Here is a 72,089-nt window from a genome sequence, read left to right as displayed (position 1 = left end):
ATATCTCCTCGTCGTAGCAAATGTCCTCTCTCCGTCGCCCATTCAAATATATCTCCTCTCTCCGTCGGCCAATAAATATCCCATCTCATCATCTTGACAGTGTATCACTATATATACTCCGTCCTTGGGCTCTCTCCGTCCTTGAAACAAACTCTCCGTCAGCCAAAATATATATGCTCTCTCTAATCATTGTCTATCTCCTCTAATCATTGAAACAAATATATGTCTGTCAGCCCATTGTCTCTCTCTCTCCGTCTATTATTCAAACTCTCTCTCTCTCTCTCCATCCTTCGCTCACTCTCTCTCTCATCCTTAACAAGCTCTCTATCTCTCTCCATCCTTCGGCTCCCTCTCTATCTCTCTCCATCCTTGGCTTGCTCCCTCTCTCCATCCTTCGCATAAGCTCTCTCTCTCTCTCTTCTCTCTCCATCCTTAAAACAAATCTCTCTCTCTCTCCGTCAATAACTCAAGCTCTCTCTCTCTCTCTCCATCCTTCACTCTCTCTCTCTCTCTCTCCATCCTTCGCTCGCTCTCTCTCTCTCTCCATCCTTCGCTCAAGCTCTCTCTCTCTCTGTCAACCGCTCGGTCTCTCTCTCTCTCTCTCCATCCTTAGCTTAAATATCTCTGTCCTCCATCCTTCGCTAAACCCTCTCTCTCTCTCAATCCTTCCCATTCGCTCTCTCTCTCTCTCTCTCCATCCTTCGCTCTCGCTCTCTCTCTCTCTCTCTCCATCCTTCCAAACTCAAACTCTCTCTCTCTCTCTCTCCATCCTTAAGCTCGCTCTCTGTCTCTCTCTCTCCGTCAGCCATTTTCGTCTCTCTCAATCCTTCTCTCTCTCTCATAATCATTGTCTCTCTCTCTCGTCCTTCCGCTCTCTCTCTCTCTCATCCTTCGTCGCTCTCTCTCTTAAATCTTAAACAATATATCTCTCCGTCATCCAAACAAACAAATCTCCGTCGCTTAAGCTGCATGTAAATATCGTCGGCAAACAAACAAACTCTCTCTCCGATATTACAACAAGCTCTCTCTCTCTCCGTCGGCCAGAAACAGGCTCTCTCTCTCCATGTGACAAACCTCTCTCTCTCTCCAAATCCTTCCCGGCTATAGGCTCTCTCTCTCCGTCATTGTTAAACTCTCTCTCCTCCGTCAGCCAACAAATATATATATATAATCCTTCCCATTTCCAAGCTCTCTCTTCTCTCTCTATAAATCATAACAAGCTCTCTCTCTATAATATTGATCTCTCTCTCTCTAATCATGCAGAAATGTCTCCTCTCTATCAACCCGCTCTCTCTCTGTCCTTAAACTCATATCTCTCTATCTTAGATGTCTCTCTCTCTCTATCCTTCTCTCTCTCTCCATCATCGCTTTCACTCTCTCTCTCTCTCTCCATCCTTAAAACAAACTCTCTCTCCATCCTTAAACAAACTCTCTCTCTCTCCAACCATCCCACAAACTCTCTCTCTCTCCGTCAGCCAACAAATCTCTCTCTCTCCGTCTTAACAAGCTCTCTCTCTCTCTCTCCGTCATGCAGCTGTCTCTCTCCACTTCAGCCAAACAATCTCTCCGTCATCCAAACGGCTCTCTCCGTCATTCCACGAATTGTCGGTCATAAACGAATATGTCGGTCATTAATATATGTCTGTCACAGATTGTGTGGTCATTGGGCAATATATGTGCGATCGTTGAGCAATTAATAAGGTCTGAACGGGCGTATGTCAGATCGTGGGACAGATAATAACCTTCGGGTCATTGAATAATAATAATAATATGTCTTGTTGGAAAGTATGTGTATGGTCATTGGGCAGATAATAATATGTCGAGTCATTTGAACAATATCGGTCGTCCGGGCGGATATGTGTGTCAAATTCGATAACAGATAATATCGTGTCATTAGGGCGAATAATAAGATCGGTTAACAATATAATATAAAGTGTGGATGAATAATAATATGTCGGGTCGTTAAAGCAGATATGTCGGGTCGTGAATAATATGTCGTCGTGGAATATGTCTTCTGATCGTGATAATAATATATAACAGTCGTGAATATGTAATAATAATATGTGTAATCGTGAATAATATATGTCAGATCATTGGGCAGATAATAATAATAAGATGGTAGACAATATGTCGGTCATTGAACGAATAATATAATATTAAGATCATTAGACAGATAATAATAATAATAAGTTAAGACAGATAATAATAATGTCACGGATGATAACAATACGTAATAATAAGATCGACGAACAGATAATAACCAATAAGGTCATTGAGCGAATATGTAATAATAATAATAAGTCGTGCGGCAAATATGTCCGGAGTCGTGCGGCAAAAAGATATGCTCTCAGGTCACGCGGCGAATAATATATTATCGGAGTGTTGAATATTATCTGGTCGTGAGCAGATAAAGATATAATAATAATAAGGTCGCAAAACAGACATATGTCATATGTCGAGTCGTTTACAATATAACATATATGTCGGGTCATTAAAGACAGATTAATGTCTCTCTAAGATCATTAGACGAGATAATAATAATAAGGTCATTAGACAGATAATAATAATAATAATAATATGTCGGTCGTTGAACCGACAACGATATGTCTCTGAGCAGATAATAATGGGTCATTAAACGGAATAATAATAATGCAAATGAGTAAGACAAGATAAATAATAATAGGGTCGTTAAGATAATATGTAGTCATTAAAGACAGATAATATGTGTGGTCGTTAGACGGAGCAGATAATAATGTCATTGGATAATATAATATCGTGCTGGTCATTAAGATAATATTATTCTGCAATCATTAGGGCAGATAATAATAGCGATCGTTGGAGCAGTAATATCTATGTCGCCGTCGATGAATAATAGCAGATATATGTGATGTAGATAATAGCGGATAATAATAATATGTTAATTGTGGCGAATAATAATAAGGTGGTAGACGAATAATAATATGCGTCGTGGAATATGTATATGCTCTTGACTCGTGGGCCTAATATATGGTCGTGAATATGTATATGTCTTCGTCATTTGGATTAATAATAATATCGGTCGATAACAATAATAATATGTCGGTCGTAGCAATATATATATCATCGTCGGCGACGAATATATATATATGGTCGGCCGGGCAAATGCTCTCTTCATCGTGAAACGAAATATGCTCTTGGTCGTGAGCAGATATCTCTATAAATAGCGAACAAATATATATGTGTGTGAATATATATATATGTCTCTCCCATCCTTGGCTCTCTCTCTATCCTTAAATCTCTCTCTCTCTCTCTCCTCAACCCAACTCTCTCTATCCATCGCTCACTCTCTCTCTGTCCTTAGGCTCTCTCCTCTCTCTCTCTCTCTCCTTCATTTCAACTCTCTCTCTCTCCATCTTTGTGGCCTCTCTCTCTCTCTCCATCCTTCCGTGGCTCTCTCTCTCCATCCTTCCATTTCAAACTCTCTCTCTCCATCCTTATTTCGCTCTCTCTCTCTCCTCTCCCCGTCCAACCAAACAAACTCTCTCTCTCTCCTCCGGTCGTAGACGAATATAATAAGGTCATTAGATGAATAATATGTCGGTCATTGGGCAGTTATGATGGTCGTGGAATAATAATAATACATGGTCTGCATTGGGCAATGTGCCATGTCTGGTCATTAGACGGAGAAATAATAATAATAAGATGGTAGACAATATGGCAGACCAATATAAGGTCATTGGAGCAGATAATAATATTAATAATAATAAGATCGGTAGACGAATAGCAGTAATATGTCTGGTCAGTAGATATGTAATAGTCATTGAGCAGATAATAATATGGTCATTGAACGAGCAGATAATATCTTGATCATTAGATAATAATAATATGTGATCATTACAGATATGTCGGGTCGTTGTAAGATAATAATATGTCTCGAATGTTTGGAGCAGATAATCTCTTGATCATTGACAGATAATAATAATAATATAACGTCATTGAATATGTGAATATGTCGCGATCGATGAATAGTGCCAGATAATAATAATAAGTGTGGCAATATATGTCAGTCATTGGTGATATATGTATGTAGTGTTGGGCGAATATATTCAAAGGTCATTGAGCAGATATGTCGGGTCATTGGGCGAATATGTCGGGTCATTGGGCTGAATATCATATATAATAAGATCAGTGAACCAGATATGTATGTGTCGGGTCGTTGAGCAGAATAATATAAGGTCATTGGAACGGGTTATGTCGGGTCATTGAACAGTAGTAAATAATATCTGGTCATTGGAGCAGATAATAAATAATATCGGTCATTAAGATGAACTCTCCCTCTCATCACTTGACAGCTCTCTCTCTCTCTCTCCATCCTTGGCTCTCTCTCTCTCTCATAATAACCGCTCAAACTCTCTCTCTCTCTCTCTCTCCGTCATGCATTTCTCTCTCTACTCTCTATCCTTGGCTCTCTCTCTATCAGCCACGTGCTCTCTATCTTACACTCAAACTCTCTCTCTAAATCTGTTGGCTCTCTCTCTCTCTCTCTCCATCCAGCCAGGCTCACTCTCTCTCTCTCTCCCGTCTTAAACAACTCTCTCTCTCTCCGTCACCCGCTCCTCTATCTCCTCTCCATCCTTCGCTTGCTCTCTTCTCTCCATCCTTCGCTCGCTCTCTCTCTCTCTCTCTCTCCCATCCTTGGCTCACTCTCTCTCTCCCTCTCCATCCCCTTCGCTGGCTCCCTCTCTCTCTCTCCATCACCCTTTCGCTCTCTCTCCATCCTTCGCTCTCTCTCTCTCTCTCCATCCTTCGCTCTCGGATCTCTCTCTCTCTCTCTCTCCATCCCAACCCAGCTCGCTCTCTCTCTCTCTCTCTCCATCCCAACCCGCTCGCTCTCTCTCTCTCTCGTCGTAGAACAAATATATACTCTCTCTATATAACCTTACCTCTCTCTCTCTCTCTCCGTCGTGGGCAAACCTATATATACTCCGTCGCCAACAATATATATATATATCAAAATAATAAATATATATATGTCTCCTCCGTCAATATATATATATATATGTCCTTTTAATGCATATATATTGTCTCCGTCGGCCAACAAATAATATATACTCTCTCTCCTCTCCGTCTAACAATATGTCGTATTCTTCTAATATTTCATTGAGCAGATAATAATTCTTTAAAACAGACTAATAATTCCTAAGATAAACCAGATAATAATAATAAGATCGTTAACATATATAACATCGTTAAAACGACCAATAATAATAATAATCATGATAGACGACCAATAATATGTCGGTCGTAGAGCAATAGTAGGGTCATTACGGGCAGATAATAATATGTCGGTCATTGGGCAGATAATAATAATATGTTAGTCGGACAAACTCTCTCTCTCCTCTGTCATGGCATCTCTCTCTCTGTCCTTAAAATATATCTCTCCGTCCTTATTGAGCTCTCTCTCTCTCCGTCACCAAACAAATACTCTCCGTCCTTAAACAAACCTCTCTCCGTCGTAAACAGAATATATATCTATATCTAAATGTACATTTCGGCTCACTCTCCGTATTAAATACTCTCTCTCCTCTCTCCTCTTAATCGTAAATATGTCTCCGTCGATAGATGAAGTAATATGTGCGATCGTGGAATATGTGTATATGGTCGTGAATAATAATACTGTGATGAATATGTGTATGTATCTTGTCGTGAATATGTGTATAATGAACATTGAGCAGATAATAAAATATGTCGGTCGTGAACGAATAATAATATGTCGGTCGTGGGCGAATAATAAGGTCGTTGAGCAAATATATCTTGGTCGTGGGCAGATATGTATGGGTCGGCGCGGCAGAATAATATATCCATCAACAACATTCAAATACTCTCCGTCGTGCAGCAAATCTCTCTCTCTCCGTCAGCACAACAAACTCTCTATACTCTCCGTCTGCATTGTCTCTCTCCGTCAGCCAAACAAGCTCTCTCTCTCTCCGTCGTAACAAATATCTCAGTCAACCGTAATATATCTCGTCATCCGCTGAATGTCCTCTCTCCGTCAATAAACAAACTCTCTCTCTCCGTCAGCGCAGCAAACTCTCTCTCTCCGTCTAGCCAAACATCTCACTCTAAGGTCATTAACGAATATATACCAAGTCGTTAGACGAATAATATATGTCGGAGTCACGGCGGATAATAATAATAATGTCGGTCGCGGCGAATATGTGGTATGTCAGATCGATGGGCAGATATGTCGGGTCGTGGGTGTTATTGGTGACAGATTGTGTGTAATAATATCTCTAAGATCATTTTTGTGAATAATGTAATAATATGTCTGGTCATTGGGCAGAATGTGTGTCAAAGTCATTTAACAGAATAATATGTCGGGTCGTGAACAATATGTCCGAGTCGTACGAGCAGAATATGTGTAATATGTCGGTCACCATATATGCATATGTCTCCGTCGGTGAGCAGATATGTATATGTCGCCGGTCATTTGTTAGTATATATATATCTGGTCGGCCAGTCTCTTTCGCCGTCGAAACGAATATATATATGTCTTTCACGGTCGGCCGGAGCAGACAAACATGTCGAGTCATTGGAACAAACAAACCGCCTGTCGGTCGTGAACAAATATATATCATGTGGTCGTGGTTGAATATCTCCGGTCAAACAATATGTCGGGTCATTACGATAATATGCTCTCATGTCGGGTCATTAACCCGATATGTATATGTCGGTCGTGGAGCAGATAATAATAATATGTCTCGGTCTGTAGACGAATATGTCGGGTCGTAGACAGATAATGTGAATAATAATAAGGTCTGATGATATTAATAATACGGTCATTGAGCAGGATAAAAGTAATAATGTCGGGTCATTGAACGAATAATAATAATGCTGATCATTGGAATATGTGTCGGTCATTGAATATGCAGTCGTGAATAATAATAATGCTACGTCATTGGGCAGATATGTGTCAATTGATGACGATTATTCAATATGTGGTGTTGGACGGATATGTATTATAATAGATGCTGATAGGGCAGATAATAATAATATGTCGGATCGATGGGCGAATATGTAATGGGTCGTGCGTTGAATGTCGTGTATTATTAATAGTTGTTAGATAAAAATAATATGTCGGAGTCGTGGGATGGATAATAATATGTCGGTCATTGGGCGATAAATATCTCTCTATCCTTCGCTCTCTCTCTCTCCCGTCAATGGCTCTCTGTCCTTGATATCTCTCCTCTCTCTCTGTCAGCCAAAACAAACTCTCTCTATCCTTAGGCTCTCTGGCTCTCTCTCTGTCAGCCGACAATCTCTGTCTCAATCTTGACAAAATATATATCATCATCCTTCAGGCAATATATATATCAATGTGACAAATATATATATATATATAAATCTTGATATATGTCTCCGTCCTAAGCAAACCATCTCCGTCAATACAAATCTCCTCTCCTCTCCGTCGCCAAACAAACTCTCCCTCTCGTCAGCCAAACAAACATATACTCTCAAGTAGCCAAACAGGCTCCGTCAGCCAAACAAAATATATAGTATATCTAAAATATTGATCTCATATTAATTATAAAACAAAACTCTCTCCTCCGTCTGACCAACAAACAACTCTATATCTCTGTCCTTGGGCTCTCTATATATCTATCTTAAATCATAACTCTCTATATATATCATAACAAATATATATATTAAATGCTTCCAAACAGGCTCTCCGTCGGTGAAACATCATGTGTCAGGTGTGACAAGTGTATCTCTCTCCATCAGCAAACAGCTCTCTATCTACCTCTCCGTCCTTGGGCAAACCTCTATCCATCAAATCGGCCACGACAAACCTCTCTCTCATCTCCGTCGTAACAAACAGGCTCTCTTAATCAGCCCGCTCTCTCTCTCCTCTCCGTCAGCAATCTCTATATCTCTCGTAAACCTACCTCTCTCTCTATATCTTGACAAATCACCATATATCAATAAACAATCTCATATCTCCATCATTGATATCAAATATCATATCATTGCTAACATCTCTCTATCTCCGTCATGCGACAAACTCTTCATATATACATTAAACAAGTATATATATCAAAATCTTGGTGAATATCTCTCTCTCTCCTAAAAATAAAACAATCTCTCTCTCTCCGTCCTTCCAAAACAAATACATCTCTCCGTCGTAAACAACTCTCTATCTCTCCGTCGTGGGCAAAATACTCACTCTTATCAAATAACCAACAAATATATATATATATACTCCGTCATCCAAATATATGCTCTCCGTCGTAAAGCAGATACTACTACCATATATATTATTAGAATATATATATGTCTGTTAAGCAAATATACTCTGTCGGCCAAACAACTCTCTCTCCGTCTTAAACAATCTCTCTCTCCATCCTTCGCTCATCTCTTATCCTTCCGCTCATACTCTCATCTCTCTACTCCATCCTTCAGCACTCTCTCTCCGTCAGCCATTTACATTCTATATACTCTCTCTCCGTCAGCCAAACAAGCTCTCTCTCTCTCTCCATCCTTCCAAACAAACTCTCTCTCTCTCTCCATCCTTCATTTCGCTCTCTCTCCATCCTTCGCTCTCTCTCTCTCTCCGTCAGCACAACGGGTCTCTCTCTATATATAAACTAGCGACAAATATATATATATATATCGTCGTAAGCAAATATATATATATATATAAAATCATTGACAAATATATATATATATATGTTAAACAAATATATATATATATATATATAAAATCTAACCAGTGAAATATATATATATATCAAAATGCATTAAATATATATAAATAATAAAATATATATATATAAATGTTAAAATATATATATAAGTAATAAATATATATATATATAGGTAATAAACCTATATATCTCGTCATTACAAAATATCATCGTAGACGAATAGCAGACCAATAATAATATGGTCATTGGTGAGTGTTATCAATAATAATAAGATCTTGGGCAGATAATAATAATAATAATGTGTTAAGGTCGTGAGCAGATAATAATAATAATGTCGTATAGTTATTGCAGACAAACTAATAATAATAAGATCTTGGATAATAATAATAATAAGGGTCGTAGATAATAATAATAATAATAATATGTCTGGTCATTGAATAATAATATGTCGGTCATTGAGCAGACCATTATGTCTCGGTCATTAGGCGAATATGTAATAATATGTCGGTCATTGACAAATATGTGAATATGTCGGGTCGTGACGGATTAATATATGTCGGTCGACCGGCAGACATAATATCTATGGTAGACGAATAATAACCATTCAGTGGATGATCTCTTCATGTCTCGGTCATTGCAATGAATAATATGTCGGGTCATTACGAGCAGACAACAATATGTCTCGTCATTGAGCAGATAATAATATGTCGGGTCACGGGCGAATATGTATGTCGGTCGTCGGGCAAAGGAATAACCATGTCGGGTCGTGATGAATATATATGTCAGGTCATTGAGCAGATAATAATATATGCGTCGTGAATAATAATAATAATATGTCGTCGTGCGTGTGTATGTATATATGTGGGTCGTGCGTTAACATCTTAATGGTTGGTTATGTCATGTCAATAAATCATAATAATCTAATATAATAATATGTCGGTCATTGGACAATATTACGTAATAATAAGTCATTGAGCAGATAATAATGTCTGGTCGTCCGGGCAGATAATAATATGTGTCTGGTCATTACGGACGAATAATATCCGGTCGTTTAAGCAGGTTACCATGCAATGTCGGGTGATAAGATATGTAATAATAGTAACGTCGGTGGGACATATAATAGTCGATGGAACAAAGTAATATGCGTCGTTGGATAACGTATAATAATATGTCGTGGATAATAATAATAATAAAGGTCATTAAGATATTATATGTCTGATCGTGGAATAATATATCTGATGTTGGAGCAGATATGTCGCGTCGTGAATAATAATAATAATATAATAGTCATTGAGCAGAATAATATAATATTCTCTCTAGTCGTGCCGGAACAATATAATAAGTCGGTGGTGAATATATAATGTGCAATGATGATAACACAATAATAAGATGTTAGACGAATAATAAAGGGTCATTGAACAGATAATAATAATAATATCAATTAATTGAACAGATAATAATAATGTCTGGTCATTGGAGCAGATATGTATAATGTCAGGTCGCGGCAGATAATATGTCTGGTCGTGCGACAAAGATATGTCGTCGTGCGGCGAATATGTCATATGTCGTCGGCACAACAAATATATCCGTCGGCACAGCAAATATATGCTCTCTCCGTCATACAAACAGAAAACCATATATCTGTCTCCGTCGTGCGACAGCTCTCTCTCCGTCGGCAAACATTCTCCTCCGTCGTGAGCAAATATATATGTCACATTCGTAAAACGAACATTATCATCGTGGGCAAATATATGTCTCTCTAAATCGTGCAACAGGCTCTCATATATCGTCGTTTTTAACAGGCTCTCTCTATATCCCGTCCCGGCCAAAACGAAATATATTGTCGGTCATTGGGCAGATAATAATATGTCGGGTCGTTAGATATGTGTAATAATGTCGGTCGTTAGGGCAGATAATAATAATAAGGTCTGTTTGAACAGATAATATGTCTGGTCGGTGGAACGAATAATAGCAGATAATAATAATAAGGTCGGTAGGGCAGATAATAATAATAAGGTCATTCCGAGCAGATAATATCATCGTGGAGCGAATATGTCTGGTCATTGGAATAATAATAAGGTCGTGAACGAATATCTTGAATATGTCAAGTTATTAGGCAGGTATATGTCGGTCATTAGGAGCGAATATGTCGGGTCATTGAGCAGATATGTAGATAATATGTCGGGTCATTGGAATATGTCAGGTCATTGGGCAGATATGTCTAAAGTCGGTAGGGCAACAGACAAATAATGTGTTAGTGGATAATAATAACCAATAATAATAAGATCGTGAGATAATATCTTCTCTTATAATAAATGATATATATCTTCTCTTGTCGGTGATAATATCTCCGTCAGCCATTCAAATATCTCTCTCTGTGTCATCCTTAAACAAATCTCTCCCGTCCTTGTTCGTCTCTCTCTCTCTCCATCCTTCCGCGCAAAACTCTATCTCTCTCTCCGTCCTTGGCTCATTCTCTCTCTCTCCATCCTTCATTCCTCTCTCTCTCCAAATCCTTCCATAAGCTCTCTCTCTCCATCCAGCCAAACTTTAAACTCGCTCTCTCTCTATCATCCGGCTCTCTCTCTCTCTCCGTCAGCCAAACTCTCTCTCTGTCTGACCATTAGATAATAATATCGTCGTGACATATAATATGCAGTCATTGAATAATAACGAATATGTCTTGTCATTGAGCAGATAATAATAATTGGGTCATTGGGCAGATAATAATAATAATAAGTCGTGGGCAGATAACAATAATAATAATAATAAGATGCGGGCGGATAATATAATAATAAGATCGATGAATAAATAATATGAAGTGTTGAGCAGATATATGTGTGGTCATTGAACAATATGTAATCTGAGTCATTGGTGGATAATATGTATACAGGTCATTGGAAGGATGTCTTACTGTGGTCATTGGTCTGTGTGGTCTTGGAAGCAGAATAATAAGGATATACTGTCGGTCGTGAATAATAAATTGTTGGAACGAATATGTGTGACGGGTGAAGTAAAGCGGGCAGATATGTCTTGATGAATATATATATGTCTGGTCGTGGAATAATAATATCGTCATTGAACGAATAATATGTCCCGGTCTGTGCGGGCGGATATGTGTATGGTCGATGGGCAGACTAATATTAAATTGTGGTGGATATGTAATAATATGTCGGGTCGTGGGCAATAATAATAATAATAATAAGATCATTAAAGACGAATAATAATAATAAGGTCGTCCACAGAACAGTTAATAATATTAATAAGATGGTAGACAGACGAATAATAGTGTTAAGATATTAATAATATGTCAGATCGTAGATATGCGTCGGTGATATATAATATGTCTTGATGTAAAACCGAATATGCGTCGTTGGGCGAATAATAGCGGCGGATATGTAGATAATATCGTCACACGAATATGTCGTGCGTGGTCATTGAGCAGATAATAATAATACTCGGTGTGGGCGGATGTGCATTATGTCGGTCGTGGAGCGAATAATATGTCGGTCGTGGGCAGATAATAATAATATGTCGGTCATTGGGCAGGCAAATATGTCGGAGTCACGATGAATATGCATGTCAGGTCATTGCGAGCAGATGTCATCTGTATCCGGTCATTAACAATAATATGTCATGTCGGTCATAGATATGTATGGTTATCTAAGTGTTGAACGGAATAATAATAATAATAATAAAGATCATTACAGATAATAATAATAATAATAATATGCGATGCAAGACAGATAATAATAACAGTGGTAAGACAGATAATAATAAGTTCATTAAGAACGAATAATAATAATAATGATAATAAGATCATTTAAGATAAATAATAATATGTGATAGTCGTGAATAAGCAAATAATGTGATGTAATAAGATGTGGGTAAATATGTATGTAGTCGTACAACTATTATAATAAGTCATTGAATATGTCTAGGTCTTGAGCAGAATATGTATAAGGTCATTGGCGGTGTATAATAAGATCTGTAGATATCGTGTAATATAGATCGTAGGGTTAATATGTGTATGTATGGGTCGTGAGCAGATATGTAATAAATGTTAGGCGAATATATAACGGTGATAACGAATATATATATATGTGGCCGAGCAAGAATATGTAATATGTCTGGTCATTGAACAATATTAATAATAATAAGGTCGTGAAGGTGCATCATCATATTGATCGACAAGATAATAATAATAATAATAATTCATTGAATATAATAATAATGGTCATAAGATATGTATATGGATCAGTAGATATATGTTAATGGGTGTTAAGACAGATAATAATAGGGTCGTGGGCAGATAACGGAATGTGATATAAGGTCATTAGAGCAGATAATAATAATATGTCGGGTCATTGCGACAGGATATATGTCTCTGCACTCCGTCGAGTCATTAACGAATAATATGTGCTCCGGGTCGGCCGGAACAATAATAATAATATGTCGGTCATTGAGCAGATAATGTGTGTCGGGTCGTGCGATAATAATAATATGTATATGTCCCGGTCGTGATATATAATATAATATGTCCGGTGTTTGAATAATGTCATGTCGCCAGGTCATTGGGCATATGTATATATGTCGTTGTTACAGAACAATAATATGTCTTCGAGTCATTACAATAATGCGAATAATATGCTCGGTCATTGGAGCAGATATGTATTAATTTGTTGAATGGATGTGTCCTTGTTGGTGAATAAGGTCGATGAATAAATATATATGTGGTCATTAACGAATAATATGTCGGTTGTGGAGCAACTATGTCTTGATCATTGAGCAATAATATATGTCTAAGGTCATTAGACAGATAATAATATTTTCATTGAGCAGATAATAATATGTCTGGGTCATTGTGAGCAGATGTCTCCTTGTGGTGACAGGTGTCTTGTCCTTAATATACTCTCTGTCATTTATGCTCTCTCTCTCTCGTCCTTGAAATATACTCTCTGTCATTTAGTTTCTCTTCGTCGGCCAAAACAAATATCTCTCATATCTCAAATAATGAACAAATATTATATATATCGTCATCACAATATATATATATCCGTCGGCCAAACAAATCTCTCTATGCTCAGAAATGTTAGAAACAAATATCTCTCTCTGTGCTATTATTAGTAAATATATATATATAAAGTGATACTCTCTCTCTCTATGTGAAATCTCTCTCTATCAGCCCAGCCATCTCTCTCTGTATCCTTCCAAATCTCTCTCTCTCCTTGGCTCTCTCTCTCTCTCTCCTCCATCCTTCCATGCTCTCTCTCTCTCTATCTCTCTCCTCTGTCCTTCCCAACCTCTCTCTCTCTATCCTTAACAAACTCTCATCTTGTCTCTCTCTCTCTCTCTCATCCTTCGCTTAAGCTCTCTCTCTCTCTCTCTCCATCAACCCCGCTTCGCTCTCTCTCTCTCTCCTTCATCAAACTCTCTATGTATGTCGTCGTTGAAGGCGGATATGTATGCAAGTAGGCCGGAACGGATAATATGTATGTGGTCATTGTTGAATATGTATGTCTACGGTCATTAACGAATAATATGTCGGGTCATTGAGCAACATAATTAATTCGGCGACGGAATAATAATAATATGTCGTCGTATGACGAATAATATGTCGGTCGCGCGGCGAATGTGTGTCCGTCGGCGACGAGTATGTCGGTCGCGGCAGATACTACTTTCTTGTGTCAGTTACCCGATGTTATATTATATAAAGATGTTGGAACGAATAATATGTCGGTCATTGGGTGAATAATGTCGGTCGGTAGACAATAATAATGTATCAAGGTCGTTGGTGAATATATATGTCGTCATGGGCAGATAATTATGTCACGGTCATTTTTTGTGACGAATAATAATGTCTAAGATCGGATAATCTTATTATAATTATAATAGTCATTAACATATTTAATAATATGGTCATTAATATATAATAATAATAATAATAGGGTCATTTGGAGCAACCAATTAATATCAGCATGTATGCGGTCATTGGTTCGAATAATATTATGTAATAAGATCGTGGGCAGATAATAATATGTAATGGTCATTAGACAGATATAATAATAATGTGGTGTTGGAGCAGATATTATCTTGATTATTGGGCAGATAATAATAAGATTCGTGAGCAGATAATAATAAATTGGTGACATATATAATAATGTGTGAATTTTAAGCCAGATAGATATGTATGTCTATAAGATCTGACAGGTATGTAGGATGTGTGTGATGAACAGATAATAACAGATAATAATAAATCATAACAATAATAATAATAATAATACGTTGTTAGACGAATATGTCGGGTCATTGAACGGAATAATATCTAGTCGTTAGATATGAATATCTGTGGTGGGCGATATATAATGGTCATTGAACAATATGTCACGGGTCATTAACAATATGTGAATATGGTCGATAGATAATAACTCGTGGTCGTGGGCGGATATAATATGTGGTCCGTGGGCAGCAGATATATGTCGTCATTGAATATCTGTGTCGTAGTCTGGTGGATATATAATGTGTCGTGAATAATATGTGCAATCGGTGGTGATAATATATGTGGTGAATATGTCTCTATCGTCGGTAACCAATTATGTCTTATTCGTTGAATATAATTGTCGGGTCATTGATTTTATGTCGTCACACGAATATATAATATCTGATCTAAGACAGAATTATAATGTCTGGTCATTGAGCAGATAATAATATAGGTCATGAGCAGATAATAATAATTATGTCTGGTCGTTGGAATGAATATGAATGTCTGGTCGATGGGCAATAACAATATATATAAGGTCATTGAAGGAATAATATATGTCAGGTCGATGAACGAATAATAATAAAGATCATTGGAGCGAATAATAATAATAATAATAATAGTCATTGAGCAGATAATAACGGATAATAATAATGGTCATTAAGACAGATAATAATAATAATATAGTGTGCAGACGAATAATAATAAGATTCATTGAGATAATAGATAATAAGGTCATTGAATAATAATCGGTCATTGGGCAGATAATAATAAGATCGTGAATAATAATAAGATGGCCGGGCAGATAATATGTCTGGTCATTGAACAGAATAATATATATAATGGTCGTGCACACAATTGTCTCGAGTCGGCCAGCAAAACCTGTTCTCATCGCGTCGTGAACAATATGCTCCGTCGTGAGCAAAATATCTTGGTCGTGCGGGCAGAATAACGAATATATATCTGGGTGTCCAGGCGGAATATGCATCTCCGTCGGCCAGCAGAATACCTGGTCGGCCCAACATATGAATATGTCGGGTCATGAATAATATGTCCGTCGCCAGCAGAATATGCTCGTCGTGAAACAGGCATATCTTAATCGACCGTCTCTCTCCGTGGCGGCTCTCTCTCTCTCTGTCATGGCTCTCTCTCCTCTCTGTCAGCCCGGCTCAAACTCTCTCTCTCTGTCTTGGCTCTCTCTCTCTCTATCCTTAAACAAGCTCTCTCTCATCCTTACGCTCTCTGGCTCTCCGTCATGCTCTCTCTCTCTCCGTCATTATTAAGCTCTCTCTCCAATCTATTACAACAGCTCTCTCTCAAATATGATAAACCTCCTCCGTCCTTGGCTGCTCTTCTCTCATATATCTTGTACAGATATATAAGATGTTAAGAACAATATGTCTGTCTCCCAGGTCATTGAACAAAATATCTAATATCAATTATTGAGCAGATAATAAATATGTCTAGTCTTGGGCAAGTAATATATGTCTAGTCGTGGAATATGTCGCGTCGTGAACAAACCTCTTATATATATATCTGAAATCTACTCTCATGCTCTCCTCTGTCGGCCAAGTATCTATGTCTCTGTAATGGGCTCTCTGTCCTTGAGCAGTATATATATATCAGTAAACAAATATATCCGTCCTTCAAACAAATATACTCTCTCCTCCGTCATGACAAACAACATATACTCTCTCTCCGTCGGCCGTGCAAATATACTCTGTCCATTATTCCAAACAACTCTCTTTCTCCTCCGTCGGCCAACAAATATATATGTCCTCCGTCGACCATTCAAACGATATGTCCGTCATGACAAATATAAGCTCTCCGTCCTTGGGCTCATCTATCTCCAGAAATCAAGCCACAAATATATGTCACTCCGTCGTGCTCGCTCTCTCTCTCTCCATCCTTCGCTCGGCTCTCTCTCTCTCTCTCCATCCTTCGCTCATCTCTCTCTCTCCATCCCAGCCCTAAACTCTCTCTCTCTCTCCATCATGTTTCACTCTCTCTCTCTCCATCCTTAACCCTCTCTCTCTCTCTCTCAATCCATCTCTCTCTCTCTCCATCCTTCGGCTCTGTCTCTCTCTCTCCTGTCTTCGCTCAGTCTCTCTCTCTCTCCATCCTTGCGGTCTCTCTCTCTCCATCCTTCGCTCGGATCTCTCTCTCATCCTTAAGCTGCTCTCTCTCTCTCTCTCCATCCTGGCTCGCTCTCTCTCTCTCTCTCATCCTTCACTCTCTCTCATCCTTCGCTCTCTCTCTCTCTCTCTCCATCCTTCATCTCTCCTCTCTCATCTTCTTTCACTCTCTCTCTCTCTCTCTCCATCGTTAAACTCGCTCTCTCTCTCTCTCTCCATCCTTCGCTCGCTCTCTCTCTCTCTCCATCCTTCCAAACAGCTCTCTCTCTCTCTCTCTCCATCCAGCCCAACAACTCTCTCTCTCTCTCTCCATCCTTCTTCAGCTCTCTCTCTCTCTCTCTCTCCATCCTTAAGCTTGCACTCTCTCTCTCTCTCTCTCTCTGTCTTCGCTCTCTCCTCTCTCCATCCTTCATTAAGCTCTCTCTCCATCCTTCATTTTAAGCTCTCTCTCAAATGTCGCTCGCTCTCTCCATCTGGGACCGCTCTACATCCTACTCGCTCTCTCTCTCCAATCCCTTACTCATCTCTCTCTCTCTCTCCTTCGCTTTCGCTCTCTCTCTCTCTCTTTTACAGTCATTAAGAAAATATTTGTCATTAGATAATAAGATCGTGAATATAGTTTCGTATTATATTAATAATACAATTTCGTCGTAGACATTTCTACATAATATTTGGTCTTAACAAACAATAATAATAATAAGTTGGCGTAACAGAATAATAATCATCATAGGTCAACATTATATTCGGTGTAATGAGCAAAAGACCATTACAATAATATAATCATAAAAACTAATATAATTGTCGTACCAATATAATTGTTATTTCCAATTCGTTTATAAAATAATATGTCTGGTCATTAAATAATAATATTTGGTCATGACAAATATTAAATATCTGTCATTTTCATATGCTTGTGTTAAATTGTCTTTACAAATCAAATAATATCTCTCTGTCATTACAAATAATGTCTCCTCGCCACAAAATTATATACATACCATTTAAAATGTCCATTTTTTCCGTCGCCCAACAACTCTCTCTTCTATCTTCTCATTTTCCCTCCTTCGGCCAAAACATTTTTTCCATTACCACCTCTCCTTCTCTCCATCCTCCCCTCGCTTCTCTTTCTCTCCATCCCTTTCTCTTATCTGCCGCTCTCTCTCTCTCCATCCTTTGCTCTCTCTCTCTCTCCATCCTTCGCTCGCTCTCTCTCTCTCTCCATCCTTTTCTCCTCTCCATTCTCTCTCTCTCTCTCCATCCTTCGCTCTCCTCTCTCTCTCTCCATCCTTCGGCTCTCTCTCTCTCTCTCCATCCTTCTCCTCTCTCTCTCTCCATCCTTCGCTCGTCTCTCTCTCTCCATCCTTCGTTCTCTCTCTCTCTCTCCATCCTTCTCGCTCTCTCTCTCTCTCTCATCCTTCTTCTCTCCTCTCCATCCTTCGCTTCTCTCTCTCTCTCTCTCTCCTCTGCTCTCTCTCTCTCTCCATCCTTCGCTCGCTCTCTCTCTCTCTCTCCATCCTTCCGCTCTGCTCTCTCTCTCTCTCCATCCTTCATTCGCTCTCTCTCTCTCTCCATCCTTCGCTGCTCTCTCTCTCTCTCTCCATCCTTCCTCTCTCTCTCTCTCTCCATCTCTTCGCTCTCTCTCTCTCTCTCTCCATCCTTTTCTTCTGGCTCTCTCTCTCTCCATCCTTCGCTCTCTCTCTCTCCATTTCCTCTCTCTCTCCATCCTTCGCTCTCTCTCTCTCCATCCTTCGCTCGCTCTCTCTCTCTCCATCCTTCGCTCTCTCTCTCTCCATCCTTCGCCATCGCTCTCTCTCTCTCATCCGCTCTCTCCTCTCTCTATCCTTCGCCGCTCTCTCTCTCTCCATCATTTGCTCTCTCTCTCTCCTTCCTTCGCTTCCTCTCTCTCTCCATCCTTCGCCTCGCTCTCTCTCTCTTCCATCCTTCTCGCTCTTTCTCTCTCTCCATCCTTCTCTCTCTCTCTCTCTCCTTCATCTCCTCTCTCTCTCTCTCCATCCTTCTCTCTCTCTCTCTCTCTCATCCTTCTCTCTCTCTCTCTCTCCCATCCTTCTCTCTCTCTCTCTCTCTCCATCCTTCTCTCTCTCTCTCTCTCTCCATCCTTCTCTCTCTCTCTCTCCATCCTTCTCTCTCTCTCTCTCTCCATCCTTCGCTCCCTCTCTCTCTCTATCTCCATCCTGCTCACTCTCTCTCTCTCATCCTTCGCTGCTCTCTCTCTCTCTCCATCCTTCGCTCTCTCTCTCTTCTCTCCATCGCTTCGCTCTCTCTCTCTCTCTCCATCCTTCGCTCGCTCTCTCTCTCTCTATCCTTTCGCTCTCTCTCTCTCTCCATCCTCTCTCTCTCTCTCTCTCTCTCCATCCTTCCTCGCTCTCTCTCTCTCTCTCTCTATCCTTCCCTCGCTCTCTCTCTCTCTCTCTCTCTCTCCATCCTTCCCTCGCTCTCTCTCTCTCTCTCTCCATCCTTCCTCGCTCTCTCTCTCTCTCTCTCTCATCCTTCCCTCGCTCTCTCTCTCTCTCTCTCCATCCCTTGCTCTCTCTCCTCTCTCTCTCTCTCTCCATCCCTTCGCGCTTCTCTCTCTCTCTCTCCATCCCCTTTCGCTCTCTCTCTCTCTCTCTCCATCCCTTCGCTCTCTCTCTCTCCATCCTTTCCTCGCTCTCTCTCTCTCTCTCTCTCCATCCTTCCCTCGCTCTCTCTCTCTCTCCATCCTTCCCTCGCTCTCTCTCTCTCTCTCTCCATCCCCTTCGCTCGCTCTCTCTCTCCATCCCCTTCAGCTCGCTCTCTCTCTCCATCCCCTTCGTCGCTCTCTCTCTCTCCCCTTCGCTTCTCTCTCTCTCTCTCTCTCTCTCTTTCGCTCGATCTCTCTCTCCATCCTTCGCTCGCTCTCTCTCTCCATCCTTCGCTCTCGCTCTCTCTCTCTCCATCCTTCGCTCTCTCTCTATCCTTCTCTCTCTCTCTCTCTCTCCATCCTTCTCTCTCTCTCTCTCTCTCTCTCCCCATCCTTCGCTCTCTCTCTCTCTCTCTCCATCCTTCGCTCTCTCTCTCTCTCCCCATCCTTCGCTCGCTCTCTCTCCATCCTTCGCTCGCTCTCTCTCTCCATCCTTCGCTCGCTCTCTTTCTCCCTCCATCCTTCTCCCTTTCCTTGCCAGCACTGCATAGTTAGTGTGAGTCTGGGAGCAGAGAGAGACAGTCTAGTCAGACTCCCTCGTTGGCTCTGTTTCTCTCATTCCTCTCTCTCCCTTTCTTTCTCGCCCTCTCTCATACCCCTCTTTCTCCCTCTCTTTCCCTCTGCCAGTTCTGCTCAGTTAATACATCTCCATTTATGAGCGAGACATAAAGGAGAAACTCTAAACTAACAAAACAGAACCACTCCATTGAAAAAAAATACTAGTTCTTTTTAGTGGTTAAAAAGCAACGTAAGGAGACGATCACACTTTGAGAACAAGGACAATAGGTCTACATAGTGAAATTTCACCAGCAGGCTAACGTACAACAGATAATCAAATGTATTTAAGTTTTGGAGGATTCCAACAAACTGGGCCTTGAGAAGGGGCCAGTCGGTCCGCTGAGGAGGAATACTGCCCAGCCCCTGGCTGCCTCCCAAACGTAACCCTATTCCCTATATAGTGTACTACATCTGACCAGAACCAAAAAGGTGCCATTTGGGTCACAAATCCCCCCCCACATGACCTCATGCACCCTCCCTCCCATCCTCACTATCCACATACAACAGGTGTCACGTGTTAGGCTAAACTAGCAGAACCACTGAGCCTTGCAGTACACCTGGACTGCAGATGACTAACAAAGAGAAACTCCACAATGAACTGAACAAGTAGGGAAGTGACTGATGTAGAAGATGAGGGGGAGGGCAGCCATCCAAAGCACTGTGACTTAGTCAGCTACATAAGGGACAACGTGACTCAGTCAGCTACATAAGAGACCATCGTGACTCAGTCAGTGACTTAGTCAGCTACATAAGAGACCATCGTGACTCAGTCAGTGACTTAGTCAGCTACATAAGGGACCATCGTGACTTAGTCAGCTACATAAGAAACCATTGTGACTCAGTCAGCTACATAAGAGACCGTCGTGACTCAGTCAGCTACATAAGAGACCGTCGTGACTCACTCAGCTACATAAGAGACCGTCGTGACTCAGTCAGTGACTTAGTCAGCTACATAAGAGACCATCGTGACTCAGTCAGTGACTTAGTCAGCAACATAAGAGACCATCGTGACTCAGTCAGCTACATAAGAGACCATCGTGACTCAGTCTGCTACATAAGAGACCATCGTGACTCAGTCAGCTACATAAGAAACCATCGTGACTCAGTCAGCTACATAAGAGACCAAATGGAACACACCGCCTTATAGCTTCAAAATCAGCTCTGGACCTTGAAGTCAATTGCACTGTGTTGTTTCATTCTTCCCCTCTAATCAGGGACGGATTTAGACCTGGGACACCAGGTGGGTACAATTCATTAATCAGGTAGAACAGAAAAGTAGCAGGCTCTGGACCTCGTAGGGTAAGAGTTGGATACCCCTACCCTATACAGTGCAATACTTTAGACCAGGTCCCTGGTTAAAAGCAGTGTCGTTTGGAATGCAGCCCATAACTGTATCTGACTTATATCTGCACTTCAGAAACATTTAAATCAGAACACTTTGCAAGTTAAGGAGGCAAGATGCAGAAACTGCTCCTCCATTTCCTGGTTGCTATGTGACAAAACAAGCAATGTAGAGAATCATTGCACCAATTAAACCGCTGTGAAATATACTTTCCATACATTTTTTTCCCCCATTTGTTTGTCGGTGTTTGTTTGTTCAGCTGGTGTAAAGAAACGAAAGTAAAAAGACGCAAAAAAACAAAACTTAAGAACGGAAAGCATAGAAATGGCGCACATAGAACAGATCTACCGCTTCTCAGACTTGCTTTCAATGAGAATGACAGATCTATAACACACATTTCTATGTGAATTTGGTCTGGTCACCAAAAAAAAGTAACATATTGCAGCTTTAAAGCAGGCAGGTCCAAACTAACTTCTTCCTCTTCTTCAAACGTTAGGACAACAAGGAGCTTCAGTCTCAAAATAGGCTTAGTCAAATCAAAATGGACTGGAAACGGAGATATAGAGAGATGACAGAGCACATAAAACACAAGGTATTGGGAGAAGGGTTGTTTTACCTGAAGTACTCACTGCAGTAGAGTAAGGGTTCAGGGTACTGGTGTTCTCAGCCCAGCACCCACATCCATGATGAGCAGCCTAAGAAGGGAGGGAGGGAGGGAGGGAGGAGGGAGGGAGGGAGGGAGGGAGGAGGGAGGAGGGAGGGAGGGAGGGAGGGAGGGAGGGAGGGAGGGCAAAAGCATTACTATTGCGCTGTCTCAGATAGTAGATTAAAGGACAAAAGTAAATACAAGTCAAAACCTCTTGTAGAGACAAGTGGCAACATATCACCCTGTTAAAGCCCTGTCCTGGACATGGTTATTGTCCCACCCTGCCTGGGACCCAGAGGACATGCTTACTGTCCCACCCTACCTGGGACCCAGAGGACATGCTTACGGTCCCACCCTGCCTGGGACCCAGAGGACACTGTTACTGTCCCACCCTGCCTAGGACCCAGACGACATGGGTACTGTCCCACCCTGCCTGGGACCCAGAGGACACTGTTACTGTCCCACCCTGACTGGGACCCAGACGACATGGATACTGTCCCACCCTGCCTGGGACCCAGAGGACATGCTTACGGTCCCACCCTGCCTGGGACCCAGACGACATGGTTACTGTCCCACCCTGCCTGGGACCCAGAGGACATGCTTACGGTCCCACCCTGCCTGGGACCCAGACGACATGGTTACTGTCCCACCCTGCCTGGGACCCAGAGGACACTGTTACTGTCCCACACTGCCTGGGACCCAGAGGACATGCTTACTGTCCCACCCTGCCTGGGACCCAGAGGACATGCTTACGGTCCCACCCTGCCTGGGACCCAGAGGACACTGTTACTGTCCCACCCTGCCTGGGACCCAGAGGACATGGTTACTGTACCTGTCCAACCCTGCCTGGGTGTTTCATGGCTAAACCCCCACTGGACACTGCAGCTGCCACATTCCCCTCTCTGTCCACTACGATCGCTCCCACCGTGTCCAGCAACCCTGATCCATTCTCCTAAAGGGAAAACAAGGCTGACTCAGAAAACATTCATACACTGACTCAAAGAGGAAAACAAGGTCTATAAAAGGTGTATCCTGACTTCCACCCAAGTCAACTTTTAACTTAGTCATGCCCTTGATTTCAACGGGAGACTAAGTTCAAATTCGAATAAAGCAGAAGTTAGGATTCACCTGTAAATGATCAGATAAACAATCAATCAAATTAATCAATATAATTGAGTAGACATACAGTACAGCTTTTCTGTCCAACAGTAGGTCTCTTAAGCATGGTGGTAAAAATACAGTGGCTGGCAATATCCCTCTCTCCATAAAACATGAAGTGTGAACACTATGGCCAAAGCAAACATAATCGATCATGCATACCTCACAGACTTCTAGACGTTCAAAACATAGGAATGAGCATATTTATTCTGCTCAGACATCTTTCCTTGACAACCAGACATGGGAATATTTCTTTGAAAATGGCCCCAGGTTCAACATTAATACGATTAGGAAATGATTTATCCTTCTCTCCTCTCTAATTTTTCATCTTTTCATTCTCTGTTGTTCTTCTGAACAGTTTGTTTTCCTTCACTGATTTGGGGTTTTCTTTGGAAGGGGCTAGTTGGTGAATTGGAGCAGAGGGAAAGGCCGTGGATGGCATGATGAATCGCTCTTCCACAGACTCTCTCTCCCCCTATCTCTGCGCATGCGTGTGTGCGAACCTGTGTTTAAAGATTCAGACTCAAGCCATTGCAAAACAAACCCTGTCTAGAAACACATTTTATTAAACCAGCAGTCTCCAGGGACTCCTCGCCAACAGCCGGCAGTCTCCAGGGACTCCTCGCCAACAGCCGGCAGTCTCCAGGGACTCCTCGCCAACAGCCGGCAGTCTCCAGGGACTCCTCGCCAACAGCCGGCAGTCTCCAGGGACTCCTCGCCAACAGCCGGCAGTCTCCAGGGACTCCTCGCCAACAGCCGGCAGTCTCCAGGGACTCCTCGCCAACAGCCGGCAGTCTCCAGGGAATCCTCGCCAACAGCCAGCAGTCTCCAGAGACTCCTCAAAGGTGTATAAAAATCTAGCACACAAGACCTCCCGAGTGGTGCAGTAGTCTAAGACACTGCATCGCAGTGCTAGCTGTGCCACTAGAGATCCTGGTTCGAGTCCAGGCTCTGTCGCAGCCGGTCGTGACCCTGGAGACCCATGGGGCAGTGCACAATTCGCCCAGCGTCGTCTGGGCTGGGGGAGGGTTTGGCCCGGCAGGGATGTTCTTGTCCCATCGCACCCATCTAGCAACTCCTGTGGCAGGCCGGGCGCAGTGCACGCTGACACGGTCGCCAGGAGTACAATGTTTTCTCCGACACATTGGTGCGGCTGGCTTCCGGGTTAAGCGGGTATTGTGTCAAGAATTAGTGCGGCTTGGTTGGGTTGTGTTTCGGGGGACTCACGGCTTCCGACCTTCGCCTCTCCCGAGTCCGTACGGGAGTTGCAGCGATAAGACAAGACTGTAACTACCAATTGGATACCACTAAATTGGGGAGAAAAAGGGGTAAAAATAATTAAATAACAAATACAAATGAGCACACAGCCATGCAATCTCCATAGACAAACATTGGCAGTAGAATGGCCTTACTGAAAAGCTCAGTGATTTTCAACGTGGCAACGTCATAGGATGCCACCTATCCAACAAGTCAGTTCTTCAAAATTCTGCCCTGCTAGAGCTGCCCTTGTCAACTGTAAGTGCTGTTATTGTGAAGTGGAAACAGCTAGGAGCAACAACGGCTCAACTGGCCACACAAGTTCAAAGAACTGGACCGCCAAGTGCTGAGGCACATAGCGTGTAAAAATCATCTGTCCTCAGTTGCAACACTCACTACCGAGTTCCAAACTGCCTCTGGAAGCAACGTCAGCACAATAACTGTTTGTCAGGAGCTTCATGAAATGGGTTTCCATGGCCGAGCAGCCGCACACAAGCCTAAGATCATCATGCCCAATGCCAAGCGTTGGCTGGAGTGGTGTAAAGCTCGCCGCAACGTGACTGGAGCAGTGGAAACACATTCTCTGGAGTGATGAATAACACTTCAACATCTGGCAGTCCAACGGACGAATCTGGGTTTGGCAGATGCCAGGAGAACGCTATCTGCCCCAATGCATAGTGCCAACTGTAAAATTTGGTGGAAGTGGAATAATGGTCTGGGGCTATTTTTCATGGTTCAGGCTAGGCCCCTTAGTTCCAGTGTTACGGATACAGGTGGTGTGTATCCTGTATGTGTATTTCTTTTCTCTCCTTTTCCTCCTCACAGGTGGCAATCATCATTCCCCAATCAGTCACCAATCAGTCATCAATCAGAAGACACCTTACCCTATCACATCCCTTTCCCTTGGTTTAAAATCCCAGTCAATCTCTCTCTCTGGAGTTCAATCTCTCTCTGTTAAATCTCTCTGTGTCTCAAGCTCTCACTATATCTCTCTCTTTGTATGCAGATCGCTCGTTTGTTTTGCCCATACATGTTACAGTTGTCCGGTACCTGTGAGCATTGTTTTGTTGTGGTGCATGACTGTTTGATTGTGGGAAAAGCGGTACCAAGACAAGTCACCCATGGGCATACACTACCCATAGGTAATTGTTCTCTAAATACCCTAGTTAGAACTGGTCGGACCACCCACTGTATTTTTGGTTAGTTAGCATCTGTTAATGAAGTAGGCTAGTCTAGTTTAGGGGTGTTTTTGGATTATTGTTTCTTTCCTTGGGTTCAGCTCAGCCCCTTTTCTCACACCCCATTACCGTGTGTTTAGAAATAAACCAATAGTGTTTGACGGTAAATTTAAGTTGTCTGTGGTTATTTGTTCTCACTGTTACTTTATCACTATTATAATTTGCATGAGTTATGTTACGGGTCTCGTTGCCATCCCCCCTAGACTGCAGGGCCAAAGGGATTCATAACATCCAGTGAAGGGAAATCTTAATGCTACAGCATACAATGACATTCTAGATGATTCTGTGCTTCCAACATTGTGGCAACATTCTGGGGAAGGCTCTTTCCTGTTTCAGCATGACAATGTCCCTGTGCAGAAAGCAAACTCCATACAGAAATGGTTAATTGAGATCGGTGTGGAAGAACTTGACTGGCCTGCACAGAGCCCTGACCTCAACCCCATCGAACACCTTTGGGATGAAATGGAACGCAGACTGTGATCCAGGCCTAATCGCCTAACATCAGTGCCCGACCTCACTAATGCTTGTGGCTGAATGGAAGCAAGTTCCCGCAGCAATCTTCCAACATCTAGTGGAAAGCCTTCCCAGAACAGTGGAGGCTGTTATAGCAGCAAAGGGGGGGGACCAACTCCATATTAATGCCCATGATTTTGGAATGAGATGTTGGACGAGCAGGTGTCCACATCAGAGTATATGAGCGGAGCAAGGAGTGGAGCGTGCCCAATTTGACTGGAGCGTGGAGCAACATTCCCAAAGGTGGAAGCGTCGGCCTTCTCGCCCGCTCCAATAGCGCTCACTTCACGGGCTCAGGGCATGCCCGACCCAGCATGCATTTGTAGTCTACTTGTGTGCTGCTATAGCCCCAATCCATGAGCGGGATTTCCAAACGCTGGTCCACATACACTACATGACCAAAAGTATGTTAAAATCTACTAAAGTAAGATAACTAAAATTATGTGCAATTCAATTTCTACACCATAACACCTCCTCCTCCATGCTTCATGGTGGGAACCACACATGCGGAGATCATCCGTTCACCTACTCTGCATCTCACAAAGACACAGCGGATGGAACCAAAAATCTCAAATTTAGACTAATCAGACCAAATGACCGGTCTAATGTCAATTGCTCTTGTTTCTTGGCCCAAGCAAGTCTCTTCTTCTTATTGGTGTCCTTTAGTAGTGGTTTCTTTGCAGCAATTCGACCATGAGGGCCTGATTCACGGAGTCTCCCCTGAACAGTTGATGTTGAGATGTCTGTTACTTGAACTCTGTGAAGCAAATATTTTGGCTGCAATTTCTGAGGCTGGTAACTCTAATGAACTTATCCTCTGCAGCAGAGGTAACTCTGGGTCTTCCATTCCTGTGGCGGTCCTCATGAGAGCCAGTTTCATCAAAGCGCTTGAGGGTTGTTGCGACTGCACTTGAAGAAACTTTCAAAGTTCTTGACATTTTCCGGATTGACTGACCGTCATGTCTTAAAGTAATGCTGGACTGTCATTTCATTTTGCTTATTTGAGCTGTTCTTGCCATAATATGGACTTGGTCTTTTACCAAATAGGGCTATCTTCTGTATTCCGCACCTACCTTGTCACAACACAACTGATTAGCTCAAATGCATTAAGAAGGAAAGAAAGTCCACAAATTAACAAGGCACACCTGTTAATTGAAATGCATTCCAGGTGACTAACTCATGAAGCTGGTTGAGAGAATGCCAAGAGTGTGCAAAGCTGTCATCGAGGCAAAGGGTGGCTACTTTGAAGAATCAAAATATAACATATATTTGATTTGTTTAACACTTTTTTGGTTACTACATGATTTCATAAGTGTTATTTCATAGTTTTGATGTCTTCACTATTATTCTACAAGGTAGAACATATTTCCATTTCATGGAACGAGCAGGTCTTCATAACATTTTCAGAACATTTAATCTTTTCAGAACATTTTCATACAGTTGTAGGCATCAGCAAAACCACCTCAGCACTAGCCATGTTACGATATTATTCAAATCAAATAACATTTTATTTTGGTCACATGCTTTGTGAACAGCAGGTGTAGTGTAACAGTGAAATGCTTCCTTCACAGCAATGCAGAGAGAAAAATATAGAGAAAAACAAGTATAGCACAAGGAATAAATCCACAATGAGTAACGATAACTTGGCTATACACACTGAGTACCAGGTAATAACTTGGCTATATACACAGAGTACCGGTACTAAGACGATGTGCAGGGGTACGAGGTAATGACATGGCAATATACAGGAAGTACCAGGTAATAACATGGCTATATACAGGGAGTACCAGGTAATAACTTGGCTATATACAGGGAGTACCAGGTAATAACATGGCTATATACAGGGAGTACCAGGTAATAACTTGGCTATATACAGTGAGTACCAGGTAATAACGTGGCTATATACAGGGAGTACCAGGTAATAACATGGCTATATACAGGGAGTACCAGGTAATAACATGGCTATACACAGGGAGTACCAGTACTGAGACGATGTGCAGCGGTACGAGGTCATTGAGGTAGATACTGTACATAAAGGTAGGGGTAAAGTAACTAGGAAACAGGATAGATAATAAACAGCAGCAGCAGCATATGAGGATCAATGCAGATAGATAGTCTGGGTAGCTATTTAGTTAACTATTTACACAGAACAAAAAAATATAAAAACACATTTTTTTTTCTTCTTTCATTTAACCTTTATTTAACTAGGGAAATCAGTTAGGAAAAAATTATTATTTACAATGACGGCCTACCCCGGCCAAACCCGGACGACGCTGGGCCAAATTGTGCGCCACCCTATGCAACTCCCATTCAAGGACGGTTGTAATACAGCCTGGAATCGAACCAGGGTCTGTATTGACACCTCGAGCATTGAGATGCAGTGCCTTAGACCGCTGCACAACTCGGGAGCCCAAGTAAAGTGTTGTTTTATTTCAGGTCACGAAACATGGGAACGTCGCAGAAATCTTCCGTACGCACAAAAAAAAAGCATATTTATCATTTTTTGGGGGGCACAAATTTGTTTACATCCCTGTTAGTGAATATTTCTCCTTTGCCAATATAATCCATCCACCTGACAGGTGTTGCATATCAAGAAGCTGAATAAACAGCACGATCATTACACAGGTGCCACTTGTAATGGGGACAATAAAAGGCCACACTAAAATGTGCAGTTTTGTCACAACAACAACAATGCCACAAGTTTTGACGGAGTGTAAAATTGGCCCGCTGACTGCAGGAATGTCCACCAGAGCTGTTGCCAGAGAATTGAATGTTCATTTCTCTACCAATTTTCTCTACCTTAAGCCGCCTCCAACATAGTTTTTAGAGAACTACCAATTTGGAAACCAGGCCAGCCCAGGACCTCCACATCTGGCTTCTTCACATGCAGGATCTTCTGATGAGGGTTGGGGGGGTGCTGAGTACTATTTCTGTCTATAATAAAGCCCTTTTGTGGGTAAAAACTCATTCTGATTGGCTGGGCCTGGCTGGCTCCCAAGTGGGTGCCCTCCCAGGCCCACCCATGGCTGTGTCCCTGCCCAGTCATGTAAAATCCATAGATTAGGGCCTAATGAATTTATTTAAATTGACGGATTTCCTTATATGAACTGTAACTTCATTCAAATATTTTAAATTGTTGCATTTCTCTTTTTGTTCAGTTTAGCAGTATAACAGGAAGTGTGTGTGTGTGTGTGTGTGTGTGTGTGTGTGTGTGTGTGTGTGTGTGTGTGTGTAGCAGTCTTATGGCTTGAGGATAGAAGCTGTTCAGGGTCCTGTTGGTTCCAGACTTGGTGTATTGGTACCGCTTGCCGTGTGGTAGCAGAGAAAACAGTCTGGCTGGAGTCTTTGACTGAAGCCTTCCTCTGACACCCCCTGGTATAGAGGTCCTGGATGGCAGGAAGTTGGGCCCCAGTGATGTACTGGGCCTTACGGACTACCCTCTGTAGCGCCTTGTGGTCAGATGCCAAGCAGTGATGCAGTCCGTCAAGATGTTCTCAATGGTGCAGCTGTAGAACTTTTTGAGGATCTGAGGCCCCATGTCAAATCTTTTCAGCCTGCTGAGGGGGAAGAGGCGTTGTGTCTTATTCACGTTGGTGTGCTTGGACCATGTTAATTCCTTAGTGATGTGGAAACCGAGGAACTTGAAGCTGTTCACCTGCTCCACTACAGCCCTATCGATGTGGATGGTGGGCATGCCTAGCCCTCCATTTCCTGTAGTCCACGATCATCTCCTTTGTCTTGCTGACGTTGAGGGAGAGGTTGTTGTTCTGGCACCACCAGATCTCTGACCTCCTCCATGTTGGCTGTCTCATCGTCGTCGGTATTCAGGCCTACCACCGTTGTGTCGTCTTCAAACTTAATGACGGTGTTGGAGTCGTGCCTGGCCATGCAGTCGTGGGCGAACAGGGAGCACAGGAGGAGACTGAGAACAAACCCCTGTGGCCCCCGTGTTCAAGGTCAGTGTTGCGGAAGTGTTGTTGCCTACCCTCACCACCTGGGGGCGGCCTGTCAGGAAGTCCAGGATCCAGTTGCAGAGGGAGGTATTTAGTCCCAGGGCCTCTAGCTTGATGATGAGCTTGGATGGTACTACGGTGTTGAACGCTGAGCTGTAGTCAATAAACAGCATTCTCACATAGGTGTTCCTCTTGTCCAGATGGAAAAGGGCAGTGTGCAGTGCAATAGAGATTGCATCATCTGTGGATCTGTTGAGGCGGTATGTGAATTGGAGCGGGTCCAGGATGTCTGGGATGATGATGTTGATGTGAGCCATGACCAGCCTTTTCAAATACATTTCATGGCTACAGATGTGAGCGCTACGGGGCGATAAGTCATTTAGGCAGGTTACCTTGGAGCTCTTGAGCACCGGGACAGAGTGTCGGAGGAGCATGGAGAAACAGAAACACTATTAAGAGAAAAGGGTACTTCACATTGCTTATGTAACAACAGCTACAACCCATCAGGCCTCTGCATGGCCAACCCTCGTCGTGTGTCTGAGAACGTGTCGGTCAGCGAAAGGTATCACAAATCGCCGCGGTAATTTTAAACACCTAGATTTAGTTGTCTTATTGCAAGAATTCAGTGTGTGTGTATGTGTATGTGTGTGTGTGTATGCATAACTATGAGTGTGTGATGTCTTTGTGAGTAATTGAGGTCTCCACACCCTCATATCTCCAGGTCATCATTATACTGTGGTTCCCTCCCATCGGCATCTGGCGTACTACAGATTACAGGACTCTGTGTGTGTACGTGTGTGTGTGTCCGTGTATAGTTCCCTCCCATTGGCATCTGGCGTACTACAGATTACAGGACTGGGTGTGTGTGTGTGTGTGTGTGTGTGTGTGTGTGTGTGTGTGTGTGTGTGTGTGTGTGTGTGTGTGTGTGTGTGTGTGTGTGTGTGTGTGTATTATCACTGAGGTACATTAAATGTGTAGAGTGGAGGTTATCACTGTGAGGTACATATTTCTTTAATCAAACAGTCAGCATCTCTCTGACCACACCTCACTAATTACTTACTGCATTTTTTAAAATTATTTTTAGTCGTGCCAAACCAGTTTACAGTAATATTATGGTACAAGTAAAATACTAAGGACTGGTTTCCTGGACACAGATTAAGACTAGACTAAAATAACTCTAAAATGATCCATTGAAAGTGCTAATGACGAGGCTTTTTATCTGTGTCCGGGAAAAACCAACCTGAAATGCTCCCCACATTATCTTGTCACAAGAGACAGGTGACATGGTTGATGACTCTGACCAGGTGCTGAAGTGAGTTACTCACGGTTTCACTCGCTTGTCGTCTCTTCTTACTGTGATGATTAAACCCAGTCTCCACCTTCTCTGCCAGCTCCATCTTATGTTTGTTCCTCTTGTAGGCTGATAGACTGAACTCTAGACAACACAGAACACAGAGCCCAGGAACTCTTTAACCTTCTCTACTGTATTTGTATAGGCTGTTTGTTTTACGTCCCAGTCTGCTGTAACAGAACGACCCTTTACGTCCCAGTCTGCTATAACAGAACGACCCTTTACGTCCCAGTCTGCTGTAACAGAACGACCCTTTACGTCCCAGTCTGCTGTAACAGAACGACCCTTTACGTCCCAGTCTGCTGTAACAGAACGACCCTTTACGTCCCAGTCTGCTGTAACAGAACGACCCTTACGTCCCAGTCTGCTGTAACAGAACGACCCTTTACGTCCCAGTCTGCTGTAACAGAACGACCCTTTACGTCCCAGTCTGCTGTAACAGAACGACCCTTTACGTCCCAGTCTGCTGTAACAGAACGACCCTTTACGTCCCAGTCTGCTGTAACAGAACGACCCTTTACGTCCCAGTCTGCTGTAACAGAACGACCCTTTACGTCAAAGTCTGCTGTAACAGAACGACCCTTTACGTCCCAGTCTGCTGTAACAGAACGACCCTTTACGTCCCAGTCTGCTGTAACAGAACGACCCTTTACGTCCCAGTCTGCTGTAACAGAACGACCCTTTACGTCCCAGTCTGCTGTAACAGAACGACCTTATGAGACAATAAAGATCATTCTGGTTCTAATCTAGACTGTGTGAGGCAGGGAGAGACCATATACAGTCAACACAGTATCCAGACTTCCAATGATAAGTATGTTACTAAATCCTTATGGTTTAATGATTTCCAGAAAACAATCAAAATCTAATTGAGGCCACCTATCAAATAAGTTTATAAAAAAAAAAGATATTCTAATCAAAGAGTAGCTAGGAAATCAAATCTGGGCATTTAAGACATTTAGACAATTAAATGAAATGCAATCAGACTTAGTAAAAATAACATGGAGCCAATGACAACCAGAGGGAGAGGGAGGGAGAGAAAGAGGGGGGGAAGAGAGGAGAGAGAGTTAGAGAGACACAGAGAGGGAAAGAAAGAGCGAGAGAGAGAGAGAAAGAAAGAGAGAGTGTGAAAGGGAGAGAGAGGGGAGAAAGAGGGGGAGAGGAGAGAGAGCGAGAGAGAGAAAGAGAGACAGAGAGAGAGAGAGAGAGAGAGAGACACAGAGAGAGAGAGAGAGAGAGAGAGAGACACAGAGAGAGAGAGAGAGAGAGAGACACAGAGAGAGAGAGAGAGAGACACAGAGAGAGAGAGAGAGAGAGAGAGAGAGAGAGACACAGAGAGAGAGAGAGAGAGAGAGACACAGAGAGAGAGAGAGAGAGAGACACAGAGAGAGAGAGAGAGAGAGAGAGAGACACAGAGAGAGACACAGAGAGAGAGACAGAGAGAGAGACACAGAGAGAGAGAGAGAGAGAGAGAGAGAGAGACACAGAGAGAGAGAGCGTGAGTGCGTGAAAGGGGGAGAAAGACAGAGAAAGAAAAGGGGAGAGAGCGAGAGGAGCGAGGAGAGCGAGAGCGAGGGAGAACCACTACCAGATGTGTAAACACTCATTATATCCTCTGAATTATTCACCAATGCTGTACAAGAGGATGGCATGAAATGACCAGACATCAAGGCTGTCACCAACAGCACCCTATTCCCTACGTAGTGAACTACTTTTGACCAGGACAAGAATATACTCTGGCAAGAGCACTTAAGAAAACACAGTCAGATAAAAATAGAATCCGTCCAGCTGTTTCTAAACTGTTCTCTTTCAAGCAATGCAATACGGGTGTATTATTGAGTGAGATCATGCCAATCAGTATCTAGTCTGTTGTCCAAAAGGCTTGTGTGTGTGTGTGTGTGTGTGTGTGTGTGTGTGTGTGTGTGTGTGTGCTCTCCAGTACAGTAACTACATTGATCTCAACTGTGGAACTAAGGATTGGCCTGTTAATGTTGAAAACACATCACTCTGACATGCATCATCAGAGCTTTCGCGTTCAAACACCTTAAAACTACAAATAACATGGAGGCACGCTTCAAAACACACTACAACTACAAATAACATGGAGGTACGCTTCAAAACACACTACAACTACAAATAACAGAGGTACGCTTCAAAACACACTACAACTACAAATAACATGGCGGTACGCTTCAAAACACCCTACAACTACAAACAACATGGAGGTACGCTTCAAAACACACTACAACTACAAATACCATGGAGGCACGCTTCAAAACACCCTACAACTACAAATAACATGGAGGTACGCTTCAAAACACACTACAACTACAAATAACATGGAGGTACGCTTCAAAACACCTTAAAACTACAAATAACATGGAGGTACGCTTCAAAACACACTACAACTACAAATACCATGGAGGCACGCTTCAAAACAAACTCCTGGTTGGTCTTTCGATTTATTATGCTTTATATGAATAAAAGGAACATTTGTCATTTTTTTTATGCCAGGTTCGACTCCCAGTTCACAATATCAAAAGGTGCAGAGTAAGAGAGTTTATTCAGAGTTATTGGTCATTACCGCACGGTCAGGCCGGCCATTACCGCACGGTCAGGCCGGTCATTACCGCACGGTCAGGCCGGTCATTACGGCAGGGTCAGGCCGGTCATTACGGCAGGGTCAGGCCGGTCATTACGGCAGGGTCAGGCCGGCCATTACGGCAGGGTCAGGCCGGCCATAACGACAGGGTCAGGCCGGCCATAACGACACGGTCAGGCCGGCCATAACCACACGGTCAGGCCGGCCATAACCACACGGTCAGGCCGGCCATAACCACACGGTCAGGCCGGCCATAACCACACGGTCAGGCCGGCCATAACCACACGGTCAGGCCGGCCATAACCACACGGTCAGGCCGGCCATAACCACACGGTCAGGCCGGCCATAACCACACGGTCAGGCCGGCCATAACCACACGGTCAGGCCGGCCATAACCACACGGTCAGGCTGGTCATTACGACACGGTCAGGCTGGTCATTACGACATGGTCAGGCTGGTCATTATCATATGGTCAGGTTCACTCAAAAGGTTAGGAAAACTATGCTGATTTACATGTCACTCATAGGTCAGGATTTGGAACGTCCCCCCCCACTCCCACCCAGCTAGAAAACACGATTGACTGATTTACTGATACTCACTGGTAGCCATCTTCTCTGATGGACAAGGAGGTATCCCATGGCTCACAGCCCAGTCATGTGCTCCTCGACCCACTAGAAAGCTTAAGGGATAAAGGACAATAGCGATGGAAGAAATTCTTCACACAGTTAAATCACACCTCTATCTCTTGCCCCGTTGGATATTTTTTTCTCAGTCAGTTCAGATATCCTTTTCACCATTATTCCCTTGTGAGTTAGTGTGTCACTGCTGTTCCAGTGATTGTTACAGTCTCTGGGTTACATTCAGTTCCACAAAGTAAAGCTGTGAAAGGTAAGACAAAATACTGGACAAGTAAATTGTGTTTTAAAAAAGAGATGTTTACCAGGGTGGTATTCGTCCGGCTGACAGTTTTCCTTTCTGGGCTTCACTCAGTAACCTGTTGGCCACCAGCACTGGGTTGTTTATACCTGCACGGGAAACAGAAAGGTTGTGAATCAGGGGGTTACATAGGGCCCTGTCTCCAATGACATGGTTAATACACATGTTCACTCAGCTGTTCTTATAAACCAAGAAATCAGCAGGAAGTAGTTCAGGCGGCAGGAAGCCTAGTGGTTAGAGCGTTGGGCCAGTAACCGAAAGGTTGCTAGCTCGAACTGACAGGGTAAAACAAATCTGTCGTTCTACCCCTAAACAAGGCAGTTAACCCACTGTTCCCAGGCCATCATTGTAAATAAGAATTTGTTCTTAACTCACTTGCCTAGCTAAAGAAAGAAATAACACACATGGAATCACGTAGTAACCAGTGTTAAATCAAAATATTTTTTAGATTTGAGATTCTTCAAAGTAACTACCCTTTGCCTTGATGACAGCTTTGCACGCTCTTGGCATTCTCTCACCTAGCTTCATGAGGAATGCTCTTCCAACAGTAATGAAGGAGTTCCCACATATGCTGAGCACTTGTTGGCTGCTTTTCTTTCACTCTGCGGTCCAACTCATCCCAAACCATCTCAATTGGGTTGAGGTCAGGTGATTGTGGAGGCCAGGTCATCTGATGCAGCACTCCATCACTCTCCTTCTTGGTCAAATAGACCTTACACAGCCTGGAGGTGTGTTGGGTCATTGTCCTGTTTAAAAACAAATGATTGTCCCACTAAGCCCAAACCAGATGGGATGGCGTATCACTGAAGAATGCTGTGGTAGCCATGCTGGTTAAGTGTGCCTTGAATTCTAAATAAATCGCAGACAGTGTCACCAGCAAAGCACCCCCACACCATAACACCTTCTCCTCCATGCTTCACGGTGGGAACCACACATGCAGAGATCATCCGTTCACCTACTCTGCATCTCACAAAGACACGGCGGTTGAAACTAAAAATCGCAAATTTAGACTCATCAGACCAAAGGACAAATTTCCACCGGTCTAAGGTCCATTTCTCGTGTTTCTTGGCACCAGCAAGTCTCTTCTTCTTATTGGTGTCCTTTAGTAGTGGTTTCTTTGCAGCAATTCGACCATGAAGGCCTGATTCACGGAGTCTCCTCTGAACAGATGATGTTGAGATGTGTCTGTTACTTGAACTCTGTGAAGCAAATATTTGGGCTACAATTCCTGAAGCTGGTAACTCTAATGAACTTATCCAGTGCAGCAGAGGTAACTCTGGGTCTTCCTTTCCTGTGGCAGTCCTCATGAGAGACAGTTTCATCATAGCTGTTGATGGTTTTTGCAACTGCACTTGAAGAAACTTTCAAAGTTCTTAAAATGGACTTATCTTCATGTCTTAAAGTAAAGATGGACTGTCATTTCTCTTTGCTTATTTGAGCTGTTCTTGCCATAATATCGATTTGGTATTTTATCAAATAGGGCTATCTTCTGTATTCCGCCCCTACCTTATCACAACGCGACTGAATGGCTCAAATGCAGGAAAGAAAGAAATGCCACAAATTAACTTTTAACAGGCACACCTGTTAATTGAAATGCATTCCAGGTGACTACCTCATGAAGCTGGTTGAGAGAATGCCAAGAGTGTGCAAAGCTGTCACCAAGGCAAAGGGTGGCTACTTTGAAGAACCTCAAATCTATTTTGATTTGTTTAACCCTTTTTTGGTTACTACATGATTCCATATGTGTTATTTCATAGTTTTGATATCTTCACTATTATTCTACAATGTAGAACATAGTAAAAATCAAGAAAAACCCTTGAATGAGTAGGTGTCCAAACTTTTAACTGGTACTAATTAATTAAATATTTGTTTTTATTCTGTCTGTGTGTATGTATGTATGTATGTATGTATGTATGTATGTATGTATGTATGTATGTATGTATGTATGTATGTATGTATGTATGTATATATATAAAATTACACATACACAGAATTAAAATATAAATGCAACATGTAAAGTGTTGGTACCATGTTTCATGAGCTGAAATAAAAGATAAGCACAAAAAACGTATTTCTCTCAAATTTTGTGCAAAACTTTGTTTACATCCTTGTTAGTGAAAATGTCTCCTTTGCCAAGATAATCCATCCACCTAACAGATGTGGCATATCAAGAAGCTGATTAAACAGCACGATCATTACACATGTGCAACATGTGCTGTGGACAATAAAAGGCCACTATAAAATATACAATTTCGTCACACAACACAATGCCACAGAAGTTGAGGGAGCTTGCAATTGTCATGCTGACTGCAGGAATGTCCACCAGAGCTGTTGCCAGAGAATTGAATGTTCATTTCTCTACCATAAAGCGCCTCCAACGTCGTTTTAGAGACTTTGGCGGTACATCCAACCGGCCTCAAAACCACAGACCAGCACATCAGCTCAGGACCTCCACATCAGGTACTGTTGTGGTCTATGGAGCCAATAAATAGACTGGTACACCTCAGGTACTGTTGTGGTCTATGGAGCCAGTAAATAGACTGGTACACTTCAGGTACTGTTGTGGTATATGGAGCCAGTAAATAGACTGGTACACTTCAGGTACTGTTGTGGTCTATAGAGCCAGTAAATAGACTGGTACACTTCAGGTACTGTTGTTGTCTATAGAGCCAGTAAATAGACTGGTACACTTCAGGTACTGTTGTGGTCTATGGAGTCAATATATAGACTGGTACACTTCAGGTACTGTTGTGGTCTATGCCACTTAGTAGACACTTCTATCCTAAGTTCTTACAAGATAGTGAGTAAATACAACCTTGGCTCATAGACCAGTTTCATAGACCTGTTATAGGATGTGGTTTACAATAGACCTACATAGTGCATTACTACAATGCCCTTATGTGAAACACAGGGCTGGAAAGAACAGAACACAACAGAACAGGCATGTCCAATCTGAGCCAAGAACCTTTCATTTGTCATGTACTAATTAAAAAAATAAAATGGCTGACTGTTACAGCACGCAGGGGAACAAAAAAACGACGGTTGTGTCTTTTTTACCTCAATGTCGAAATGCCTGCTGACGTTTGCCTCTAGTGTGTGTGGTTGTGTGTGGTTGTTCTCAGAACATTGTGAAGTCTATACTCAGGAGACCTGCCTTTGCTGGAGGCCTTATAAAACAATAACTTTTTGGCGCAGGGCAGACTGCTGAAATGTTAATGATGAACACAGTGCAGGACTGGTTACTAGGGTGGCTGAAGCCAATAACATAGTCACTCTTTTAAAGGGGTTGGATTTGTAGATGCAGAACCAGCTATCGAAGAATACACTCCACAAAGCGGAAGAGTTGTTGCAGGTGACTGTACAATGCTTATAGCTGAAGGGTTGGTTCAGGTGACTGTACAATGCTAATAGCTGAAGGGTTGGTTCAGGTGACTGCACAATGCTTATAGCTGAAGGGTTGGTTCAGGTGACTGCACAATGCTTATAGCTGAAGGGTTGGTTCAGGTGACTGCACAATGCTTATAGCTGAAGGGTTGGTTCAGGTGACTGTACAATGCTTACAGCTGAAATTCTACCATACATCCCAACAGGCAGAGCTGGTTGAACTAACGTCAATCTGACGAAATTACAACCAGAATAGAACATATTTTCTAGAAGTTTTGCCTCCTGGGATAGGGCTTTAAATAGTTGCTAGTTACACAAACACTAAGGCATCAGTTGTTGGTCAGTAACCCACCACTAACAGCACCTACAGCTCCATAATGTAGAGACTTCCCATCCATGATGCTGGCGTCACACTCGATCTCCCCAGACAGGTTTAAGTTAGAGCCCATTCCCGCGTTGGTGAACGGAGAATTCTGCGGATGACAAAAAAACATTTAGAAGAATCATGAAATATAGGACATTTAGACACAGAGATATACATTAAGAATCATGATTCAGAGATATATATTAAGAATCATGAAATTTTCAGCAAACTTAACATGTGTAAATATTTGTATGAACATAACAAAACTCATCAACTGAGACATAAACTGAACAAGTTCCACAGACATGTGACTAAGAGAAATGGAATGTGTCCCTGAACAAGGGGGGGGGGCACCAGCTGCATTAAGTACTGCAGTGCATCTCCTCCTCATGGACTGCACCAGATTTGCCAGTTCTTGCTGTGAGATGTTACCCCACTCTTCCACCAAGACACCTGCAAGTTCTCAGACATTTCTGGGGGGAATGGCCCTAGCCCTCACCCTCCGATCCAACAGGTCCCAGACGTGCTCAATAGGATTGAAATCAGGGGTCTTCGCTGGCCATGGCAGAACACTGACATTCCTGTCTTACAGGAAATCACACACAGAACGAGCAGTATGGCTGGTGGCATTGTCATGCTGGAGGGTCATGTGAGGATGAGCCTGCAGGAAGGGTACCACATGAGGGAGGAGGATGTCTTCCCTGTAACGCACACCGTTGAGATTTCCTGCAATGACAACAAGCTCAGCCCGATGATGCTGTGACACACCGCCCCAGACCATGACGGACTCTCCACCTCCAAATCGATCCCGCTCCAGAGTACAGGCCTTGGTGTAACGCTCATTCCTTCAACGATAAACGCGAATCCGACCATCACCCCTGGTGAGACAAAACCGCGACTCGTCAGTGAAGAGCACTTTTTGCCAGTCCTGTCTGGTCCAGCGACGATGGGTTTGTGCCTGTAGGCAACGTTGTTGCCGGTGATGTCTGGTGAGGACCTGTCTTACAACAGGGCTACAAGCCCTCAGTCCAGCCTCTCTCAGCATATTGCAGACAGTCTGAGCACCGATGGAGGGATTGTGCATTCCTTGTGTAACTCGGGCAGTTGTTGTTGCCATCCTGTACCTGTCCCGCAGGTGTGATGTTCAGATGAACCGATCCTGTGCAGGTGTTGTTACACGTGGTCTGCCACTGAGAGGACGATCAGCTGTCCGTCCTGTTTCCCTGTAGCTCTGTCTTAGGCGTCTCACAGTACGGACATTGCAATTTATTGCCCTGGCCAGATCTGCAGTCCTCATGCCTCCTTGCATCATGCCTAAGGCACATTCACGTAGATGAGCAGGGACCCTGGGCATCTTTCTTTTGGTGTTTTTCAGAGTCAGTAGAAAGGCCTCTTTAGTGTCCTAAGTTTTCATAACTGTGACCTTAATTGCCTACCATTTGTAAGCTGTTAGTGTCTTAACAACCATACCACAGGTACATGTTCATTAATCGTTTATGGTTCATTGAACAAGCATGGGAAACCGTGTTTAAACCCTTTACAATGAAGATCTGTGAAGTTATTTGGATTTTTACAAATTATCTTTGAAAGACAGGGTCCTGAAAAAGGGACATTTCTTTTTTTTTTGCTGAGTTTACATTAAGAATCATGAAATATAGGACATTTAGACACAGATATACATTCTCATATAGATTTGAGTGAAAGGAATTAAACTAGGGCCTACTTCCTTCAGCCAGTAGGACTAAGTAGCTGTGATCTAAACATAGATGTTATGTCACACATCACGTTGTAAGGATCCTAAGTGTCCTTCAGTCCATTAAAAACTCACTCTGTGATATGTATGTTTTTAGAATTCAGGAGTAGGCCTTTAAAGGCATCTGTGGTCTGATTCAACGTGCGTGTCTGTACTCTTATTCAGTGTGTGATAGGGCTGGGCCTTCTTTTTTATAGCCAATTTTTTCACTAAAATCAGTTTTGTTGTACAAATACACCACAATTCAAACAGTCAGCAAAAATCGAATGAATTCAGGGCTTGTGAAATTACACCAAATGTACAGTGCATTAGGAAAACGACAAAGCAAAAAAACAGGTTTTTAGAAATGTTTGTAAATGTATTACAAATAAAAAACAGAAATATCACATTAACATAAGTACCCTTTACTCAGTACTTTGTTGAAGCACCTTTGGCAGCGATTACAGCCTTGAGTCTTTTGGGGTATGATGCTACAAGCTTGGCACACCTGTATTTGGGCAGTTTCTACCATTCTTCTCTGCAGATCCTCTCAAGCTCTGTCAGGTTGGATGGGGAGTGTTGCTGCACAGCTGTTTTCAGGTCTCTCCAGAGATATTAGATCGGGATCAAGTCTGGGCTCTGGCTGGGCCACTCAAGGACATTCAGAGACTTGTCCCGAAGCCACTCCTGCATTGGCTTAGCTGTGTACTTAGGACCGTTGTCCTGTTGGAAGGTGAACCTTTGCCCCAGTCTGAGGTCCTGAGCGCTCTGGAGCAGGTTTTCATCAAGGATCTCTCTGTACGTAGTTCCATTCATCTTTCCCTCGATCCTGACTAGTCTCTGCTGCTGAAATACATCCCCACAGTATGATGCTGCCATCACCATGCTTTACCATGGCATTCAGGCCAAAGAGTTCAATCTTGGTTTCATCAGACCAGAGAGTCCTTGAGGTGCCTTTTGGCAAACTCCAAGTGGGCTGTCATGTGCCTTTTACTGAGGAGTGGCTTCCGTCTGACTACTCTACCATAAAGGCCTGATTGGTGGAGTGCTGCAGAGATGGTTGTCCTTCTGAAAGGTTCTCCCATCTCCACAGAGGAACTCTGGAGCTCTGTCAGAATGACCATCGGGTTCTTGGTCACCTCCCTGACCAAGGCCCTTCTCCCCCGATTGCTCAGTTTGGCCGGGCGGCCAGCTCTAGGAAGAGTCTTAAGTGGTTCCAGAATCTTCCATTTACAAATGATGGAGGTTTCTGTGTTCTTGGGGGGCCTTCAATGCAGCAAACATTTTTTAGTACTCTTCCCCAGATCTGTGCCTCGACACAATCCTGTCTCTGAGCTCTTGCGGACAATTCCTTCGACCTCATGGCTTGGTTTTTGCTCTAACATGCACTGTCAACTGTGGGACCTTAAAAAGACAGGTGTGTACCTTTACAAATCATGTCCAAACAACTGAATTTACCACAGGTGGACTCAATCAAGTTGTAGAAACATCTCAAGGATGATCAATGGAAACAGGATGCACCTGAGCTCAATTTGGAGTCTCAAAGCAAAGGGTCTGAAAACGTATGTAAATACATTTCTAAAAACCTGTTTTCGTTTTGTCATTATGGGGTATTGTGTGCATATTTTATTTATTTATTTAACTATGCAAGTCAGTTTAGAACAAATTCGTATTAAACAATGACGGTACCCCCCAAAAAAGATTGATGAGAATAAGGCTGTAATGTAACAAAATGTGGAACAAGCAGAGGGGTCTGTATACTTTATGAATACACTATAAGTCTTCCACAACCATAAAACCCAATATCAATATAGTTTATTAACCTGCTTTTTTTGCAATAATCAGTCATCTGGCTTTCAAGTCTGTCCACGAAAATGCCCTTTTTGTTACAAATTTAACCAGAGCCATGCATAACGATGAAGTGTTACAAAACACAACCTTTTGTCTGTCTCCAACTGTTTAAACAGAATGCTAGCCTGTCCACTTTGTTGAGATGTTGAAATCAAGTAGCCTACCTTATTTATCAGAATGAGAATGAGTTGCCAATTCCTTATATAAATTGTGCTTGATACTTATTACACATTATAAAAAAACAGACTAGACAGCTAGTATAACAGTCTGGTTACAATGCTGCTAGTGGTACGTTGTTTTATAAAACACAGACTAGACAGCTAGTATAACAGTCTGGTTACAATGCTGCTAGTGGTACGTTGTTTTATAAAACACAGACTAGACAGCTAGTATAACAGTCTGGTTACAATGCTGCTAGTGGTACGTTGTATTATAAAACACAGACTAGACAGCTAGTATAACAGTCTGGTTACAATGCTGCTAGTGGTACGTTGTATTATAAAACACAGACTAGACAGCTAGTATAACAGTCTGGTTACAATGCTGCTAGTGGTACGTTGTATTATAAAACACAGACTAGACAGCTAGTATAACAGTCTGGTTACAATGCTGCTAGTGGTACGTTGTTTTATAAAACACAGACTAGACAGCTAGTATAACAGTCTGGTTACAATGCTGCTAGTGGTACGTTGTATTATAAAACACAGACTAGACAGCTAGTATAACAGTCTGGTTACAATGCTGCTAGTGGTACGTTGTTTTATAAAACACAGACTAGACAGCTAGTATAACAGTCTGGCTACAATGCTGCTAGTGGTACCTGGTACCGTAATGACTCGCACGACAAGTTGAGCTTTAATTTTCCAGAATCGTTCTTTGTTGATATTCCTGTTTTAGAATTGTCTGCATTAAATCGCAATTTGAGTATTTGAGAAATAAAACGGGTTACCATTAGAAAGGTTAACTTCTCCTCTATCACAGTAAAATAATGTCTCAATGTGTTTCAGTGGCCATATGATCGATTCTATTGGACCAAACTTCAAAATGCAAATAGCGAGTTGAAACCTCTTGTCAGAGAGGTAGAGGTGATATCTCATCTTTGTGGCGGGGGGAGGGGCTTGGTGTACATGTGTAAGTGGGAAGATACACACGGCCCTAATGTGCTATAGAACACGTCCAGTCATTACACACGGCCCTAATGTGTTATAGAACACGTCCAGTCGTTACACACGGCCCTAATGTGCTATAGAACACGTCCAGTCGTTACACACGGCCCTAATGTGTTATAGAACACGTCCAGTCATTACACACGGCCCTAATGTGTTATAGAACACGTCCAGTCGTTACACACGGCCCTAATGTGTTATAGAACACGTCCAGTCATTACACACAGCCCTAATGTGTTATAGAACACGTCCAGTCGTTACACACGGCCCTAATGTGTTATAGAACACGTCCAGTCATTACACACAGCCCTAATGTGTTATAGAACACGTCCAGTCGTTACACACGGCCCTAATGTGTTATAGAACACGTCCAGTCATTACACACGGCCCTAATGTGTTATAGAACACGTCCAGTCGTTACACACAGCCCTAATGTGTTATAGAACACGTCCAGTCGTTACACACAGCCCTAATGTGTTATAGAACACGTCCAGTCGTTACACACGGCCCTAATGTGTTATAGAACACGTCCAGTCGTTACACACGGCCCTAATGTGTTATAGAACACGTCCAGTCGTTACACACGGCCCTAATGTGTTATAGAACACGTCCAGTCATTACACACGGCCCTAATGTGTTATAGAACACGTCCAGTCGTTACACACGGCCCTAATGTGTTATAGAACACGTCCAGTCATTACACACAGCCCTAATGTGTTATAGAACACGTCCAGTCGTTACACACGGCCCTAATGTGTTATAGAACACGTCCAGTCATTACACACGGCCCTAATGTGTTATAGAACACGTCCAGTCATTACACACGGCCCTAATGTGTTATAGAACACGTCCAGTCATTACACACAGCCCTAATGTGTTATAGAACACGTCCAGTCGTTACACACGGCCCTAATGTGTTATAGAACACATCCAGTCATTACACACAGCCCTAATGTGTTATAGAACACGTCCAGTCGTTACACACGGCCCTAATGTGTTATAGAACACATCCAGTCATTACACACGGCCCTAATGTGCTATAGAACACGTCCAGTCGTTACACACGGCCCTAATGTGCTATAGAACACGTCCAGTCATTACACACGGCCCTAATGTGTTATAGAACACGTCCAGTCGTTACACACGGCCCTAATGTGTTATAGAACACGTCCAGTCATTACACACGGCCCTAATGTGTTATAGAACACGTCCAGTCGTTACACACGGCCCTAATGTGTTATAGAACACGTCCAGTCGTTACACACAGCCCTAATGTGTTATAGAACACGTCCAGTCATTACACACGGCCCTAATGTGTTATAGAACACGTCCAGTCGTTACACACGGCCCTAATGTGTTATAGAACACGTCCAGTCGTTACACACGGCCCTAATGTGTTATAGAACACGTCCAGTCATTACACACAGCCCTAATGTGTTATAGAACACGTCCAGTCATTACACACAGCCCTAATGTGTTATAGAACACGTCCAGTCGTTACACACGGCCCTAATGTGTTATAGAACACATCCAGTCATTACACACGGCCCTAATGTGCTATAGAACACGTCCAGTCGTTACACACGGCCCTAATGTGCTATAGAACACGTCCAGTCATTACACACGGCCCTAATGTGTTATAGAACACGTCCAGTCGTTACACACGGCCCTAATGTGTTATAGAACACGTCCAGTCGTTACACACGGCCCTAATGTGTTATAGAACACGTCCAGTCATTACACACGGCCCTAATGTGTTATAGAACACGTCCAGTCATTACACACAGCCCTAATGTGTTATAGAACACGTCCAGTCGTTACACACGGCCCTAATGTGTTATAGAACACGTCCAGTCATTACACACAGCCCTAATGTGTTATAGAACACGTCCAGTCGTTACACACGGCCCTAATGTGTTATAGAACACATCCAGTCATTACACACGGCCCTAATGTGTTATAGAACACGTCCAGTCGTTACACACGGCCCTAATGTGTTATAGAACACGTCCAGTCATTACACACGGCCCTAATGTGTTATAGAACACGTCCAGTCATTACACACAGCCCTAATGTGTTATAGAACACGTCCAGTCATTACACACGGCCCTAATGTGTTATAGAACACGTCCAGTCGTTACACACGGCCCTAATGTGTTATAGAACACGTCCAGTCGTTACACACGGCCCTAATGTGTTATAGAACACGTCCAGTCATTACACACGGCCCTAATGTGTTATAGAACACGTCCAGTCATTACACACGGCCCTAATGTGTTATAGAACACGTCCAGTCGTTACACACAGCCCTAATGTGTTATAGAACACGTCCAGTCATTACACACAGCCCTAATGTGTTATAGAACACGTCCAGTCGTTACACACGGCCCTAATGTGTTATAGAACACATCCAGTCATTACACACGGCCCTAATGTGCTATAGAACACGTCCAGTCGTTACACACGGCCCTAATGTGCTATAGAACACGTCCAGTCATTACACACGGCCCTAATGTGTTATAGAACACGTCCAGTCGTTACACACGGCCCTAATGTGTTATAGAACACGTCCAGTCATTACACACGGCCCTAATGTGTTATAGAACACGTCCAGTCATTACACACAGCCCTAATGTGTTATAGAACACGTCCAGTCATTACACACGGCCCTAATGTGTTATAGAACACGTCCAGTCATTACTCACGGCCCTAATGTGTTATAGAACACGTCCAGTCGTTACACACAGCCCTAATGTGTTATAGAACACGTCCAGTCATTACACACGGCCCTAATGTGTTATAGAACACGTCCAGTCGTTACACACGGCCCTAATGTGTTATAGAACACGTCCAGTCATTACACACGGCCCTAATGTGTTATAGAACACATCCAGTCATTACACACGGCCCTAATGTGTTATAGAACACGTCCAGTCGTTACACACGGCCCTAATGTGTTATAGAACACGTCCAGTCATTACACACGGCCCTAATGTGTTATAGAACACGTCCAGTCGTTACACACGGCCCTAATGTGTTATAGAACACGTCCAGTCATTACACACGGCCCTAATGTGTTATAGAACACGTCCAGTCGTTACACACGGCCCTAATGTGTTATAGAACACATCCAGTCATTACACACGGCCCTAATGTGTTATAGAACACTTCCAGTCATTACACACGGCCCTAATGTGTTATAGAACACGTTTAAATCATCTCTGGTTCCAAGATAACCAACATCCTGAAGCTGAACTAGGTCTGCGGTCACACACACACACACACACACACACACACACACTAACCTCAAGCTCAACAAGGGCTGCGGTCACAGCGTCCACTGCCAGAGCACCGGCTTTCAGTCTGTCCACAGCCTAAAAGAGAGAAACAGAGAGACGTCAAGTTATAGGTAGGACAGTTTACAGTCGTCGTGTTCGTGAGGCACGCAACAGAAGAAAAGGCACTGAAACAGGCAGAGTCTATCTGGACTAATTCACTGTTGTCCGTTGCATGCCCTAATGAACAAGACCCATGATGCAACAGGGTAAGAGAAACACAAACTCTCTCCTTGCTGATTTAACACCAACAAATCATAGGGATCACTCAACACTACAGAGACAGCATTTACCTACTGTATCACCCAACACTACAGAGACAGTATCACCCAACACTACAGAGACAGCATTTACCTATTGTATCACTCAACACTACAGAGACAGCATTTACCTACTGTATCACCCAACACTACAGAGACAGTATCACCCAACACTACAGAGACAGTATCACTGTATCACCCAACACTACAGAGACAGCATTTACCTACTGTATCACTCAACACTAGAGAGACAGCATTTACCTACTGTATCACCCAACACTACAGAGACAGTATCACTGTATCACCCAACACTACAGAGACAGCATTTACCTATTGTATCACTCAACACTACAGAGACAGCATTTACCTACTGTATCACTCAACACTACAGAGACAGCATTTACCTACTGTATCACTCAACACTACAGAGACAGCATTTACCTACTGTATCACTCAACACTACAGCGACAGCATTTACCTACTGTATCACTCAACACTACAGAGACAGCATTTACCTACTGTATCACTCAACACTACAGAGACAATACAGACATTACAGAGAGAGACGGTACAGAGACGATATAGAGACGGTGACGGTACAGAGACGGTACAGAGACGGTACAGAGAGTGACGGTACAGAGACGGTACAGAGACGGTGACGGTACAGAGACGGTACAGAGACGGTACAGAGATGGTGACGGTACAGAGACGGTACAGAGACGGTACAGAGACGGTACAGAGACGGTACAGAGACGGTACAGAGACGGTGACGGTACAGAGACGGTACAGAGACGGTGACGGTACAGAGACGGTACAGAGACGGTACAGAGACGGTACAGAGACAGTGACGGTACAGAGACGGTACAGAGACGGTGACGGTACAGAGACGGTACAGAGACGGTACAGAGACGGTACAGAGACGGTGACGGTACAGAGACGGTGACGGTACAGAGACGGTACAGAGACAGAGACGGTACAGAGACGGTACAGAGACAGTGACGGTACAGAGACGGTGACGGTACAGAGACGGTACAGAGACAGTGACGGTACAGAGACGGTGACGGTACAGAGACGGTACAGAGACAGTGACGGTACAGAGACGGTACCGAGACGGTACAGAGACGGTACAGAGACGGTGACAGTACAGAGACGGTGACGGTACAGAGACGGTGACGGTACAGAGACGGTGACGGTACAGAGACGGTGACGGTACAGAGACGGTGACGGTACAGAGACTGAACAGAGACGGTGATGGTACAGAGACAGTGACGGTACAGAGACGGTAAAGAGAGAGACGGTACAAAGACAGAGATGGTACAGAGACAGAGACGGCACAGAGATAACAGAGAGAGACGGTACAGAGACAGTACAGAGACAGTAGAGAAAGTATACAGACAGCACAGAGACAGTGGAGACTGTACAGAGACGGTACAGAGACAGAGATGGTACAGAGACAGTAGAGACAACACGGAGACCGTAGAGCCTGCACAGAGACGGCACAGAGACCGTAGAGCCAGCACAGAGACAGCACAGAGACTGAGACAGCACAGAGACAGCGCAGAGACAGAGACAGCGCAGAGACAGAGACAGCGCAGAGACAGAGACAGCGCAGAGACAGAGACAGCGCAGAGACAGAGACAGCGCAGAGACAGAGACAGCGCAGAGACAGCACACAGAGAGACAGCACATAGACAGCATAGAGACAGACAGTAGGGACAGCACAGAGACAGGGCAGAGACAGTACACAAAGAGACAGAACTGAGACAGAATATAGACAGAGACAGTAGACAACATAGACAAAGAGACAGTAGGGACATCACAGAGACAGCGGCAGCACAGAGAGACAGCACAGAGAAAGTACATAGACAGTAGAGACAGAGACAGTAGAGACAGAGACAGCATATAGACAGAGACAGTACAGAGAGATGACAGAGACTTGGACAGACAGCCATGTTCCCCGTGGACATCTGTAGCTGCTCTAATCTGATAAAGGTGGACTATTAAATAATAGTAGAGATTTTCTGCTGTACAAAGTTGAAACAGAAAGTGCGGAACATTACATTACAGCGTGTAGTTTCCTCTGGCCAGCTGAGACTGACGATGGCGTGTTATCAACACATAACTCACATTCCCTGGCACACACCGCCTCACACAGACTCCTCTCTGAAGACAGAGAGGTACGTTCCAAATGGTCAAAAGTAGCGCACTACTATAGGGTGCTAGATCCCTCCCTGTCATCCTGATCTGAACAGTACCACAGCACTGTAGTCTCAGGCTGCATCTCAATACTCTAGTGCAGCTTCCTCTCGTCTCCTTTTCCTGCACTGATGCAGGAAGCACTGGACAAGTCAAAGCAAACGGGCAAAACAAACTCACTCTCTGGCAAGCTCTCTTGCAAACATGCTTGTATTCCTTGGCTTTGGACTCAGAATGGTATCCTGCTCCTGAAAAAAAACACAAAGAAGTGAAAAGAAGGGATGTCATGAAAAAAGGGTTGCTAGAAAATTCATCAGTAAAGACAGTGTATTGTTTCATCAGCTGATGACATCATCCTACAACCATTTTGTTTGTCTGTCTTTCCCGGTCTGCATAGTCAGTGGCCATGTCCGAATACACAGACTTGTGTTGTAAATAGGTTCATTGTTTTTTTTTGGGGGGGGGTATAGGAAAATATGTTTTATGCGGAATTTTGAAAATGTAAATGCCAGGATGTCATACTCATTTCTGCACACTATTGAGGAAGAGAAGAGTATTTTCACCCACACCCACGTGTGTTCAACAACTGCTGATAAGCAGAATAGGGGACGCACTCTGCAAAAAAAATGTTTTTTTATTTTTTATTTTATTTATTTTTACAAATGGCGGGAAACAAGCTATCTAATCTAAGCGTGATTAAAGTAGTAGGTAAAAAGACAGATGTCTGCCACAGTAATGCTCCAGAAGTGATAACAGATTCAATATATAGACAGTCAATATCACATGTAACTGAATGTCATCTCAAAGGACACCTTATAAATAGCACAGAAAAATCAGACAACTAAAGGTAGTGGTAGGAATACCAACCTGCATGCACCAACACAAAGCCAACAGCATTCCCCTTGTCATTTCTGTCTGTAGTAGGCTCCTGTGGTGTGACTGTGGACCAGGAGTCAGGTAAGGGAGGAGGGAGTTGTTGCTCTTCAGCACAGTTCAGTGGAGTCTCCATAACCCCACCAGCACACCTCCACATGCATCATGGACCATTGGCCCCAGGTAACACTGGCATCTTGACTCTCTCACCTGGGAGGAAAGAACATAAAAGGGAGATGTCATTTGTCCTACTTGGGATGGTGGCTAAAGCACCTGTGTACCACAATTGATAAACGAGATGTATTTGCAAATGCCTATACGCAGTGTCAACAGTCATCTGCTGAACATGATGTTAACAGTATGTGAATTGGACTGTCCTTTGACAGTCTGGATAAGTAGGTGCAGACACTAAAGGCGCACAATATAATTTCCAGGGGGAAAAGCTCATCACACAAATCAACTGAGTGGGACACACCGTTGCTGCTGGGTTGTTTGACTGAGACGGGTTTCCTCCCACAATGTAAACAATGTGATTTCCCGAGACTAGACAGCTTGATCATTCAGGCTGGCATGCCATTGTAGGCATTAGCTAGCTGGCTAGTCTGTTTGGAAGCTAGTTAGCCTTTAACATCTAGGTTATTTTCGGAACAAATTGGTTTAAAAATAAGAGTGGCTAACTAACGATAGAGCCTAGCATGTGTCTCTTGGTGCGTAGTTACAGCGTGCAAATATTCGCTGACATCTTAACGTTTTGCGACAACTGAGCAAGCTAACTAGCTACATAGCATAGCATTCACATTTCGAAGACTCGACTGTAAAACGTATTTGTGCACGAATCTGCTAACTAGCTGCCACACTAGTACAGACCCGGTACGTGTTCTTATGTTTATGTGAAAACTTACTTTACTATTAAAAACTTTGCAAGTTGAAAGTACTGTGGCTGCGGCTCTGCAGCGAAATACCTTCCGGGTTCAAGTGTACGTCACATGACGTAAATGTGCGCGTCCAAAACATTATTGCCACGTTCAAATACTAGTCGGCATTAGGAAACACGGTAATTTTCAACTTATTGTAACTGTTTATAGTTATACAATTGCCGCTTTAAACCAGTTGGCAATTCAGAAATGTCTGCGTTTACTCGTTCCGACTAGACTGGAACGAGGCATATCTCACGAGTTTTACACTGAACATAAATATAAACGTAATATTTAGTGCTGGTCCCATGTATCATGAGCTGAAATAAAAGATCCCCGAAATGATCCATAAGCACAAACATCTTATTTCTCTCTCTTTTTTTCCCCAAATGTGTTTACATCCCTGTTGCCCAAATAATCCATCCACCAACAGATGTGGCATATCTAGAAACTGATCAAACAGCATGATCATTACACAGGTGCACCTTGTGCTGGGGACAATAAAAGGCCACATTAAAATGTGCAGTTTTGTCACACAACACAATGCCACAGATGTCTCAAGTTTTGAGGGAGCATGCAATTGGCCCGCTGACTGCAGGATTGTCCACCAGAGCTGTTGCCAGAGAATTTAATGTTCATTTCTCTACCATAAGCCGCCTCCAACATCGTTTTAGAGAATTTGGCAGTAGGTTCAACCGGCCTCACAACTGCCGACCACATGTATGGCATCGTGAACAGAGTGCCTCATGGTGGCGGTGGGGTTATGGTATCGGCAGGCAAAAACTACAGACAGCGAACACAATTGCATTTTATTGGTGACAATTTGAATGCACAGAGCTACCATGACGAGATTCTGAGGCCCGTTGTCATGCCATTCACCCACCACCATCACCTCATGTTTCAGCATGATCATTTTTTTATTTTATTTAACTAGGTAAGTCAGTTAAGAACAAATTCTTATTTATAATGACAGCCTACCCCGGCCAAACCCAGACAACGCTGGGCCAATTGTGCGCCACCCTATAGGACTCCCAATCACAGCCAGATGTGATACAGCCTGGATTCAAACCAGTGACTGTAGTGACCCCTCTTGCACTGAGATGCAGTGCCTTAGACCACTGCGCCACTCGGGATAATGCTCGACCCCATGTCGCAAGGATCTGTACACAATTTCTGGAAGCTGAAAATGTCCCAGTTCTTCCATGGCCTGCATACTCACCAGACATGTCACCCACTGAGCATGTTGGGAATACTCTGGATCTACGTGTATGACAGCGTGTTCCAGTTCCCGCCAATATCCAGCAACTTCGCACAGCCACTGAAGAGGAGTGGGACAAAATTCCACAGTCCACAATCAACAGCCAAATCAACTCTATGTGAAGGAGATGTGTCACGCTGCATGAGGCAAATGGTGGTCACACAAGGTACTGACTGGTTTTTCTGATCCACGCCCCGACCTTCTGTATTCTCAGTCAAGTCAAATACATAGATTAGGGCCTAATTAATTTATTTAAATTGACTGCTTTCCTTATATGAACTGTAACTCATTAAAATCTTTGAAAGTGTTGCATGTTGCGTTTATATTTATACATGGGAGATTATTACCGTGTTCACGTGCTAGTCGAAAGGTGCGATTTGCTAATAGGTTGTAGTTATACACATGCCACGTTCAACCAGTTAGCAAGTCGGACATTTCAGAGTTTCCTAGTTCCGACTAGCACGTGAACGCGGCACACAGATTGAAACCACTACTAATAGAGAGTAATCATCTTTTTGTAGGCATTAACTCCGACATGGTTCACAGCCCATCGGGAAATCAAAGTTTTTTTGTACGGTTTTTGGATGAATGCCGAAAATAAGGTCTGTGGTAGGAGATCTTATACGTTTTGTCCTATGATACAATCTCCATATTCCACGAGGCGGCAGGTAGCCAAGCAGTTAGAAAGGTTGCTGGATCGAATCCCGAGTTGACAAGGTAAAAATCTATCCTTCTGCCCCTGAACAAGGCAGTTAACCCACTGTTCCCCGGTAAGCCGTCATTGTAAATAAGAATTTGTTCTTAACTGACTTGTCTAGTTAAATAAAGATTCAATTTAAAAAAAATAAACAACTGATGACACGTCTTCTGAATTTTTAAGCATTTTTTGTTTTTAAAGCCCATAAATGTCATGTCAACTGACTGATATTATATCCTAAACATCAGACCTTATTTTCGGCATTAATTCCAAAACCCAATTTTTTCCCCATTAATTTCCGTGTTTTAGGACAACAAGCTAGCGAGCTCTATGAAATTAAATATGATAGGGGGAAAAAAACTCTGGAATATTACACATCACAGTTTATTCAAATATCAAAGTAGCATAATTCCATGATTGGAAATCAGAATACACAACACTACAATTCAATCTGAGAAATATTCTTCCTCCAGTCTCCAGACAGGTTTAATTTTGTTTAATAGTATCACCATTAGATACTACACATGCAGCAGCTACTCTTCCTGGGGTCATACATAAAACCATACAAATACATTATAAAATACACAAACCAAAAGGTTGTTTACAAAAGTGTTCAAGAAGAACAGGTCAGCCAGCACCTTTTCAGAGATAGCTTATTGGTCCATTTCATCTCATTATCTGTTTCCGATCCATTGCAATGGGAGAGATGAAATCTTCCCCCTACATCTGGCATGGTTTATCCCAAACATGAGCCAGGTTGGCTGAGACGTATTTACCCCGTACAGATTGCCTCACCTCTAGTAAACTACTACAGACAGTACAGTATACGGAAAACATATATATTGACATATACACCGCTCCAAAAAATAAAGGGAACACTTAAACAACACATCCTAGATCTGAATGAAAGAAATAATCTTATTAAATACTTTTTTCTTTACATAGTTGAATGTGCTGACAACGGAATCACACAAAAATAATCAATGGAAATCCAATTTATCAACCCATGGAGGTCTGGATTTGGAGTCACAATCAAAATTAAAGTGGAAAACCAGACTACAGGCTGATCCAACTTTGATGTAATGTCCTTAAAACAAGTCAAAATGAGGCTCAGTAGTGTGTGTGGTCTCCACGTGCCTGTATGACCTCCCTACAACGCCTGGGCATGCTCCTGATGAGGTGGCGGATGGTCTCCCGAGGGATCTCCTCCCAGACCTGGACTAAAGCATCCGCCAAATCCTGGACACTCTGTGGTGCAACGTGGCGTTGGTGGATGGAGCGAGACATGATGTCCCAGATGTGCTCAATTGGATTCAGGTGTGGGGAACGGGCGGGCCAGTCCATAGCATCAATGCCTTCCTCTTGCAGGAAGTGCTGACACACTCCAGCCACATGAGGTCTAGCATTGTCTTGCATTAGGAGGAACCCAGGGCCAACCGCACCAGCATATGGTCTCACAAGGGGTCTAAAGATCTCATCTCGGTACCTAATGGCAGTCAGGCTACCTCTGGCGAGCACATGGAGGGCTGTGCGGCCCCCCAAAGAAATGCCACCCCACACCATGACTGACCCACCGCCAAACCGGTCATGCTGGAGGATGTTGAAGGCAGCAGAACGTTCTCCACGGCGTCTCCAGACTCTGTCACGTCTGTCACGTGCTCAGTGTGAACCTGCTTTCATCTGTTTATTTTTTTATTTATTTTTTATTTCACCTTTATTTAACCAGGTAGGCAAGTTGAGAACAAGTTCTCATTTACAATTGCGATCTGGCCAAGATAAAGCAAAGCAGTTCGACAACATACAAAAACACAGAGTTACACATGGAGTAAAACAACATACAATCAATGATACAGTAGACAAAAATAAGACTATATACAATGTGAGCAAATGATGTGAGATAAGGGAGGTAAAGGCAAAAAAAAGGCCATGGTGGCAAAGTAAATAAAGTATAGCAAGTAAAACACTGGAATGGTAGAATTATAATTTGAAGAAAGTTCAAAGTTAAAATATAAATAATATGGTGCAAAGGAGCAAAATAATAAATAAAATAAATAAATACAGTAGGGGAAGAGGTAGTAGTTTGGGCTAAATTATAGATGGGCTATGTACAGGTGCAGTGATCTGGGAGCTGCTCTGATAGCTGGTGCTTAAAGCTAGTGAGGGAGATAAGTGTTTCCAGTTTCAGAGATTTTTGTAGTTCGTTCCAGTCATTGGCAGCAGAGAACTGGAAGGAGAGACGACCAAAGGAGGAGTTGGCTTTAGGGGTGACCAGAGAGATATACCTGCTGGAGCGCGTGCTACAGGTGGGTGCTGCTATGGTGACCAGTGAGCGGAGATAAGGGGGGACTTTACCTAGCAGGGTCTTGTAGATGACCTGGAGCCAATGTGTTTGGCGACGATTATGAAGCGAAGGCCAGCCAACGAGAGCGTACAGGTCGCAGTGGTGGGTAGTATATGGGGCTTTGGTGACAAAACGGATGGCACTGTGATAGACTGCATCCAGCTTGTTGAGTAGGGTATTGGAAGCTATTTTGTAAATGACATCGCCGAAGTCGAGGATTGGTAGGATGGTCAGTTTTACGAGGGTATGTTTGGCAGCATGAGTGAAGGATGCTTTGTTGCGAAATAGGAAGCCAATTCGAGATTTCACTTTGGATTGGAGATGATTGATGTGAGTCTGGAAGGAGAGTTTACAGTCTAACCAGACACCTAGGTATTTGTAGTTGTCCACAAATTCTAAGTTAGAACCGTCCAGAGAAGTGATGCTGGACAGGCGGGCAGGTGCAGGCAGCGATCGGTTGAAGAGCATGCATTTAGTTTTACTTGTGTTTAGGAGCAGTTGGAGACCACGGAAGGAGAGTTGAATGGCATTGAAGCTCGTCTGGAGGGTTGTTAACACAGTGTCCAAAGAAGGGCCAGAAGTGTACAGAATGGTGTCATCTGCGTAGAGGTGGATCAGAGATTCACCAGCAGCAAGAGCGACATCATTTATGTATACAGAGAAAAGAGTTGGCCCAAGAATTGAACCCTGTGGTACCCCCATAGAGACTGCCAGAGGTCCAGACAGTAGGCCCTCCGATTTGACACACTGAACTCTGTCAGAGAAGTAGTTGGTGAACCAGGCGACGCAATCGTTTGAGAAACCAAGGCTACTGAGTCTGCCGATGAGGATGTGGTGATTAACAGAGTCAAAAGCTTTGGCCAGGTCAATGAATACGGCAGCACAGTATTGTTTCTTATCGATGGCGGTTACGATGTCGTTTAGGACCTTGAGCGTGGCTGAGGTGCACCCATGACCAGCTCTGAAACCAGATTGCATAGCGGAGAGGGTGCGGTGGGATTCGAAATGGTCGGTAATCTGTTTGTTAACTTGGCTTTCGAAGACCTTAGAAAGGCAGGGTAGGATGGATATAGGTCTGTAGCAATTTGGGTCAAGAGTGTCACCTCCTTTGAAGAGGGGGATGACAGCAGCTGCTTTCCAATCTATGGGAATCTCAGACGACACGAAAGAGAGGTTGAACAGGCTAGTAATAGGGGTTGCAATAATTTCGGCAGATAATTTTAGAAAGAAAGGGTCCAGATTGTCAAGCCCAGCTGATTTGTAGGGGTCCAGATTTTGCAGCTCTTTCAGAACATCAGCTGAATGGATTTGGGAGAAGGAGAAATGGGGGAGGCTTGGGCGAGTAGCTGTGGGGGGTGAAGTGCTGTTGAATGCAGTAGGGGTAGTTAGGTGGAAAGCATGGCCAGCCGTAGAAAAATGCTTGTTGAAATTCTCAATTATAGTGGGCTTATCGGTGGTGACAGAGTTTCCTATCCTCAGTGCAGTGGGTAGTTGGGAGGAGGTGTTCTTATTCTCCATGGACTTTACAATGTCCCAAAACTTTTTAGAGTTGGAGTTGCACGAAGCGAATTTCTGTTTGAAAAAGCTAGCCTTGGCGTTTCTAACTGCCTGTGTGTATTGGTTTCTAACTTCCCTAAAAAGTTGCATATCGCGGGGGCAGTTCGATGCTAATGCAGAACGCCACAGGATATTTTTGTGTTGGTTAAGGGCAGTCAGGTCTGGGGAGAACCAAGGGCTATATCTGTTCCTGGTTCTAAATTTCTTGAAAGGGGCATGCTTATTTAAGATGGAGAGGAAGGCATTTAAAAAAATAACCAGGCATCCTCTACTGACGGGATGAGGTCAATATCCTTCCAGGATACCAGGGCCAGGTCGATTAGAAAGGCTTGCTCGTTGAAATGTTTCAGGGAGCTTTTGACAGTGATGAGTGGAGGTCGTTTGACCGCTGACCCATTACGGGTGCAGGCAATGAGGCAGTGATCGCTGAGATCTTGGTTGAAAACAGCATAGGTGTATTTAGAGGGCACGTTGGTTAGGATGATATCTATGAGGGTGCCAGTGTTTGCGGCTTTGGGGTTGTACCTGGTGGGTTCATTAATAATTTGTGTGAGATTGAGGGCATCAAGCTTGGATTGTAGGATGGCTGGGGTGTTAAGCATGTCCCAGTTTAGGTCACCTAGTAGCACGAGCTCTGAAGATAGATGGGGGGCAATCAGTTCACATATGGTGTCCAGAGCACAACTAGGGGCCGAGGGGGGTCTATAGCAGGCAGCGACGGTGAGAGACTTGTTTTTGGAGAGGTGAATTTTTAAAAGTAGAAGTTCAAATTGTTTGGGTACAGACCTGGATAGCAGGACAGAACTCTGCAGGCTATCTCTGCAGTAGATTGCAACACCGCCCCCTTTGGTCGTTCTATCTTGTCTGAAAACGTTGTAGTTAGGGATGAAGATTTCAGAGTTTTTGGTGGACTTCCTAAGCCAAGATTCAGACACAGCTAGGACATCCGGGTTGGCAGAGTGTGCTAAAGCAGTGAATAAAACAAACTTAGGCAGGAGGCTTCTAATGTTAACATGCATGAAACCAAGGCTATTACGGTTACAGAAGTCATCAAAAGAGAGCGCCTGGGGAGTAGGAGTGGAGCCAGGCACTGCAGGGCCTGGATTCACCTCTACATCCCCAGAGGAGTAGAGAAGAATGAGTATAAGGGTACGGCTAAAAGCTATAAGAATTTGTCGTCTGTGACGTCCAGAATAGAGAGAAAAAGGAGCAGGTTTCTGGGGGTGATAAAATAGCTTCAAGGTATAATGTACAGACAAAGGTATGGTGGGATGTGAATACAGAGGAGGTAAACCTAGGCATTTAGTGATGATGAGAGAGATATTGTCTCTAGAAACATCATTGAAACCAGAAGATGTCATAGCATGTGTGGGTGGAGGAACTGAGAGGTTGGATAAGGTATAATGAGCAGGGCTAGAGGCTCTACAGTGAAATAAGCCAATAAACACTAACCAGAACAGCAATGGACATTGCATATTGACATTAAGGAGAGGCATGCTTAGCCGAGTGATCAAAGGGTCCAGTGAGATTCAGACAGCTAGCCGGGCCATAGGTAGCAAGCTGGTGGAAGATGGAGGGAGGTCTGTTTTTAGCCACCTCGTGCGTTTCCGTCTGTGGGTTAGTGGGGTTCCGTGTGGAAGGGGGGACCAGTCCAAGTTGGCAAAATAGTTAGTTATAGTGGCCCAAGAAAAGTGTCCGATAGACCTATTCAGATCGCAGCCGATAAGACAGCTAACGATTAACGATTAGTGGGCCGCAGATGGGTGATCAGGTTACGTCGCGACGGAGGGGCCAGTTGGATAACTCCCTCGGGCAGATAACGTCGGTGGTCCAGTCGTGAGGGCCCGATGGGGCTCCGCATCGGCAGTAAAGCGGGTCAGGATAGGTGATTGTAGCCCAGGGGACACTTCAGCTGGCTAACTCAGGAAAAGCCCACGAGTGGCTGACAGAACTCTTCAGCTGGCTAGCTCCGGGATAATGTGTGTTAATTCCGGGACCAACGTTGCCAATAGTCACTCAGGTAGCAGCTAGTTAGCTGCAAGATCCAGGTGTAAATGTCCAGAGCCTGCGGTAGAAATCGGGGAAAGGAGAGAGAATAGGTCCGGTGTGCTCTGGTCTGAGACGCGCTGTACAAAAACTGGCGATAGCTTTTCGAGCTAATGGATAGCTGAGGACAGCTAACCGTGGCTAGCTGGACTCCAACGTTAGCCAGTGAAAATGGCTAACCTCTGGCTAGCTTCTGTTGTGGATTTCGGATTTGCGGTAAATAATACTTTCTTTTTTAAATTGGTGAGGCGGGTTGCAGGAGAGTGCTTTGAGGTTGAGTTTTAGAAGAAAAAAATGTAAAAAGATAATGCGAAGAAAAATATGTAAATATATATATACACGGGACACGACAAGAGGAGGGTAAAGGACGTCTGAACTGCTACGCCATCTTGGAATCATCTGTGAAGAGCACAGGGCGCCAGTGGTGAATTTGCCAATCTTGGTGTTCTCTGGCAAATGCCAAACGTCCTGCACGGTGTTGGGCTGTAAGCACAACCCCCACCTGTGGACGTCGGGCCCTCATACCACCCTCATGGAGTCTGTTTCTGACCGTTTGAGCAGACACATGCACATTTGTGGCCTGCTGGAGGTCATTTTGCAGGGCTCTGGCAGTGCTCCTCCTGCTCCTCCTTGCACAAAGGCGGAGGTAGCGGTCCTGCTGCTGGGTTGTTGCCCTCCTACGGCCTCCTCCACGTCTCCTGATGTACTGGCCTGTCTCCTGGTAGCGCCTCCATGCTCTGGACACTAAGCTGACAGACACAGCAAACCTTCTTGCCACAGCTCGCATTGATGTGCCATCCTGGATGAGCTGCACTACCTGAGCCACTTGTGTGGGTTGTAGACTCCGTCTCATGCTACCACTAGAGTGAAAGCACCACCAGCATTCAAAAGTGACCAAAACATCAGCCAGGAAGCATAGGAACTGAGAAGTGGTCTGTGGTTTCCACCTGCAGAACCAGTCCTTTATTGGGGGTGTCTTCCTTATTGCCTATAATTTCCACCTGTTGTCTATTCCATTTGCACAACAGCATGTGACATTTATTGTCAATCAGTGTTGCTTCCTAAGTGGACAGTTTGATTTCACAGAAGTGTGATTGACTTGGAGTTACATTGTGTTGTTTAAGTGTTCCCTTTATTTTTTTGAGCAGTATATTTTAATATGTACGTGTGTACATCTATATGTACATTACAGATATCAAACTACGTATAAGTCTTATATGTACACATCAGTGGTGGTTAGTGGCGTTTATGATGAGATAGGATTATTATTTTTTGGCCTTATGTCTATTACAGCATATTGGATGACTGTGGAATATTCCATTCACCCTGTTCAATGAACATTGATAGGTTTAGGCTAATACGTGATACTCAAATTTTCCCAATCAGGAGGTTGTTACAACCTAGCCTATGACTGAAAGTTTACAACGTTGCTGCATACAGATTGAGAGAAAATGTTGAGGTAAAGAAAACGTTTTAACTGAATCGTCAGAATGAACACACCCCTGATCACGCGTAAACACAGTTCTCTTTCATAGCAGCCACGTTGTATTCCTTCTCATAACTATGAGCTGTCCACCTCACCCTTTTCCTTCGTTTGTGGATTTCAATGCACAACACAGCTGTATGTGACCAGGTGAAAAAAAATAAAAAACATTTTCAAGCCAAACCATGTCATAACCGCTACACAGAGCCTTCATGTTGTCACCATATTATTAGCTAAAATAACATCCTAGTCAACATAGCTAATAGAACTAACCCGCTACAATCATGCAGTAACGTTACAGTGTACAGTCAGTTAGCAGTTACTGTGGCAATAAATTAATAAAACCAAAAGCTTACCTTGACTTGGAAGAGTTCCAGTGTTGTGTTGGAAAGTCATAGCCAGCTAGCTAACATAGCATCCCTCTGTTTGAGCAGGGTGTTTTGAGTAGGCTTAACTAGCTACCTGCATTTGCTAGCTAAGTAAGTGAAACTGAAAAAAAATATTCTCCCTCCCTCTTGTTTCTCCTTCATTTTTGAAGAAATGAATTTGTTAAAAACTGTTCAACTATTGTCTTTCTCTCTCTCTGAGTCAACTACTCACCACATGTTATGCACTGCAGTGCTAGCTAGCTGTAGCTTATGCTTTCAGTACTTGATTCATTATCTGATCCTTTGATTGGGTGGACAACATGTCAGTTCATGCTGCAAGAGCTCTGATAGGCTGGAGGACATCCTCTGGAAGTTGTCATAATTACTGTGTAGGTCTGTGGAAGGGGGTGAAAACCAAGAGCCTCCCAGGTTTTGTATTGAAGTCAATGCACCCAGAGGAGGATGGAAGCTAGCTGTCCTCCGGCTATACCATGGTGCTACCCTACAGAGTGCTGTTGAGGCTGCTATTTCAAAACACTGTGTTTTAATCAATTATTTGTTGACGTGAATATATTTAATATAGTTTTATCTAAAAAGGATACATTTTTAAATGTTTTACAGTTTTTATGTTGATGAAATTCTGTTATGAATATTCAGGGAGAAAAAGATGTAGATTCACGAGCAGAGCGCGGCAGCTGTTTATTTTGCAGAAGGCAGGAAATCGTGGTCACAGGCAGGCAATGGTCATACACAGGTAGGCAAATAGGCAGGTGAATCAAAACTAGGACTGAAGTCTATAACTGGTTCTCACAAACGAGCTAGGAAAAGGCTTAGTAGAGTCAAAACGAACAATACCTCACAAAGGCACAAACAGAATGAACTGAACTAAATAAGGAGCTGATGAGACCAGCTGAGTAACTAACACAGGTAAAATCAATGAACAAAAATGAAAGACAGGCCTACGTTCTAGAACACAAAGAAACAGAACACAAGGTTGACTAAGAAAATAAATACAGAACCTTACAAAAAGAAAGGAGGACCAAGGCACTCTTCATATAATTAATTAAAATGCCTTTATTTGTATGGAACCTTACAAATTCACTGGGGAGGATGGTCCTCCCTTTCCTCCTCTCACATTTTGTTACTTTACAGCCTTATTCTAAAATTGATCCAATTAAATGTGTTCCTCAATAAATCTACACACAATACCCCATAACGACATCACAATACCCCATAATAGCATCACAATACCCAATGATGACAAAGCAAAAAGCATGTTTTTAGACATTTATTTACCTTTATTTACAAAAGTATTCAGACCCTTTGCTATGAGACTCTAAATTGAGCTCGGGTGCATCCTGTTTCCATTGATCATCCTTGAGATGTTTCTACAACTTGATTGGAGTCCACCTGTGGTAAAATCAATTTATTGGACATGATTTGGAAAGGCACCCACCTGTCTATATAAGGTCCCACAGTTGACAGTGCATGTCAGAGCAATAACCAAGCCATGAGGAACAAGGAATTGTCCTTAGAGCTCAGAGACATGATTGTGTCGAGGCACAGATCTGGGGAAAGGTACCAAAACATTTATGTAGCATTGAAGGTTTCCAAGAACAAAGTGGCCTCCATCAGTCTTAAAAGGAAGAAGTTTGAACCACCAAGACTCTTCCTAGAGCTGGCCGCCCAGCCAAACTGAGCAACCGGGGGAGAAGGGACTTGGTTAGGGAGGTGACCAAGAACCCGATGGTCACTCTGACAGAGCTCCAGAGTTCCTCTGTGGAGATGGGAGAACCTTTCAGAAGGACAACCATCTCTGCAGCACTCCACCAATCAGGCCTTTATGATAGAGTGGCCAGACGGAAGACACTCCTCATTAAAAGACAGCCCAGTTGGAGTTTGCCTAAAGGCACCTAAAGGACTCTCAGACCATGAGAAACAAGATTCTCTCGTCTGATGAAACCAAGATTGAACTCTTTGGCCTGGATGCCAAGCGTCACGTCTGGTGGAAACCTGGCTCCTTCCCTACGGTGAAGCATGGTGGTGGCAGCATCATGCTGTGGCAATGTTTTTCAGTGGCAGGGACTGGGAGACTAGTCAGGATGGAGGGAAAGATGAACGGAGCAAAGTGCAGAGAGATCCTTGATGAAAACCTGCTGTTGAGCACTCAGCACACATCCAAGCCAACGCAGTCTCTGAATGTCCTTGAGTGGCCCAGCCAGAGCCCGGACTTGAACCCGATCGAACATCTCTGGTGAGACCTGAAAATAACCGTGCGGCAACACTCCCCATCCAACCTGACAGAGTTTGAGAGGATCTGCAGAGAATATCTAGGCTACATTCAAATTAAACTCATAAAACTACAAAGCTCAGCACTAAATCACAATAGCATGGTATGGTGTACTTTGAAAAGTTTGAATGAAAGACTCATGACTGACAACTAAAACAGTTATTTCAATCATTTCGATTTTTTTGCTGAAATAACTTGGTCCATTGTTGAATTGTGTCATGGGATCACACCCAGCTCGCGGAAAAAGAAGATTATGAGAAGATTGCTTTACTGTCTATCATTATCGCAGCGGTCTAAGGCACTGCATCTCAGTGCAAGAGGCATCACTGCAGTCGCTGGTCCGATTCCCGGCTGTATCACATCCGGCCATGATTGGGAGTCCCATAGGGCGGCGCACAATTGGCCCAGCGTCGACCGGGTTTGGTCGGGGTAGGCCGTCATTGTAAATAAGAATTTGTTCTGAACTGACTAGTTAAATAATGGATAAATAAATACAAGTAGTCACTTTGTTTATCCTTCTGGAGACACAGTCAGCTGCTCTGCAGTGCCCCTGGAGCAGTTTGAAGGGCCTTCCTCAAGGGCACAACAACATGAGATGGTATCTGACTTATCATTATTATTGGGCCTTTACAGTACCAGAACCTGGCAGCAAATTGGGCCTTTACAGTACCAGAACATGGCAGCAAATTGCTATTACCAATATTACCTCCCTCGGTTTCCCCCAAGCAGTACAAGCCTGGAGACGTTAATCGCTGAACACACACACACACGCAGTCACACACAGACCTCTCTTTAGGAACTTCGCATTAGCCCCCCTAACCACACAGTGACTCAGAACAACCCACAGACTAGACACACACCTCTACTGAAGTTATTGCTATAGAAATACTACTGTTAGAATGGAAAATCCTCGTTCAAGCAATGTACTGTGACAAATTGATGTCAATTTACAGCATTTGTTTTTACCAGTTCTATATTACAGTACAGTTATGTAAAGAACAATGCATTATGGGGGTTCAATGGCATTCTACTAGGTGGCTGATTGCCTTGGTTCAGAGGATCTTTTACCCATTCTAGGAAATCTGTTTCTATACCTTTCCCAATATGAAGCTGGGACAAAACCCCAATCAGTTGGTTATTAGAGCACATGTTGATTGAAGAGTTCCCCGGGCCTTTTCCATTCGGTCTAAACAAGTGAATAGATGCTTCATTGTCCAAGACCCCATTAAGACATGAAAATGAACCAGAGGATATGAGTCAGGTATTAATCATATGGTACGGTTAGTAGAGATGGATGTTGTCATAGGCCAGGGAATTTACATGATCGCTTTAATTAGAAGAAAACATACCTCTGTCTGTGTGTGACTGCGTGTGTGTGTGTGTCTCTGTGTGTAAACTGCAGGTGGTCTAATCTAGCTCATGTAGGTTTTAGTCATTTTCAGTGATTTAGTAGTCTCTCTTTCGAACACACTCGACACACACACACACACACACACACACACACACACACACACACACACACACACACACACACACACACACACACACACACACACACACACACACACGTATGCTTCCCTGTCATTATATTTGCCCTTTTAGAGATGCTGGGAGCAGGACATACATGAAAACAAATCTATAAAACAGTCAAGGTCCTTCAACTAACATATCATTCAGTCATGTTTAATCTAACTAACCATATTGAGTTGGATGCTGAGCATTGTTCAGTCTGTCAGTGACCTCACAAAGCAGGGCTGTTGTTTGGGATTGTTTAGAACAGGGATTGTTTACTTGTTTAGAACAGGGATTGTTTAGAACAGGGATTGTATAGTTGTTTAGAACAGGGATTGTTTAATTGTTTAGAACAGAGATTGTTTAGAACAGGGATTGTTTAGAACAGGGATTGTTTAGTTGTTTAGAACAGGGATTGTTTAGAACAGGGATTGTTTAGAACAGGGCTTGTTTAGAACAGGGATTGTTTAGAACAGGGATTGTTTAGTTGTTTAGAACAGGGATTGTTTAGAACAGGGCTTGTTTAGAACAGGGCTTGATTAGAACAGGGATTGTTTAATTGTTTAGAATAGGGATTGTTTAGAACAGGGATTGTTTAGAACAGGGATTGTTTAGAACAAATACTCAGCAGTCTCTTAGTAATGCAACATGCAGGATTGAGATATCACTCCAGACTGGTCAATTCAAACAACATATTCATTGGATATCATTCCAAAAGGAAGAGACATTATGGATGAGAACAATTATGTTAAGTTGTTAATTGGGATGCAGGAATAAGCAGTTAATACAGTGTGTAAGTTTTTATGTTTCTATAGGCAATTGTTGTTTGTCCATTGCGGATCTGTATCTATTTTAATTGGGAAATGAATTGATTCCTCCATTAGTATGATTCAGTCAATCAATCTGCATGCTGCAACAAAAAAAGAAAAATCAGGAAAACTGATTTCACAAGACCAATTCCACACACACACGCACGCACACACACTCACACACCAACACACACACCCACACACACACGCACACCTCAGTCAACTCAATGCTCGTGATCAGAAACTAAGGGTCTGGTTGGACTGAAAAGGAAGGTAATTCTTATTTAACCATATGAGCAGGATAATGATGTTTGTTTTGGCTCAATCGGGTTAGAGATGAAAGAATACTGTGAAGGAGAGTATATGGGGGCCCACGAGGAGGGAAGGAGGGAGAGAGAGAGAGAGAGAGAGAGAGAGAGAGAGAGAGAAGGGAGCGGGAGCCAGGAGGAGGGAAGGAGGGAGAGAGAGAGAGAGAGAGAGAGAGAAGGGAGCGGGGGCCAGAAGAAGGGAAGGAAGGAGGGAGGGAGAGAAGAAGAAGGAGGGAAGGGAGCAGGGGCCAGAAGGAGGGAAGGAAGGAGGGAGAGAAGGAGGGAAGGGAGCAGGGGCCAGAAAGAGGGAAGGAGGGAGAGAGAGAAGAAGAAGGAGGGAAGGGAGCAAGGAGAGAAGGCGGAGAGAAAGGAAATGAGAGGACAGATGGAGGGCCAGAGGTGAGGGGGGTGCAGGAGGTGAGGGGGGTGCAGGAGGGTGTATGAGCTACAGTGAAGGGGCCAGTAGCCCATAGAGGGGGTGGACTTGGTCTCTATGGAAACGGCTTAGGCCTACACTGTGCTGCAGAGGCTTCTACACAGAGAGAGGGTGCCTAGTCCTGTAAGACAAGTAAAAAAATAAAAAAATAGCTGCTTCCTTTAAGTGTTCTTTTAAAACGACACAGATGCTCCTCATCTGGAATCACATCTATGGTCTAGTCAGTTTATCGCTCACACCGTCTATGAAAATGGAAGACATTATTTTGCGAACAGTAATTTGTTTGGAAGTTTTAAGTGGACTTTCACAAGACAGCTCCTGCTTGTGTACATGTGCCCCCCTGGTCAACAATTTCTATGTGTTTTAATAGAAGCCACATTTAAAAGGTTAAACCCGGTGCCAGAGAATTAGATATTTTCCAAATTAATTTGAAAAGTTCCCCTCTAGTCATTTCTAAAAGATAATGCCACACAAAGAGATAATATTTAACAACTCATAATGCCAAATTGCTTCACATTTTATTACCCCCTAATACATAACGTATGATTCAGTGGAAAATAACTAACTAAAGTTATAGACCAAGGTCTTATGGTAAAACTAAACTATACAGTGTAAAACAAAATCCTGTTGTTCTTACAGTATACTGGCAGCCAGTTACTTGTAAGTTACAGTAAAAAAGTACAGTTTACAGTAATGTACTGTTAAACCAAAATGTCTTTGGATTTTATGGTAACATACTGTACGCTGTCTTTCAAAACTATCTTACAAGCCTTGGAAAGTTGTTGTATGGTCAACACATTGGGGTGATGTTGTAAATTACCCTCTGACAATCAGTATAACGATACATATTTGTAAAGAATGGTCAGCCTAAATCATTTCAACATTACATGTCTTCAAGTTCTTCAAAAACAAATAAAGAGCGATCAGCACAACATTCCTCCTGCACGGAGATACACAAACGGAGGAAGCAGACACGCTGTGGTGTGAAGAACCTGAACGCTTTGTTATAAGCAGAGTCAAATAAACAGAGAGACTAACAGTTACAACACGTTCAGATAAAAGATACAACCCCACAGGAATACTACAGGAAAACCCTCGGGGGGGGGGGGGGGGAATGTGATGCTTCATTAAATCATTCAGTACCCAATGAAACACACTGGCTGGCTGCAACTCCAAACCAGGCCTGAGCACACGCAGTCTGAAACACACTGGCTGATTCCCACCAGGCCTGAGCACACCTGATTCCCTGGCTGATTCCCACCAGGCCCATGCAGTCTGAACTCTGTTTTACAGGTATAGGATCACCACATCCAAGCTTTCAGTACCCCCACATCCTGTGTGTGTCTGTCAGTGTGTTGACACAGTCTTGAGGCAGGATCTACAGCTGCAATGAAACCAAGTGTATAGGGGTATGGCTGATGCCTGGGTTGGACCAGGATTAAGCTGATGACAGTCCAGTTGAGTTTCTCCCCAAGTAACTCTCTCTAAAGCCAGCCATGGAAAGAGTCTCTCTCTCCCTCTCTCCTCTCTCTCTCGCTCTGTGTTTAGTCAGAGTCCTATAATGGTTTAGTGAGGACAGCTCTTTCACAACCAGAGTCCTGTAAGGGTTTAGTGAGGACAGCTCTTTCACAACCAGAGTCCTGTAAGGGTTTAGTGAGGACAGCTCTTTCACAACCAGAGTCCTGTAAGGGTTTAGTGAGGACAGCTCTTTCACAACCAGAGTCCTGTAAGGGTTTAGTGAGGACAGCTCTTTCACAACCAGAGTCCTGTAAGGGTTTAGTGAGGACAGCTCTTTCACAACCAGAGTCCTGTAAGGGTTTAGTGAGGACAGCTCTTTCACAACCAGAGTCCTGTAAGGGTTTAGTGAGGACAGCTCTTTCACAACCAGAGTCCTGTAAGGGTTTAGTGAGGACAGCTCTTTCACAACCAGAGTCCTGTAAGGGTTTAGTGAGGACAGCTCTTTCACAACCAGAGTCCTGTAAGGGTTTAGTGAGGACAGCTCTTTCACAACCAGAGTCCTGTAAGGGTTTAGTGAGGACAGCTCTTTCACAACCAGAGTCCTGTAAGGGTTTAGTGAGAACAGCTCTTTCACAACCAGAGTCCTGTAAGGGTTTAGTGAGGACAGCTCTTTCACAACCAGAGTCCTGTAAGGGTTTAGTGAGGACAGCTCTTTCACAACCAGAGTCCTGTAAGGGTTTAGTGAGGACAGCTCTTTCACAACCAGAGTCCTGTAAGGGTTTAGTGAGGACAGCTCTTTCACAACCAGAGTCCTGTAAGGGTTTAGTGAGGACAGCTCTTTCACAACCAGAGTCCTGTAAGGGTTTAGTGAGGACAGCTCTTTCACAACCAGAGTCCTGTAAGGGTTTAGCGAGGACAGCTCTTTCACAACCAGAGTCCTGTAAGGGTTTAGCGAGGACAGCTCTTTCACAACCAGAGTCCTGTAAGGGTTTAGCGAGGACAGCTCTTTCATAACCAGAGTCCTATAAGGGTTTAGTGAGGACAGCTCTTTCATAACCAGAACATAATGCTTAGACGTGTGACAAACATTGTAGCATCATTTTGAATATGCAAAATGGACCCCAAAACGACTTACACTTTCATCAATGCTAACAGCCCTTTCTTAGTATTTCTCCAGTCAGCCTTGTAAAAGGTGATCACTGTGTTGTTTATGTGATGGAAAATACACAAATATTTCATCATGCCGTTGGGGTACAGCAAAACAAGTGCAGACTAGACTGAATATGACACATTGTGAAGTATTTATCATCTGTGTAAATTCCTTCCTGCCTGTGTGTGTGTGTTAATCAAACGGTCATTACCCCATACCAACAGAATCCCGGGGTAGCGTTCCAAATGACTCCCTACACTCTGTGGGGTTTGGTCAAAAGTAATGCACTAAATAGGGAATAGGGTGCCATTTGGGACAAGGTTGATCTCTATTGTGCTAGTTGCTAGGTTTGGTTACTGTTGGCTCAGATGATGCATACCATGAATACTTACAGTACCTGCCTTCACACTACTCACTCAGATAGGGAGAAAAGGCTAGCACTTCTTTAAACCGTACAATTAAGCTGTTAAAAACTACATCTAAAGCCTTGCCACAGAACGAGAAGCCAAGACATCTAGTTCATTTCTATGCAAAGATCTGTTGAGATTTCATTGCGTGTCAGATTGGTAATTTCTACATGAACTGTTATTGTATTATTCTGGTTTGCCGTAGACAACATGACTTTTAATGGAACATTCTGGAACTAAAACAGTTTCTTTGATGAGAAAGGTAGTTTTCTTCAGCATCAGATTCAGCCGATAGTATGTTATTATCACGTCATAACACAACATTATCATCAATGCGAGTTCAGAAGCACATGGAAAACATGCTGGGGGGGGGGAAATGCATGATGTCTTTAGGTGTAAAATGACAAGAGCCACTGCAACCATCTCGGTGAAGAACCAAGAGTTACGGTAACAAAGCAACATTTAATAAACATCATAAAATACCAAGAGACAGACATCTTTCTCTGCCTCTGGCTTTCATACATTTCAAATCAATTCATTAATTTGACATTTATTTAAAAATCAGGCCAGTCAATTAAGAACACATTCTTATTTACAAAGGCAGCCTGGAACGATTGGTTGCCTTGTATAACGATCCGAATTATATGATCTGTTAATTTACATTCTAATATGAACACACACTATTATATACAGAACAGACCAGCAGCACTTTGGGCACTGGACATTCCTTTTGGTTGTATAAGGTGGAGATGAGACCCCACTCTCTCTGTGTATTGGACTGGTAGAGATGAGACCCCACTCTCTCTGTGTATTGGACTAGTAGAGATGAGACCCCACTCTCTCTGTGTATTGGACTAGTAGAGATGAGACCCCACTCTCTCTGTGTATTGGACTGGTAGAGGTGAGACCCCACTCTCTCTGTGTATTGGACTAGTAGAGATGAGACCCCACTCTCTCTGTGTATTGGACTGGTAGAGATGAGACCCCACTCTCTCTGTGTATTGGACTGGTAGAGGTGAGACCCCACTCTCTCTGTGTATTGGACTGGCAGGGAAGGCAGAGGCCCACCTGCTGTTCCCAAAATCAAACCATGTACGACCTGTTCACTTCCCATTATGATCTGGTACAAGACACATGGTACTAGACACTGTCTAACCCATGCTTACACCAATCCAATGTTTTTAACATGCGTGTGGGGAGGAGAGCACAAGTGCACAACTTTGGGATAAAGGAGAAATTATTGGGACGTATGGCCATTCCCTGTCAGCGTGGAACCACCGTTACAGTCTCTCAGTGCAGAGATGGGAGGTCAGAGGTCAGGGGTTATCCTATCAGTCTATTGGCTAACTGTCCAGCTCAAAGTCTGTGTTGTTGTTGTTGTGTTGTTGTGGACGAGGAGAATATTTCCTCCGGGAGAACTTCAGACACAAATCATCTCCTAACTCGTTCAGATCAAACAACACCTGGGGAGGAGGAAAATATACTGTTAGGGGGGGAGAGGGAGAGGGGGGAAAGAGAGAGGGAGAGGGGGGAAAGAGAGGGAGAGAGGGGAGAGAGAGGGAGAGGGGGGAGAGAGAGGGAGAGAGGGGGAGAGCGAGGGAGAGGGGGAGAGTGAGGGAGAGGGGGGAGAGAGAGAGGGAGAGGGGGGAGAGAGGGGAGAGAGAGGGAGAGGGAGAGAGAAATTGAAATTAATTGAGAGAGATAGGGAGAGAAAGAGGGAGAGAGATAGGGAGAGAGAAATTGAAATTAATTGAGAGAGAGGGAGAGAGAAATTGAAATTAATTGAGAGAGGGAGAGGGAGAGAGAGAAATTGAAATCAATTGAGAGAGAGAGGGAGGGAGGGAGAGCGGTAGACAGAGAGAAATTGAAATGAATTGAGAGAGAAGGCGGGAGAGGAAGAGAGAGAAATTGAAACTAATTGAGAGAGAGAGAGATGGGGAGAGAGGGAGAGAGAGAGGGAAGGAGAGGGGAAGAGAGAGAGGGAGGGAGAGTGGGAGAGAGAGGGAAGGAGAGGGAAAGGGGGGGAGAGAGAGAGGGAGAGGGAGAGGGGAGAGAGAGAGAGAGGGAGAGGGGGAGAGAGCGGGAGAGGGGAGAGAGGGAGAGGGGAGAGAGGGGAGAGAGAGAGGGGGGAGACAGGGAGAGAGAAATTGAAATTAATTGAGAGAGAGGGAGGGAGAGAAAGAGGGAGAGAGAGAGGGAGGGAGGGAGAGCGGTAGAGAGAGAGAAATTGAAATTAATTGAGAGAGAGGGAGAGAGAAATTGAAATTAATTGAGAGAGAGAGGGAGAGGGAGAGAGAGAAATTGAAATTAATTGAGAGAGAGAGAGAGAGGGAGAGGGGGAGAGAGAGAGGGAGGGAGGGAGAGCGGTAGACAGAGAGAAATTGAAATGAATTGAGAGAGAAGGAGGGAGAGGAAGAGAGAGAAATTGAAACTAATTGAGAGAGAGAGAGGGGGAGAAAGGGAGAGAGAGAGGGAAGGAGAGGGGAAGAGAGAGAGGGAGAGTGGGAGAGAGTGAGAAATTGAAATTAATTGAGAGAGAGTGAGAGAGAGAGGGAGAGGGAGAGAGAGAGGGAGGAAGGGAGAGCGGC

The 72,089-nt window shown here is 43.4% G+C and overlaps 2 protein-coding genes across 4 annotated transcripts in view; both read right to left on the bottom strand.

Annotated features, from left to right (window-relative positions):
• Positions 1 to 20,126: 20,126 nt before the first annotated feature.
• Positions 20,127 to 51,469, bottom strand: tasp1 (taspase, threonine aspartase, 1). 2 transcript variants are annotated; one of them, XM_045702289.1, is made up of 11 exons: positions 51,370 to 51,469; positions 50,462 to 50,677; positions 49,775 to 49,842; positions 47,109 to 47,177; positions 39,043 to 39,163; positions 35,311 to 35,395; positions 34,970 to 35,049; positions 31,746 to 31,855; positions 23,134 to 23,253; positions 22,272 to 22,350; positions 20,154 to 20,257 (listed from the first exon to the last, which is right to left on the bottom strand). In XM_045702289.1, the coding sequence occupies exons 2-11, from the start codon at positions 50,625 to 50,627 to the stop codon at positions 20,247 to 20,249; spliced, it is 909 nt and encodes a 302-aa protein (XP_045558245.1). In that variant the 5' UTR covers positions 50,628 to 50,677; positions 51,370 to 51,469; the 3' UTR covers positions 20,154 to 20,246. The 2 variants fall into 2 exon arrangements, with proteins under 2 accessions (XP_045558244.1, XP_045558245.1); XM_045702288.1 differs by having other exon boundaries at positions 20,127 to 22,350.
• Positions 51,470 to 69,943: 18,474 nt separating this feature from the next.
• sptlc3 (serine palmitoyltransferase, long chain base subunit 3) overlaps positions 69,944 to 72,089 on the bottom strand; it is an 88,885-nt gene continuing 86,739 nt past the window's right edge. For both annotated transcript variants that reach the window (XM_045702284.1, XM_045702286.1), the window contains one exon: positions 69,944 to 70,964. In XM_045702284.1, the coding sequence (XP_045558240.1) occupies positions 70,845 to 70,964 (120 nt within the window). In that variant the 3' untranslated portion in view covers positions 69,944 to 70,844. The remainder of the gene's footprint in view (positions 70,965 to 72,089) is intronic.

The sequence above is a fragment of the Salmo salar genome, chromosome ssa19 (assembly GCF_905237065.1).
Source record: "Salmo salar chromosome ssa19, Ssal_v3.1, whole genome shotgun sequence".
NCBI lineage: Eukaryota > Metazoa > Chordata > Actinopteri > Salmoniformes > Salmonidae > Salmo > Salmo salar.
Note: the sequence above shows the minus strand (reverse complement) of the source record. Positions and strands in the feature narration are given on the sequence as shown.

Excerpts from the sequence above, each read along its gene's own strand:
- tasp1 (XM_045702288.1), bottom strand. The coding sequence starts at position 50,627 with ATGTGGAGGTGTGCTGGTGGGGTTATGGAGACTCCACTGAACTGTGCT. Across the intron at positions 47,178-49,774 it reads GCAAGAGAGCTTGCCAGAGA|GCTGTGGACAGACTGAAAGC; the intron begins GTGAGTTTGTTT and ends TCTCTCTTTTAG. Across the intron at positions 22,351-23,133 it reads ACCCAGGCAGGGTTGGACAG|GCTGCTCATCATGGATGTGG; the intron begins GTACAGTAACCA and ends CTCCCTTCTTAG.